Source organism: Capricornis sumatraensis, chromosome 1, assembly GCF_032405125.1.
Source record: "Capricornis sumatraensis isolate serow.1 chromosome 1, serow.2, whole genome shotgun sequence".
NCBI lineage: Eukaryota > Metazoa > Chordata > Mammalia > Artiodactyla > Bovidae > Capricornis > Capricornis sumatraensis.
In genome coordinates, this window is record NC_091069.1 from 91905413 (window position 1) to 91977501 (window position 72089).

A 72089-nucleotide genomic window follows, 5' to 3' on the forward strand; every position below is an offset into this window, starting at 1 on the left:
AAAGTAATACAACTCAATATTACAGTAGGGGAAAGAACTCATGTTTAGTTGCAAGTCTATTATCTTAACAGTTATGCTGTACTGCTTTTAAGGAGCTCACATTATAACAGAAGAAATGGCCATGTGAACAGAACTTGTGAGAACTGTGGCAAGTGATTTAGTACAGATGCAGAAAGTACCATGAACACATGGAAGAGAGAGTAATTAATTCTTTCTGGAAAAGATAGGAAAGGTCAGTGTGAGCTAGGTTTGGAAGGATGCTTAGGAATTTCCCAAGCAGATAAGATGAATTTTGGTGTTACATAAATAAGAATTCCTGAATCTAAAAATTTAGATACTTCTGAGGCAGTTCCGTCTGTTTGTTTTAGCTCTTCTGTTACAACCCAGCAATCCCACTGCTTGGCATACACACTGAGGAAACCAGAATTGAAAGAGACACGTGTACCCCAATGTTCCTTGCAGCACTGTTTATGATAGCCAGGACATGGAAGCAACCTAGATGTCCATCAGCAGACAAATGGATAAGAAAGCTGTGGTACATACACACAATGGAGTATTACTCAGCCATTAAAAAGAATACATTTGAATCAATTCTAATGGGGTGCATGAAACTGGAGCCTATTATACAGAGTGAAGTAAGCCAGAAAGAAAAACACCAATACAGTATACTAACACATATATATGGAATTTAGAAAGATGGTAACGATAACCCTGTATGTGAGATAGCAAAAGAGACACAGATGTATAGAACAATCTTTTGGACTCTGTGGGAGAGGGAGAGGGTGGGATGATTTGGGAGAATGGCATTGAAACATGTATAATATCATATGTGAAATGAATCGCCAGTCCAGGTTCCATGCATGAGACAGGATGCTCCGGGCTGGTGCACTGGGATGACCCAGAGGGATGGTATGGGGAGGGAGGTGGGAGAGGGGTTCAGGATGGGGAACACGTGTACACCCATGGTGGATTCATGCCAATGTATGGCAAAACCATTACAATATTGTAAAGTAATTAGCCTCCAATTAAAATAAATAAATTTATATAAAAAATAAAAGTTAGTTGCAGGGGAAAAAATTAATAAAACACAACCTCTGAAATAAATAAATAAATAAAAATTTAGATATTTATGCCATTCACTTAATTGTGTAACCTGCCTTTTAAAAATCTATTTCTCATAAAGCTCTATAATAACAACAAAAATAAAAATATTAGTTTCATTGGTAAAGTTTCCTTGGAGAACATAACCTTGACCTGTAACCCTATTAGACTAACTAATACTTTTCTCTTGGATTGAACTGGCTTACCCAGAATGAAGTGGGGGAGCAAAAATACTTCAAGTCTTCCCTCTTTCAGTTACAGTGCCAGAGCTTGTTTCTATAAGCAACACTTAGAAGAGAGAAGATTGCTAGTGTTACAGTGAGGGCTGCTATGAAGACAAGAGGCAGGACCGCAGACTGCATGTGCGTTTACCCTTCCCCAAATCTCACACTCCTCCCTACCAGATACCTAACATTTGTGTGACTTTCTGGCTAGTGTTTTTGAGATTCGCCCACATTATTGTATATATGTTTCCTTTGCACTGATGAATAGTGGTCCAAAGTATAGCTATACCACAATTTTTTTTTTTAAATCATTCACCTGTTGATGAACATTTGAGTTGCTTCCAGTTTTGGACTATAATGAACAATGTTGCTTTAAACACTCAATTACATGTTTTGTGTGGACACGTAAGTTTCCTTTCTTCTTGGGTAAATACTTAAATGAGAGGAATTACTGGATCACATGATAAATGTGTGTTTAACTTTATAAGGTACTATATACTGTTTCCCAAAGTGGTTGTACTATTTTACACCTCAGTGTATGAGATTTCAAGTTGTTGCATATCCTTGTCAACACTTGGAATTTTCACTCTTTTAAATTGTAAATACTCTTGTGGGAATGTAGTAGTATCATGTTGTGTGTTAGCTTACATCTTTCTGATGACTAATAATGTTGAGCATATTTTCATGTGTTTATTGGATATTTGTAGATCTTTGTGAAATGTCTATTAAAATATTTTGCCCATTTTAATTGTGCTTTATATCATCTAATGATTGAATTGTAAAAGTTATTTATGTACTCTGGATACAATTCCTTTGTTAAATATATGTATGGTAAAAATGTTTTCCAAGTGTATGGCTTGCCATTTAATCTTAACTGCATCTTTGGAAAAAGGAAAAAGTTTTTAAACTTGATGAAGTTGATATTTATAATTTTTCTTTTATACTTCACTTTTCAGAGTGTCTCGTTTAAGAAATCTTTATCTAACTCAATATCACAAAGATTTTATGCTGTGTTCTCTTCTAGAATTTTATTAGTTTTAACTCAAACATTTAGATCTATAATCTATTTTAAAAGTTGATTTTCTATATAATATAAGGGAAGAGTTGAGGTTTATTTTTTCCATAGAAAGATCCAACTTTCCAGCACCATTTTCTCTATTGAATAGCTTTGGTAACTTTTGTTGAAAATCAAACTATAATACAAATATACAATATTTGAAACAGTATGTATGGGTATTAAAATAGACAGACCTGTGGAATGCAACAGCAGGCCCAGAAATAATCTTCTGCATATACAATCAACTGATATTTAACAAGGGAGACAGCACTCAATTGGGAAGGGACAGCCTCTTTAATAAGTGGTGCTGGAAAAGCTGGAAATGCAGAAAAATTAAATTGGACACCTTTATTATACTACTTAAAAATCAACTTGCAGTGGGTTAAGGACTATAACATAAGACCTGATGCCATAATTCCTAAAAGAAAACAGGGAAGAAGCTTCTTGACATGAATCTTGTTAATTACTTTTTTTGATATGAGATCCAAAGCACAAGCAACAAAGAAAAAAGTTAACAAATGGGACTATATCAAACAAAAAGTCTTCTGCACAGCAAAAGGACCAATCAACAAAATGAAGGCAACATATGGAATGGAGAAAATATATGCAGCTCATATACTGGACAAGAGGTTAATATCCAAAATATATAAAGAACTCACACATCTGTGAGTTCTTTATATAAATCAGACAACTCAATTAAAGAATGGACAGAGCAACCAAATAGAAATTTTTGCAAAAAGAAATACAAATGGCTAATAGACAAATGAGAATATGCTTAACATCACTAACCATCAAGGAAAAGAAAATCAAAACCATGATGAGATATAACCTCACAGCTGCTAGAATGGTTATCATCAAGAAGAAAAGAGATAATAAGTGTTGGCAAAGATGAGGAGAAAAGGGAACCCTTGTACACTGTTACTGGGAATGTAAATTAGTTTAGCAACTATGGAAAACTGTATGGAGGGTCCTCAAAAATTAAAAATAGAACTGTCATAAGATCTAGCACTCCCACTTTGGGGTATATATACTAAAAGTATGAAAACTGGATATCAAAAAGATATCTGCACTCCTATGATTTTTACAGCATTATTTCTGTTTTATCAAATTTGGAAATATATCAGCCATGATTTCTTTGCCTACTTTTAATGTCTCCATCTGTCTCTCTTGTCCTTGTCTGTTACATTGTAGAGATTATGGGTTCTATTATTTTTCTCTTATGAATATCATTCCCTTTATTTTAGGTGGTAATTTCCTTGGCTGGGCTTGAACTTCAAATTTCGTTTCTCCTGTCTCCATTCAGAACTTTTGTCTTCAGCTGAATTGCTTTGAGTCTGTTCTTCATGTGAGCAGATGCAGTAGACAGAATTTGTGAATTCCCTCTCTGGCTCTTTGCTTCCCAGGAATATGGTAGGTTTTTTCCCCATGTGTCCTTGTTGCTGCTGTGTAGACTAGTCAAATTGCACTTAGTCCAGGCTAAGAGCATCAGAAGAGGCACTTATGCCTATAGCTGTCCACATCCCCCAACCATGTGAACACAAATGCCCCATCAGTATCTGCTGCTCTTTATTCTCCAGTACCTTCAGGTAGTTTTTCCTCTTAGATTTTTACCATTGCTTTCTGCTGTGTGTGTGTGTGCATGTGAATATTAGTCCATCATGATGTCTGGCAGCAAATCGCCCTATCTGCATTTTTGAAGGATATTTTCGTTGGATATGAAATTCTTGATTTAAAAATTTTTCTTTCAGCACTTTAAATATTTCATTGTCTTCTGGCCTGCATATTTTCTGAGAAATCTGTTGTACTTACTGCCTTTGTTCCTATATGTCCTTTCTTCTGGCTACTTTTAAGAGTTTCCCCTATATGACTGGTTCTCAGAAATTTGGTTATAATATACCTTGTGTAATTTGAGTGCATGTGTTCATCTTGGTTGAGGTTTATCAAGGTTCTTGAATCTGTAAGATGGAGTTCTAATCAAATATGGAAAGTCTTCAAATATTGTTTCCTCAATTTATTTTCCATCTCTCTTCTTTTTATGGGATTCTATTACATATATGTTAGACTTTTTGATATTGTCCCACAGGCCACCGAATCTCCATTTATTTCCTCCTCCCCCTACAACCCCAATATAGTTTTCTCTGTGTGCTTTCTTTTAGTTAGTTTTTATTACAAAGTCTTCAAATTCATTAATCTTTTGTTGTGAAATGTCTAACCTATGATTAATCATACCCAGGGAATTTTTCACTTCCAACTTTTTTCATTGTTATTAATATAAATTCCATTCTTATATCTTCCATTTATCTCATTATGCTCATTTAAGAAATCCTTAAATACATATTGAGTATACTTAAAATAGGTATTTTAGAGTATTTGTCTGTTAATCCAATATCTCTCATTAGTAAGTCTGTTTCTATTGATTGGTTTTCTTCTTGGTTATGTGACACACTCTTTTTGCTTCTTGACATATGTGTTCAGTTCAATTCAGTAGCTCAGTTGTGTCCGACTCTTTGCAACCCCATGAATTGCAGCACACCAGGCCACCTGTCCATCACCAACTCCCGGAGTTCACTCAAACTCACGTCCATCGACTTGGTGATGCCATCCAGCCATCTCATCCTCTCTCATCCCCTTTCCCTCCTGCCTCCAATCCCTCCCAGCATCAGAATCTTTTCCAATGAGTCAACTCTTTGCATGAGGTGGCCAAAGTACTGGAGTTTCAGCTTTAGCATCATTCCTTCCAAAGAAATCCCAGGGCTGATCTCCTTCAGAATGGACCTGTTGGACCTCCTTGCAGTCCAAGGGACTCTCAAGAGTCTTCTCCAACACCACAGTTTAAAAGCATCAATTCTTTGGCACTCAGCTTTCTTCATAGTCCAACTCTCACATCCATACATGACCACTGGAAAAACCATAGCCTTGACAAGATGGACCTTTGTTGGCAAAGTAATGTCTCTGCTTTTCAATATGCTCTCTAGGTTGGTTATAACTTTTCTTCCAAGGAGTAAGCATCTTTTAATTTCATGGCTACAGTCACCATCTGCAGTGATTTTGGAGCCCCAAAAGATGAAGTCTGACACTGTTTCCCCATCGATTTGCCATGAAGTGATGGGACCAGATGCCATGATCTTCGTTTTCTGAACGTTGAGGTTTAAGCCAACTTCTTCACTCTCCTCTTTTACTTTCATCAAGAGGCTTTTTAGCTCCTCTTCACTTTCTTCCATAAGGGTGGTGTCATCTACATATCTGAGGTTATTGATATTTCCCCCAGCAATCTTGATTCCAGCTTGTGCTTCCTCCAGCCCAGCATTTCTCATGATGTACTCTGCATATAAGTTAAATAAGCAGGGTGACAATATACAGCCTTGATGTACTCCTTTTCCTATTTGGAACCAGTCTGTTGTTCCATGTCCAGTTCTAACTGTTGCTTCCTGACCTGCATATAGGTTTCTCAAGAGGCAGGTCAGGTGGTCTGGGATTCCCATCTCTTTCAGAATTTTCCACAGTTTATTGTGATCCACACAGTCAAAGGCTTTGGTATAGTCAATAAAGCAGAAGTAGATGTTTTTCTGGAACTCTCTTGCTTTTTCGATGATCCAGCAGATGTTGGCCATTTGATCTCTGGTTCCTCTGCCTTTTCTAAAACCAGCTTGAACATCAGGAAGTTCATGGTTCATGTATTGCTGAAGCCTGGCTTGGAGAATTTTCAGCATTACTTTACTAGTGTGTGAGATGAGTGCAATCGTGCGGTAGTTTGAGCATTCTTTGGCATTGCCTTTGTTTGACATATGTGTGGTGAAGAATTAAATTTATCCAAAGAGTGATCGAGTGTTTATGCTAGCCACTTGTGGATAACCTCTAAACCCTTGGGATGAAGAATTTGGTTGGTCTTTCCCCGTTTTGTAAAGTGGCCTCTAAATCCTCGGAGTTTCCTGAGTAATAGGAGTATTTTGCTATTAATGGAGGCCCTAATAGTTTATACTAAGTAGATGACTCAGAATGAGGGCTGGCCATGCCAGGATGACCAACAGTGTGATTAGAAGGTTAGCATTTTGAGCCACATAATATCAGCCTGACCTCTGAGGAGCCAAGTGGGCTGGAAATTGAGTTCAGTCACCTGGCCAATGATTCAACTGATTGCGAATGAAACCTTACTGAAAAATACGGACACCAAAGCTTGGATAAGCTTTCTTGGTAGGCAAGACACTGCATATTGTTACACATTGATGTACTGAGAAGGCAGTAGATCCTGACTCCATGGGGAGAGGACAAGAAAACTTCATGTTGAGACCCCCTCCCCCTGACATAATCTCTTCTTTTGACTGCTTCTGATTTATGTCTTCTTGCTACAGTAAAGCTGTAATCATCAATATAGTGCTTTCCTGAGTTCTGTGAGTTGCTCTAGTGAATTATTGAACCTGAAGGATTAGTGGGAACCCCCACATTGTGGTGAGTTGTTCAGAAGTATTGTGGTCTGCAGACCCCTGAACTTACTTGTGTCTGAAGTGAGGGCAGTCTTGTGGAGGACTGTGTCCTAAACCTATGAAGTTTGGCTCAACTTGAGTAGCTGGAATTGGAAGTCAACACAACATGTCTAGCAACTTGGGGGATGCTGAATATTGTGAAGTCTACATTGTCACTTGTCTGTTTTAACTATCTTCCTTTAAAGAGGGTTGGACCTTGTTAAATTACTTGTTACTCATCTTGATCTTTTGGGGGAATTGATTTAACATTTTGTTAGGAATGTGGTCTTCACTTTAAAAATAAATTAATTCTATCACTAAAGCATGACCTTCTGGGATCACTGCTGAATTTTCCAGGTGATTTCTCTTTCTTTCTCTGACACACACACCAGCCATACCCCAATTGCCTCTTACATCAAGTTCTCATACTCTGGACCATTATTCCCCTGTCCTAATCACCCCAGTGCCAGGTACCAGACAAATAGAATTATCCACTACAATCAAGAGCACATGGAAAATATTCAAACTAGCCAATCCTAAACCTGCTTCCCTAACCCTGTCCTGTCCTTCCTGAAGAAACCTCAATAAAAGATCTTGTGCACATTTTCCTCTCACTCCCTCTGCCTCCTGACTGATCCTGAGTCTTCCCTGTATGGTGCTGTGTGGCTTGCTGTGTCTCCCGTTTCTAGGGATTGGTGAGTATAAACTTCCTTCATGATGGTCATTTCCGTGTCTGCCAGATTAAAACAAATCTTCAGTACCACTAAAACACACAAAAAGTAAATGCCGTATGATTATATTTATGTAAGTTTCAAAAGCTGGCATAAATAATTATGGTGTTACAAGTCAGGGTGGTAGTTATTCTGAGAGGGGACGTGAGGAGGCCTGGCAGGAGCTTCTGTTATGCTAGTAATCAATTTCCTGATTTAGGTGCTGGTTGTATTCAGGTTGTGCCAATCAACCAAGTTGTCTATTTCGAATTTGGGCACTTTCTTTGTGCATGTAATATGGAGCAGTTACATTATTGGTTCCACTCTGCCTCTCCCCACATCCCTGTCCTTTGCAGTGTAACTGCAATACTCTCCTACTCTGACCTTGGAATCCATCATGTGACTTGATCTGGACAATAGAACAAATAGAAAGTAACAATGTACTAGCTTTTGGCCTGAGCCTCAAGAGGTCTTGTGTGTTTCTTGTCCTTTTTTTTTTTTCCTCTTTATTTATTTATTTATTTATTTATTTATTTTTACTTTACAATACTGTATTGGTTTTGCGATACATTGACGTGAATCCGCCATGGGTGTATAGGAGTTCCCAATCCTGAACCCCCCTCCCACCACCCTCCCCGTATCATCTCTCTGGGTCATCCCAGTGCACCAGCCCCAAGCATCCTGTATCCTGTATCGAACCTAGACTGGAGATTCGTTTCTTACATGATAGTATACATGTTTCAATGCCATTCTCCCAAATCATCCCACCCTCTCCCTCTCCCACAGAGTCCAAAAGTCTGTTCTTTACATCTGTGTCTCTTTTGCTGTCTCACATACAGGGTTATCATTACCATCTTTCTAAATTCCATATATATGTGTTAGTATACTGTATTGGTGTTTTTCTTTCTGGCTTATTTCACTCTGTATAATCGGCTCCAGTTTCATCCACCTCATTAGAACTGATTCAAATGTATTCTTTTTAATGGCTGAGTAATACTCCATTTTGTATATGTACCACAGCTTTCTTATCCATTTGTCTGCTGATGGACATCTAGATTGCTTTCATGTCCTGGCTATTATAAACAGTGCTGCAATGAACACTGGGGTACACGTGTCTCTTTCAATTCTGGTTTCCTTGGTGTGTATGCCCAGCAGTGGGATTGCTGGGCTATTGTCCTTTTATGCTTCTGTTATTGACATTGTATAGATGTGATGGGGCTAGCTCACTTATGCTAGGATGAGAGCCATGTGCAACAGAGCTGTCTCAGCTAAGGTTCTCCATCCAAACCCAGCTTGGAGCAGGCCTCTCTCAGTTGCAACACAGATGAATGAGTGAGCATAGTTAAGATCAGCCTAGCTTAGCCTAGAACTCCTGACCTCTATCTGATTCCCAGATGCGTGATCTGAAGATAACTGACTTTTACAACAGTTTGTTATGCAGCAAAAGCTGACTGACGCAGTAGTGGAAAAAAGATGATGAGAACCAAAATTGGGCAAAGTTGAAAGAAGGGAGAATTGAGACAGGAGAAATTTCATTAAAAAAAAGTATTCCATCAAATTGGGCTTAAAATGTCACATTACCTATTATCGTGATATGGTATGGTACCAAGAAATCTAGTTTCCCAGTCTGCAAGCCAGCCTCCAGGGAGGCTCTGGCTGTACTGAACAGACAAGAGGAAACTGGGAACACACAGGGAGGATCTGGGTATGGATGGAGGAGAGTGGAGGGAAGATAAATGAGTTTATTTTTGGGTAGGGTGGAATTTGAGGTCTCTGAAGGAAATCCAAGTGGAGTTGTCCAGCAAGGAGGAAATGCAAATGAGAAGTTCCAGTCTTTGCTGGAGATCTAGATTTGAGAGTTCTCAACTAGAAGGTAGTAAATGAGGAATCTGGAACTGGATCTGGAAAGCCGGTGCAGACACAACTCTAGGTAGCTGTGAGAGCTGACGTCTGGTCACTCCATGGACAGGTCCTACATGGTGATCAACTGAAACTGCAGCATAATTGCAATTTAATTTTTAACCTAACAGGAAAGTGATAAATACCTCTTCAGCAAGCAGAGGGCTCCTTTTCACATTAAAGCATTACCATACACCAGGAATCAGGAAATGGCCTCAAACTGAACAGTTGAAACACTGTGTGCCTTTCATTGGAATACCTGTTAGGAAATGGCAGGAGTGGATGGAGAAATATGAATGGGGCTCCTGAGAGGCAGTTAGTGGGAGCAAAGGGAGGAGGAGGAGGAGGAAAGCACCCAAGAAAGCAGGTGGAGGGAAAGAGAAAGATTGGGGTGGAGCCTGAAGTAGGGACAAGAGGAGAGAATTAATAGGGATGAAGCAACCAAGGCAGGTGGGACAAGAAGACAAGAAGATAAACAGTAGGTGGGAAGAGCAGGCCACCCTGGGTGGAGGAAACTGGGTTAAAGAAAGAAGAGGAAAAAGGGAGCACAAAGCAGATGAAGAATGCAGTCAAGGAAGCCTGGGTCTGGAATCAGAGATGGGAAAAAGATATATATATATATATATATATATATATATATTGACCATGCCCAGTGGCATGCTGATTTAGTTTCCCGACCAGGGATCAAACCGCTGCCTCCTGCAATGCAAGTGCACAGTCCTAACCACTGGACCACCAGGAAATTCTCAGAGAAGGGAAGAAGAAACAGATAGTGAAGGAAAGGGTGAAGGATGAGAGAAGCGCGGCAGACAGAAGGGAGAGAGAGAAAGAAATGCGTCTTAGGAGTTCAGAGCGCAGTTGCCCTTCGAATGGCAACATTATGTGGAACTCGATTCATCCACATTAGATGAGAGACTAGCCTCTTTAATGCAGAAAGACCGCGGAGGCAGTAGGGATGGGGAGAGGCTGGTAACTATCTGGGGGCAAGGCGGTGCGGAGGGGTCTCTAACCAAGGAACGCGGCTCCGGGACACAGAAAGCCTGGGGGCTGCAGGAAGTGCCCGGATGCTGGGCCCAGGGTCGAAGGAAGGATGCAGGGCTGAGTGGAAGCAGGAGAACGAAGGAGCACACAGAACCGGAGGAGTTGGGGAGACCCTGGTGCTGATGGTCAGTGGGTGGGGGTTGCGTGGCGCCCACACAGTGTGTGTTACGGCCGCAGAATCACCCTGGCTAACTCGTACCTGTGCTTTTCTCTTATTTCCTAGTCTCAGAAGTTGCAGCTTCAGAGGTTGATGGGTGAAGAACAAATCTTCAAAGGGCACTTAGAAGCTGAGAAGGGTGGCAGACGATGAGAGGGCGCTCTAGAGGGCGAAGGCGCTAAAATGGGCTAACAGAAGGGCCCCAGGACACGACGTTGGCTCCACGAAAGCCTTCGTCCATTCTCCGCCTGGCTGCTTCCCAAAGTGCCAGCCTTGCGAAAGGGGCATCGCTGCGAGCCTAGCCAGGGCTGACCGCACCGGGATGGGAGGTAGGATGCAGGGGCGTGAGCCAAGGCCGAAGGGGCGGACGCGGGGTGGCGTCTAGCTCTCCATAAAGGGACCGTGGGGGCCTCACTCTCTTCTGCGCTGCTAGCGGCCACCGGCAGGGAACACGGAGCAATGTCTGTTCGCTGCCAGCAGAATCCGGTGCTGGCAGGGAGTGCCACTTTGGCCGCCCTGGGGGCACTGGTCCTGTACCTCGCGGAGCCCTCCGGCTACGGGAAGTACTCGGAGAATCTGATGCCGGTGGCTATCCGTCTGCCCGCCCGCGCCGCCTGGTTCCTGCAGGAGCTGCCCTCCTTCGCGGTGCCCGCGGGGATACTCGCAGGGCAGCCCAGCTCTCTTTTGGGTCCGCCTGCGACTGTGCTTCTGGGCCTCTTCTGCGCACATTACTTCCACAGGTAGCGTTTTCCTTTGAGAGCGCGGAGTGCAGCGCTCCGCCAGGCTCCCGGCGTCCAGGAGCACAGCGCGCGGGGCGCCTGGAGGCTCGCAGAGGGGAGGTGCGGGCGGCTGTAAGGAGTGCGGGGCCGGGGGAGCGTCTGACAGAGCAGGGGCTGCGGGCCGGACGCGGGCTGGGGGAGAAGCGATCGCGGGCAGACGCCGCCTCCGCTCTCCACCGCTCCGAGCGCTTCTCAGGTCTGCTTCGTATCCTTCGACTGCGCTGGGGGAAGAGCGGGGCGGGAGGCGACCTGGAAAGCTCAAGCTGGGCAGAGCTGTTGGCCCAGCGGTAACCGCTCCGATTCCGCGCGATCCCGTGTTACCTGTGGCGTCTTGCCCATCTCCCCTTCTCATTCCTTCTTCACCTTTCCTTTACAGGGTGCGGGCGGGCTGGTTTTGAGGTCTTGAGGGAGCCCAAATATTGGCATTTCCTGAAGGAAATGTAGCTCAGAGGCTCTGGATCAACTTATCTCGGCAGGGAGATGGGCAGAGCCAGACTTAAATGGTGGGAAAGAGAATGCAATGGGAACCCCCGGGCCTGAGGAGTCCCACTTCTCCGGGCCCACGGAAAAGGGAGCGCGCTCACCACCAACTCGCTTCATGTTCCCCTGGTACATAAGTGTTAATGAGTTGAAGTTAACTTAATGTTCTTCTGAATGAAAAAAAATCCCAAGTTCAGGAGAAATTTACCTTCTGGTCTGAGACGGAAAGAAGGAAAGAAACCAAGGGATTTCCGGATTTGGCGAATGACTGCTCAAAAGAGACTCATAGGGAAAGGAACAAGCGCTTGATTCAGCTGCCCACCATGCCTAGTCATTTGCCACCTGCAGTCCCATTTAGCCCCGTTGTAACCTTGTGAGATATGCATTTACTGTGCCCGTTTTACAGACAAAGAAACTGAGGCTGTTTAAGGTTAAGTGGCTGAATGAACATGATACAGCTAGTGCCCAGCCAATTTAAAATAGCCTGCGAAACTCCGTGGCTCAAGACCTTCCAACCATGTTAAACGGGTAGATACTCTGCAAGGAGAAAACAGAATTCATAGACAGAGAAAAGTTGCCAAACCAAACCAAGAACTGGAACAGAAGCACAGCCTTTTTTGAATAGAGAATTTATGGGATCAAAAAATCAAGGAAATCTAGGCTAGGCATTAGGGTAAACAATTTGTCTCAAAGCTGAAAGGCATCGTCCTCTCTCATAATGGATCATAAGGGAAAAGTGATGCCTCATTTTGGGAAAAGGAAGTGTAGAAGAACAAGTTTTAAACTGTCTTTTCTTATAACCTCTTCTTATCCTCTGGATCTTAACCAGATTTAATATTTATGCAATTTTAACTGAATTCTCACTCTTTTAATAATTACTGCCAAGCAACCATTTTATAAATGGTTGTCCTTTTTGGATTTTATTTTACCCAGATTTAAGTGGTTTAATTTGCACAGAAAGACATTAGATGCAGAAGGTTAGAGACCAGTTTTTGATTTTGCTTGTTTTCTGAAAGCATATTTAACAGAAAAAATGTGATTTTTATCAGAAAGTTACTTTTAGCACCATAAACAATATTTTTATGAATTCATTTCATCTTGCAGTAAAGATTAGTGTTTTCGACAATCCTTTTAACAAAGAATTTTAGACTTGTTTTTAAAGCCAAAAGGTACTTTTCCTTAATAAATTATGACAAGTACATTAAAAGAACCAAGGAAGTAATTACTCATAAGATGAATATCGACATACTGTTCATCTTATTCAGGGGAAATTTAAAATGTAAGTAAAGGATCTGGGGACTAAGTCTGCCTGCAAATTCCCACTGAAAACACAACTCTGCGTGAATGAGTTGTCCCTAAGGAATGAAGATGTGATGTTTTGTACTTCATTCCCCTTGTGTGAACTCTTTGTTTGAGTCCACTGGACTATTGAATCTGTTATCATTTTGAGTGCTTACAAGGGGTTTCTCCAAGCACTATTTGAGTTATCTATAGTCCTCATACCAGCCCATTAAGGAAGTTCTATTATCACCTCCATTTTGCAGATGGGAAACTGGGGCCAAAAAATGATTAAATAACTTGCCCAAGGTCACACAGTAACCAGGGAACTAGGATTTAGGTCCATGGAGTCTGAATCCAGAGCTCAGGCTCTTAGCTACCACAATAAACTGTTTTATATTTGTTCTTGCTGTCTTGTTCTTGCCTTTTAAAAAACTATATTTAGGTTTAAAGTTAGTTTTTAAGTTATAAAAGTAATGAATAGAAATTATGAAAAGTACAAAAGTAGAAAAATTTCAATAATTTCAGCACCTGAGTACATTAATTGTTAATGTTTTGGGACATTTCCATCAAGGCTTTACTTTTTCTTGGTAGATTTTTATGCATGCTTGCTATATTGAATATATATAGATTTTAGTTCTACCTGAGTACTGTCCATAATAAAAATTTCCCACATTATCACAGAATCTTTATAAATATCATCTTAGTGGTTGCTTGTTACTTCACTTATCCTAAAAACAATCATTTATCTATCCATTAATTTATAGTTTTTGAAATAATTTAAATAATTTTTACATAAACATTTTATTAAATGGGACAATTTGTCTTTTTGTTTAGGCTAGGTTAAATAAGGCTATGATGTACATTTTGGCATCTAATATTTTTTCAGAAGTCAGGACCATTCTTTTAGCCAGGATTCCCAGAAGTGGTTCAAAGATATGAGTATTTTGGCTTTAAGTTTTAAAAGTCATTTGGGTTGATAGTGAGGGCACATTAAAAAAAAGCTCCAGACTGTCTTGGTTTTATCCTGTCCTTTGCATAGCTATGATACAGAGAATATGATGGAGGAAAAAGTGTTCACAAGAAGGCTGGATTATCTGTGGCTTAGACTCTTCTGCAAAATGTCCTTTGGGGACTATTCAGAAAGCAATATGTCCCATAGGATAGAAGGTGAAACTCTTTGTACCTTTCTCCATACAAGGATGACATGCTATAATGTGAATTTCACAAGGGCATAGGTGTTTGTCTCATTTGTTCATGGCTGTGTCTTCGTGTAGAAAGTGCTGGTACGTAGCTGGTAGTCACTAAAATTTGTTGAATGCATGAATGAACTCTTCTTCTGACATCAGTAAAGGCAGTCAGAAATGTGGGAGAGCTAGCAATTACTTAGGAATCATTGCTGAGATTGCATGGCCAGGTCAACTCAGATCATTCTCTTCCCTTCAGAATCTATTGTTGTAGATATTTGGATGGTTTAGCTACATGAAAATGACTGCTGTGTAAGCATGTTGCCTAATCCCACGTCTAAAGTTGTTTAAAGTCAGAATTTTCTCACCTCTTGTTGACCTTGATTATAACCTGAAACGATACTTTACCCCTAATCCCTGATTGATCGTTTTCTCAACTTGCCATGGTGTTTCATGCAATAGTCATCATACCACCTGAGCCTGGGGGAAGCTGAAGTTTTTTCAAGACTTGGGTGTGACCTTGGTGCTTAGATGAAAAAGGAAAATCTCTTTTCAAAAAAAGGTGACTATTTTGTAAAAAGTTGATGGCAATTTGACCTTCCATGAGGCATGTCCAGAAGCAGAGGGTAATGCACACATTAGAATCTATTTGAATTTGGAGAGAACTTTCCTGTAGTTTAGATGCTGAAACTAATGATGTTTTCTATTCAGCCAAGTACAATGAGGGCTTCAGTAAAAGGTCTTTTTGCTTGATTGTTCAGTTCATCCTCCAGGGCGTGAATCCTCCATCCTTCAAGACTCAAATCATCACTTCCTCCAAGAAGCCTTCTCTGAGTCCTTTCTCCTTTTGTAAATCAAGATGTGGTACCATTCCTTGGGCTTTCACAGCAGCCAGGGTGGCCTTCCCTGAGGCATTTCACACACTTAATCATAATTCTGTTTTAAAGAAATGTCACATTTGTCCAGGCTCCTCATTTCATAGAAGCAGAGGACCACAGAGTTTAGTCAGTTAGGGGCAAAGAAGGGACTGGGACGTGAGTCTCCTGTGCCCTGTCGATGCTTCTCCAATCTCATGACCTGGACACGTCTCAAATATTCAGAAGTAATCAAACCTTGTGAAGGAAATTAGTTATTGGCTGAAAATCAGAACGATGATTAATGTGGACATTGGAAACCATCTTAACAAATCTCTCCTTTTACACACTGAGAAGAGAGGCCCACATGGAATAAACTGAATTCTTGTGGTCACTTAATCATGTGTTAAGGACATTCATGAGGCATAATTTGGATCAATTAAGATTAACTGAGAGATTCTTTAAAATGGGGGTCAGCAAGCTTTTTCTGTAGAAAAGCTAGATGGTAGCTATTTGAGGCTTTGCAGTCATAAAATCTCTGCTACAGTAGGTACTCAACTCTGCTATTGTAGCATGAAAACACAGACAGTATGTAGAGAAGTGAGTGTGGTAATGTTCCGGTAAAACTTCATGTACAGAAACAGGTAGTGGGCTGTATTTGGCCTGTGGGTCATATTTTGCCAGTCCTTCCTTAAGAAAATCATGAGTAGCATAGCTTTCCATTTAGTTCTCTGTTAAATTATATCATAAAATTGTGTTAAATCCTGTATAAAAGCAGTGGACGTAGTCTAGGAAAATTCTGCTACCTTTTAATCGGAATTTGGTAGTAAATCTCATTTTTTGAGGATTCCTGGGTTCTGAGTCCTTTATTTGAAACTTTGTGGGAAATAGTAGGAGCCTTGGAGTTTACATTCTAAATGGGGTGACATCATAAGCACATCTGAAACATATACAGCCATGTTTGCCAGAGATGTAAACAAGGTTTAGAGATCGTGACCACTTTTACCGCATTGAAGAAGGGACCAACTTCTTACTCGTTTTAAGTCTAATTTAATGTCACTTAAAAGAACAATCATGATAAGGAAACAGCGATCCTTGTTGGTGAAGTGATGTGTATGAAGTTACATGGTGAGGAAGGGGCAGAGTGGGGCTTGAACTTGCATCTCCCAATTCTTTTTCAGAGTTCCACTAGCTCAGAACTGTGCTGGGCTCTAGGGGGAACACACGAAAGAAGTACACTAGCTGGTCCTTGCCCTCCAGTAGGAAGGCAGGAAAATGCATCATGGTGTGTCTGACACTCCATCTGGTGTGAAAGCTTGGTGATGGCCGTGTCAGTGTGAGAGGTCCAGGACGGGTGGGAAAATGCAAATTAAGGGACATGTGGACCGTGGTCATGCTGCTGAACGTGCTGAGGTCTCTGATGCCTGTCTAAGTGTGCAAATAGGTGAGTGGGTTTTGAGGAAGCCCAATAAATAATGACGCCCCTCTTCCCCACCTAGATTCATAGTCAACTAAGAGACCCAGGAATTAGGCAACTAGAGACAAATTACCACCCTTATTAGTGGTAAAGCTGGTTTGGGGCAACATGGTTTCCATTTTGGATCTTTACACTGCCTCTCAGAAATACTCAGCAACAACGATGGCTAACTACCACAGGCCTTACGCAGGAGTGCCTGTTCTGGAAAGACAGCAGAATGAGAGAAGGCCTGAGCTGCAAACATTCCTTGAGAGGTCCTGCTTTCAAATTTATCATTTATTCCTCCTTTCCTGAGAGGAAATTTGTGAGGGGGAGTGGAAAGGCCAGGAGGGATACTCAACTGAAGGGCCCTCAGTAAGCATGAGGGGGAACATGAATGTTTTCTGTTACCAGGTAGACCATGAAAATTGTCTGCCTATTGATTTTTGCCAGAGCCTGGCAAGTTGGTTCTGGAACCTGGGGCCCTTCCCATTTTGCTTTTTGACTCCTTGCCACATATGGCAATGGGGATATCAAAGGCTGGATTCAAGATGTTTAAAAAGTTGCTGTGCTCAACCCAACAGCCTTTGAGGAGACTCAGCTTAGTATAGGAGCTCTAAATTTTAAAACCCTCTGAACTGGGGCCAGCAGTGCAATTTGCCTTCCATTTGGTTATGGAAGGGGGATAAAGGAAGGAGAAACCAACATTTATTGAGCTCCGGGTGTTCCTGGAATTATGTTATGTGTTTTGTATCAGTTATCTCATTTTGTCCTTGAGACAACTGCTGTTATTAATGTGGTCTCACAAATAATTGTGCTCTGCCTGATTGTGGTGATTGGTGGGAGGGAAGGGGAGTGATGAGCAAGCACTTAGCTGGTCCTTAAAGGATGGTCTATTCCCAGGTTTGTGAGTGGGAATGAGACATTCAGTCAGGGAAAGGGGGCTGTTTGGTAACCTAGGATTTAAAATCGCCCTATGCGCCATGTGTGCTCCAGCTTAGAATACGTCTCCTCTTTTTAATATCAAATCTCTCTTTTATCGTGCCATAATATCTGATCCTACTATCCAAGCCTTAAATCAGTTCTGGACTATTTTCAAGATTCTCCCGTTATACTTACTTCATGTTGTCAAGGCTGATCCTAAAAGTTACTGTGAAGAAAGTAAGGCCATTTGCTTTTGACAGTTTTCCTATTTGACAGTGAAAAATCCCAAATCCTTTTCTGTGTGCATTCTTTGTTTCTTGCTCCTGCCTCTATCTGTCCTCTTTCAACAGCACTGCTTGGTCTCACTTCAGTCTCCCAGTGAATGTTCTTTACTTACTAAAAGTTCCCTATCTGATAAACAAATCTAAATCCTAGTGTGTTAGGTCCTTTGTTTTCTTGTTATTGAATTTTGAAAATTCTTATATATTCTAGATACAAGTTCTTTACCAAATATGTGCTTTGAAATTAGTTTCTCCTGGTCTGCATGACTTATCTTTTTTCATTCTGTATCTTTTGAAAAACAGAGGTTTTTAATTTTGATGAAGTCCAGTTTTTCTATTTCTTTTCATGCAATTAGATCTAAGAAACCTTTATCTAGTCTAAGGTCACATAGATTTTCTCTTATTTTCTTATAAAAGATTTATTGCTTCAGGTTCTACATTTTTGTCTATGACCTATTTTGAGTTAATTTTTATATAGGGTTAGAAATATGAATCAAAGTTCTTTCTTTTGCATATGGATAGCCGATTGTTCCAGTACCAATTGTTAAACATACTTTTCTTTCTCTAATGAAATTGCTCCTGTACCTCATGATATGAACAAATACTCTGCTAAAAAAAACATATGAACGGCAAATAAAAACAGGGAAAGATGCTCAACATCATTAGTCATTCAGTTCAGTTCAGTTCAGTCACTCAGTCGTGTCTGATTCTTTGCAACCCCATGGACTGCAGCACACCAGGCCTCCCTGTCCATCGCTAGCTCCCGGAGTTTACTCAAACTCATGTCCTTTGAGTTGGTGATGCCATCCACCCATCTTGTCCTCTGTCGTCCCCTTTTCCTCCTGCCTTCAATCTTTCCCAGCATCAGGGTCTTTTTCAGTGATTCAGTTCTTTGCATCAGGTGGCCAAAATATTGGAGTTTCAGCTTCAGCATCAGTCCTTCCAATGAATATTTAGGACTGATTTCCTTTAGGATGGACTGGTCGGATCTCCTTGCAGTCCAAGGGACTCTCAAGAGTCTTCTCTGACACCACAGTTCAAAAGCATCAATTCTTCAGTGCTCAGCTTTCTTTATAGTCCACCTCTCACATACATACACATACACATACACATACAATCTCACATCTCACATCACATGTGATGTCACATGACATTAGTCATTAGGGAAATGCTAATCAAACTACAATGGGATACCAGTATGTTTCCATTAGAATGGCTACATTAAAAAGACTAAATGTACCAAGTGCTACTGAGGATGTGGAAGACTAGAACACTTATACATTGTTGATAGGAATGTGAAATGGCAATCTCTTTGGAAAACATTTTGAAGTCTCTTAAACAGTTAAATATAAACATACCATGTGACCTGCCCATTCCGTTACTAGCTCTTTTTCCAAGCAACATAGAAGCATATGTTGACACAAAGACTTGTATACAAATGTTTCTAGCAGCTTTATTTGTAGTAGCCAAAAACTGGAAACCACCCAAATGTCCATCAAAAAGTAAATGAGTAAACAAACTGGTATAGCCAAATAATCGAATAGTACTCCATCATAAAAATGAATGAACTATTGATATGAGCTACAAGGATGAAGCTCAGAATAATTATTCTGGGTAAAGAAGCCAAGCAAAAAGAGAGTGCATGCTTTATGACTCCATTTGTATACAACTCTGTGAAATCCAAACCCATCTATGGAACCTGAAGGACATCAGTGATTTCCTGGGGACAAAGGGAGAGACAGAAGGATGAGATTATGAGGAGGATGAACAAAATTTTGGTGGAGATGGATATGTTCATTATTTTGATGTCATGACTGTTTTAAAATTTATCAAACTGCATGCTTTAAATATGTGCAGTTGATTATTAATTATATCTCAATGAAGATTAAAAAAACTATAAGTAGACCTATGAAAAAACTGTGTGTATGTGTGGTTTTGTGTCACTGACAATTGTTTAGACTTTCTGTGAGGTGATGTTTAACAGCTGAATAGCTGTTCACTTTCTTCCCCCAGAAATTTCACTTGAGGAGGATACTCAAGGGAAATAGTCCAAAAGAAAGAAACAATTTACATAAAATTATGGTGTTATGGTTCACAACTGTAGAATACTGGAAGTTACTTAAATGCTGTACTATTAAGGGCTGATTGTAACTAATATGATTGAATATTATGTATACTTCAAATCTGTGTCTTGGATCTGTGTCTGATGAAAATAAGTATAATGTATAAGGTCACTTAGTGAAGAAATAGTGCAAAATGAATATGCTCTGAGAAATCCCTTTCAACACTTATGAATTAATATATTCATTAAAGTGATATGAATAGCTGATAATTTTGGTTTATAGATTTGTATGTAATATTTTCAAAGTGTTTAATTGTATAACTCTCACTATACCTAATATGTAATCAGAGAAGGCAATGGCACCCCACTCCAGTACTCTTGCCTGGAAAATCCCATGGACAGAGGAACCTGGAAGGCTGCAGTCCATGGGGTCACTGAGAGTCAGACACGACTGAGCTACTTCACTTTCACTTTCCACTTTCATGCATTGGAGAAGGCAATGGCAACCCACTCCAGTGTTCTTGCCTGGAGAATCCCAGGGACGGGGGAGCCTGGTGGGCTGCCATCTACAGCATCACACAGAGTCGGACACGACTGAAGCGACTTAGCAGCAGCAGCAGAACTATACCGAATAGAAGGCATAATACTGACATCATGAGATTTTAAGTTACCTTGCTAGCTATATAGTTAAATGCCAATAGAGATCAAGACATTTCTACAAGAATGGATAAACACAAGGTCCTACTGTATAGCACAAGAAACTATTAATATAAGCAATATCTTGTGATAAACCATAATGGAAAAGAATATAAAAAAGAATATATATGTGTATAACTGAGTCATTTTGTGGTACAGCAGAAATTAACACAACACTCTAAGTCAACTATACTTCGATAAAATGACAAATTAAAAGGAAAGATCTTTCTACAAATAAGCATTGCTTTGAGGGGAAAGTCACAACTCCATGATCTCCCCCACTAAGCCACTATGACATCACTAACTTCTAAAATTGTCATCTTTCGTTTTGACCCTTTGAGTTAGGGTATTGAAGATTCCTTAAAATGGAGTTGTGTTTAAAGTTGTTGTTCTATTGCTCAGTCGTTCAGTTGTGTCTGACTCTTTGTGACCCCATGGACTGCAGCACACCAGGCTTCCCTGTCCTTTACCATCTCCAGGAGCTTGCTCAAACTCATATCCAGTGAGCTGGTGATGTCATCCAACCATCTTGTCCTCTGTCATCCCCTTCTCCTCCTGCCTTCAGTCTTTCCCAGCATCAGGAATTTTCTAATGAGTCGGCTCTTCATATCAGTTGGCCAGAGTATTGGAGCTTCAACTTCAGCATCAGTCCTTCCAATTAAAGCAGAGATTTTTGTAGTTTGGTTGAAATCCATCATATTGATATTTGTTTCTATTTGTCTCTCTGTTATTTGTTCATATTTTCCCTCTATCTTCCATCTTTTGAATTGAGTGTTATTTTATTCCATTTTATATCACCATTTACTTTCAAGTGATATTATACCACTTCATGTACAGGAATATGAAATAATATACTTCCATTTCTCCCCTGTTGACCTTTATGCTGTTGTATTTGTTTTACTCCCACACATGCCATAAGAAGCTTCAACATATTGCTCTTATTTTTGTTTAAACAGTCAATTATCTTTTAAAGGGATTTAAATGATAAAATCACGTATTTGCCATTTCTGATGTTCTTTACTTTTGAATGTTGATCTATATTTCTATCTTATTTTTTCTTTTGCCTGAAGAATTTAATTTTTTAGGACAGTTTTTTTTCATATTTTGAATATCTGAAAATGTCTTTATATCTCCTTTATTTCTGAAGGTATATAATTCTAGATATAACATTCTAGATTGCAGCTATTTACTTTCAGTACTGTAAATATGTTGCTCCACTGTTATCTTGCTTACATCATTTCCAAAAAGAAACCTGTCTTTTCCCTGATCTTTTTCCTCTTTTATGAAACTGTCTCACAGATCACTGATGCTTTTATCACTTTTTAAGATTTTTTTTCAGTGTGTTTCTTTTGGATAGTTTCTGTTGCTATGTCTTCAAGTGTACAGTCTTTTATTCTGTGATATCTTATGTATTATTAATCCTGTTTCCAGTCTCAGACATTGCAGTTTCCATGTCTAGAAGTTCGATTTTGGCCTTTTTTGCTATTTTCTATGTCTTTACTTAATTTTACATGCATATGAAATACAATAATAATAGTTTTAATGTCATTGTCTGGTAATTCTAACATCTGTGTTTTCCTGCTTCTTTGCATGTCTGGTAATCTGGACAGAGGAACTTGGTGCATGGAGTCAGAAAGAGTCATGACTGAGCAACTAAATACATTTCGGCACATTGTACCTTGCTGGCTATTGCATATTTTTGTATTCCTATAAATGTTCTTGAGCTTTGTTCTGGGGTGCAGTTAAGTTCCTTGGAAGTAATTTGGCCCTTTCAGATCTTGATATGATTTTCTAGGTACTTCTAGAAGAGCGCTAGTGCAAGAGCTAATTAATTCTCTCCTCTGATCCAAGGCCTTGTTGAGTACTCTACCCAGTGTCCCATGTATTACAAGCTTTTCCTTCTGGCTGGTGGTGATGGGCTCTATTGCTGGACCATTCGGAATGACATCAGAATCCCTATAAAACTGGGCTACAGTGTAAAGTCAAACAGCTAGAATTAGAAAACCACAGTTTTGTTTTTGCAAACAAGGAGAAATATAGGATACAAAGTTGTAGCTTAGAGAAATGATGTATTTGTGTCCAACAGTGAACATGTCTTGTCCTTAGCTTAACTTGGTAAGCTTGCTGAACTTTATACTTCAAGGTGAAAACCACCCAATGTCACAATTTACAATTTGTTATTTTGGTCATGGTCATTTATCATGAGTGGCTGAGCAGGTGTGTTTACACAATGCCAAAACACACACCAAACCTGTCAACTTAAAAAGAAGAGATAAACTAGTTATTCAAATTAATTGATTAGTTACTCAGGTCAAGAGATCCATCTGGGTCTATTAGTACACTAGGATCTTGATCTTAGGAACGAACAAACAAATAAATGAATAGGGTCAGTGGTCTGTAGCCTGTCTCTTGTAGGAGGTTGTACCTCAATGATGATTACTCATTCCATCACTCAGAAGAATCCTCAGTTTCTTAAAATTTTGGTAATTAATTGGCTATTCAGACTGAACTTCTATTTTGATGTAGAGGCAGAAAGAAAGAGGAAAATTGAATGAATGAGCAATTCCAAGTTCTCTCAATACTACCAGGACAAAAATATTAACAGACAATATAAACAGGAAACGTAAAAATGGTATACTCTGTTTTAGGTCTTTATGACTGGTCATCTCAACATTTTTCATAATTTTAATATATCTATTGGATCATGACCACCAGATAATTCACACCAGATGATATTTGCAAGAGGTTGACAATGGAACCTATCTGTTCTGGAATTTTTCCCATGGTACAACCCTTATGAAAAATGATCAACCATTCTACTGCAGGGGGAAAAAAGTAGTTTTATTGAATTGAGGCCCTTAAAAAATACTCTAATTTCTCTATGTGTACATTTGGAGAAACCAAAACATCTGGTCACTGCCAATTTGAAAAGTTTGTTAAATTTGCCATTGGAGGTATGAAGTCAGTGGTTTTTAACCCTGGCTACACGTTGGAGTCATCTGGGGCGATTCTTAAGTGCTGCTGAGGCTCCCAATCCTATGCCCTTGATCCTGAGTTATTTATCTTCAATGTGCCTCTTCACCTTTAACATTGGGTGATTTGAATATGCAACCAAAGGTGAGAGCCTCCAATGTAGACAAATCCCCGTAAAACTGGCATTTTTTTCGTACAGTGAATGCAATAGAGCAAAGTGCTCAAGAACATAAACTGTGAAAATAGTTCCATCTGGACTTGGATCTCAACTGTGATATTTCATAGCTGTACCAATTGGGACTAATTTAATCTCACTGTGCCTTAGTTTCTTCATCTGCACAGAGGATAATTACAATATTACCTATCTCCTAGGGTTGCTGTAAAGATTAAATGAGTTAATATGTGCAAAGTACTTAGAACAGTACCTGGAGCATAGTAAGCACTGTATAAATATTAGTTGTATGTGGTTCTTTGCTGGCAGTTCCCTTACAGGATGTCTGAACTGAAATTAGTCATCTAACAAGGTGACTGGTTCCCTGTAGTTGCTATAATAAATTACCACAAACTGGATGGCTTAAAACAACAGAAATTTTTTCTGTCATCATTCTGGAGGCCAGAAGTCTGAAATTTTTCTCTCTTGTCCTTTTGGAGGCCAGAAGGCGTCAGCTGGGTTCCCTGTGGAATCTCTAAAGGGAGATCCTTCCTTGGCTCATTAAGCTTCAGCAGTTGCCTATATTTCTTGGCTTATCTATGTTCTATCTTCCCATTTCCTTTTTCTCTGTGTATCTTTCCTCTCTTCTGCTCCTTTCTTGTGTAAGGATACGTGTGACAGCATTTAGCGTCTATTCAGGTTATCCAGGATAGCATCATCTTCTCAAGATCCTTAATTTAATTTCATCGTTTGCCATGTAAGAATTTTCACTCTTTTGCTATAATGAAGTAACAGTCACAAATTCTGGGGAGTAAGGCATAAACATATTTTGGGGGCCAGCATTCCAACCACAACACAAGGTCCATAATTAAACATAAGCTTGGATGGCATGCACCACGGACTCATTCTGAATTTAGTCACTTTTGCATTTGACCTGTACTTCCCACTCTCTAAGATGTCCAAAACCATTACTCACATTAATAGGTATCATCTGAGTCTATAGACAAGTGACTGTTCATCATTTCTTGGGAAGCACTTGGGGAAGTAGGCCAAGGGCTCAGAGGACTGGTTGGCCTAATGCTCTTTGGCGTTCAGAAAGGCTCCTGCAAGGAAAGGCCTCTTGGTGAGTTCTGCTCCAAGAAAATAACTTTGGGGAAACTCTATTTTATGATCAAACACAACTCAAAACCTTCACCAATTCTGGCTTTAAATATGGAAAAGTTCGATGCTCATTTTACAAGAGAACAGTGTGGTGTTGTATTAATCAGGACTTTCAGTTTCAAGTGACAGAAAATTCAAGTAGGTTTAAGTAAAATCTGAATTAATTACCTTTCATGACTGGAAAATTCTAACTTCAGGTCCAGATTGATTTAGTGGTTCCAAAGATACCATCCAGATCTGGTTTCTCTCTGCAGCTGTTGGTTCTACTTCTTTTACTGGCTCTGTTTTCAGAAAGGCTGTCATTTGGTGGTAAGAAGACAACTGCAGCATCTAAGAGTGTATATCCTCCATGGGGTCACAAAGAGTTGGACATGACTGAGCGACTAAGCACATCCTCTCAGATCCAGGGCATGTGGAAAAGAAGAGTTTTAGAAAAATCATAAGCCAAACCTTATTGGAGTTTATATGCCCGTCTCTGAAATAGCCAGTGTAGTAGGGTTCTCCTTGTTCTGACTGGCTGAGAATGAACCTTTTCACAGAGTAAGATGGGAAGGAAGTGGGTCCCTGGTGGAGAACCAGGGTAGTTACCTAAGGAGGAAGAATGAATGTTGGGTGACAGACGCCAGCGAATGACTACCAGAGACGCAACAAGATCCTTGGACTAAAATGACTGAAAAACCAAACATGGATTCTTTTGAAGGGCATGTGGAATTTTTTTCCAATTGGATATTTTGATCTTAATTTTCCTTTCCAATTAGAAATGAGTGAGTTGTTTTGAAGCAGAAGACCTTCTTTTAAATCTCATTTCTGCTGTCCCTTTGTAACCATGTGGCCTTAGGAAAGCTACCACACCTCTGTAAGCTTCGTATTCTTCACTGGCCTAACAATAGTAACACACACACACACACACACACACACACACACACACACACACACACTCAGAATAAAAACCTTCTTCTCAGGACATCAGGGTGCATTAACAGAATAAGCCTATGTAAACACAATCTGATTGGTATCAAAAAAACATCTGCCCCAATAATTCTTTCTGTGGCCTTGAAATATGTCTGAAATCCTATCATTCAAGTATTTTCTTTGGTTTAAAGCAGTGTATCTCCAGAGAGCTAGGTAAAGAATTCCAAGCAATTTTCAAAAATTCCAAGGAAAGGTAACAGGAAATCTTGAGTCACTGACTACTCTTTATCTGCCACTGCAGATGGTGACTGCAGCCATGAAATTAAAAGACGCTTACTCCTTGGAAGAAAAGTTATGACCAACCTAGATAACATATTCAAAAGTAGAGACATTGCTTTGCCGACTAAGGTTCAGTAGTCATGTATGGATGTGAGAGTTGGACTGTGAAGGAGGCTGAGCGCTGAAGAATTGATGCTTTTGAACTGTGGTGTTGGAGAAGACTCTTGAGCGTCCCTTGGACTGCAAGGAGATCCAACCAGTCCATTCTGAAGGAGATCAGCCCTGGGATTTCTTTGGAAGGAATGATGCTAAAGCTGAAACTCCAGTACTTTGGCCACCTCATGCGAAGAGTTGACTCATTGGAAAAGACTTTGATGCTGGGAGGGATTGTGGGCAGGAAGAGAAGGGGACAACAGAGGATGAGATGGCTGGATGGCGTCACTGACTTGATGGACGTGAATCTGAGTGAACTCTGGGAGTTTGTGATGGACAGGGAGGCCTGGCGTGCTGCAATTCATGGGGTTGCAAAGAGTTGGATACGACTGAGCGACTGAACTGAACTAAAGAGGGGATGAGCCAGAGAAAGCCACCTGTGAGATGATTTTTGTTACTACTTGCAAGGCAATCATTAAGACCTTGAGAAAAATGCTTTCTCTGTCCTTCCACATCTATTTTAGGATTCTTGCCTCACTATTTCTCCTTTCACTCAGGCAGGGCCTTCATGTTCTCTAGGGATACCCAATGCCATAGGGAACCTCCACAAGGAAAATCTCTATCTAGAATTCTCCTTTCCCCAAGTGTCTCAGGTTGTGAAATGACCTCTCTTCTCCATAACTGCAATTCTCATTTTCACACTGGAGCTGATGTTAGGTAGGGTGAGTGGTATCTGATTACTATTTGTTAAAGTATTTATGCAAAGCATGAATGAGGGACAGGCTCAACTTTCTTTCAGGGATAATACTGATATTTCATCTTCTATTTTGGTATAAGAGTTTTTGCGAAGGATACTTGGGTCTTTTTCCTAGTCACCTAGAATCGGTTGCAAATGTTCTCATAACAGATGCTAACTCCCACTTCTGAGAGATTATTGCCCATAGGTTTTAGGTGTCACTTAGAAGATAGTAGGAAGTAGAGCACCCTGAGAAAGTGGGACAAAAAAATGGGAGGTTTCAATAAAAGAACTGGAAAGAAAAGATTTGAGACTGGGGGATTTGCAGGAAAAATAAATCTTTTGGGATATGGCCATGTATGTCTGTGTCATGCATGTCTGGAATCCTGAGATTGGGGGAGGAGAAAGAGGGAAGCAGCAGGAGAGGGACCCACAGGGGATATATTATGAGCAGACAAAGACTAGGGCTCAAAGATCATTTTCACATTGTCTTAGGCTGGCCCTTGGCTTTATACAGAGACACTCTAATGATATATTTCCTTGGTTTGGAAAGAAACACTTAGCCATTAAATTCTAATAAGTGCCAGTTACATTAATCATACTGTTTAATTCTTTCAACAACTTTCTGAGTTTGGTTGTTATTATCCTTTTATAAATGGGAAACTGAGCTTCAGAGGAGTTAAGTTGCCAAGATCATTGTGGTAGTTGAAAATATATATCTCTAAATTTTTTTGATGTGACTTCCTTTAAAAGTTGGTACCAAAGAGAGAGTTAAGAGAGAGTTCTTTATGTATTCTAAATTCTAGTTCTTTGTAAGATATGTGGTTTGCTGATATTTCCCCCAATTGTGTAATTTATCTTTTCATTCTCTTAACAGGGTCTTATGAAAACCAAAACTTTTTGGTGAAGTCCAGTTTATGAAATTTTACTTTTATGGATAGTTCTTTGAGATGTTCTATAGAGAGAGTCGATGGATGTGAGTCTGAGTGAACTCCGGGAGTTGGTGATGGACAGGGAGGCCTGGCGTGCTGCGGTTCATGGGGTTGCAAAGAGTTGGACACGACTGAGTGACTGAACTGAACCAAACTGATAGAGACAATCATGTCATTTTCAAACAAGAACAATTTTATTTCTTCCCTTCTGATCTGTATGCTTTTAATTTTTTTCTTGCCTTATTGCTCTGATTAGAATTTCCAGCACTTTGTTAAATGGGAGTAGAGAGATAAGACATCTTGTCTTCTTTATGATCTCAGAGGGAAAACATTTAGTCATTGATTATTAAGTATAATGTTAGCTGTAGATGGACTTTATCAAGTTCAGAAAGTTTCTCTTTATTCCTATTTCTCAGTGTTTTTATCATTAGTGAGGGTTGAATTTCATCAACTTTTTTTTACAATGATTGATATGATCATAATATTCCTTTTATTTTTCTGTTAAAAAGTTGAATTGCATAGGTTGATTTTGAATATTGAACCAGTCTTGCATCCCTGGGATAAATCTTACTTGCTTGATCATGTTGTATAATTATTTTTATATATTGAGTTCTATTTCTTAATAGTTTGTTAAAAATTTTCGTGTCTGTAATCATGGGTTTTAGTAGCTCGTAATACTTTTTTCTTTGTACTGTGTTTGTCTGGTTTTTGTGGTAGAGTAACATTAGCCTTATAAAGTGAGAAGATTGAGCAGAATTAGCATTAAATTATTTTTAAATGTTTGGTAGAATTCTCTAGTGAAACTGTCTGGGCCTGGAGGCTTTTTTTTGAGGAGTTTTAAAGTTATGAATTAAATTTCCTTAATAGCTATAGGGCTAGTCAAATGGTCTATTTCATTAGGGCAAGTTTAGGTAGCTTGTATCTTTCAGGGATTTAATCCATTTCATCTAAACTGTCAAATTTATGCATGTATCATGGCTTCCCTGATAGCTCAGTTGGTAAAGAATCTGCCTGCAATGCAGGAGACCCTGGTTTGATTCCTGGGTCAGGAAGATCCGTTGGAGAAGGAATAGGCTACCCACTCCAGTATTCTTGGGCTTCCCCTGTGCTCAGCTGGTGAAGAATCAGCCTGCAATGTGGAAGACCTGGGTTCAGTCCTTGGGTTGGGAAGATCCCCTGGAGAAGGGAAAGGCTGCCCGCTCCAGTATTCTGGCCTGGAGAATTCCATGGACTGTATAGTCCATGGGGTTGTAAAGAGTCAGACAAGACTGAGGAACTTTCACTTTCACATAATTATTCATAGTATTTCATTAATATCCTTTTGAAGTTTGCAGGTTCTGTTTCTTTCCTGATTATGTTTTCTCTTTTTCCTTTATTAGTCTCTTTAAAGGTAAATTTTATTCATATTTTCAAAGAATTCATTCTATTGCTGTTTTAATATTTTGAACTTTATTGATTTTTTGCTCTTATCTTTTTTATTACTTTCCTTTGGATTTATCATGCTCTTTTCTTCTAGGATTTTAAAGTAGGGGTTTTGAGACCTTTCCTATTTTCCATTGTATGTATTTAGTACTACACAATTTTCTGTGAGCACTGATGAGACGTGGCCAAATTCTGGAAATAGGTTGGGGAAGAGCTAGTAGAATTTGCTAATAGGTTTTATGTGGATTATGAGAGAGAAAAAGAGAGAGAGAAGGGGAAGAAGTCAATGATGATTCAATGTCTTCAGTCCAAGCAAATGGAAGAATGAACTGAGATGGGGCAGGTTCAGGATTATGCAGGTTTGGGGATGAGTGGGGAATCAGGGGTTTGGGTGTATTAAATTTGTGAAATCTTTTCAACTAAATGTCTAGTAGGGAGTTGGCTATATGAATCTGAGTTCAAGGACTGCAGACATCCTGCCTGGAGGCATGTATTTGGGAATTGTCATATTATAGATGATAATATTAATAACTGGTATGAGTCTAGATATGATCATATCTACAGGGCTATAAATAAAGACAGAAAGAGTCCTTAGCCCTGGGGCACTCCACGAATTAAAAGTCAAGGGAATGAAGAGAAACCAGCAAAAGAAAATGAAGAGAAGTCAGTGAGGCAGGAGAAGAATCAAGAGAAAGTGGTGTGCTGGAGGCTGAACGAAGACAGTGTTTACAGAAGGATGGAGTGATCAACTTGTCAAATAAGAGAGCTGAAAATTGGCTCTTGGAGTTGAAAATATGGAGGTCTCACCAAGATCAGTTTCTGTTGGGGAGAGGAAAGACAAAAGGAGGAACAGACATAGGCATGGCAAGTATAGACAACTCATTTGAGGAGTTTTCCTGTAAAAGGAAGCAGGAAAATGGGGCAGTGGATAAAGGGGGAGATGGAGTTGAGGACGGAGTTATTACTATACATAACAAGTAAATATATACATGGAAGCCTTGTAATTTATATATAGAATTTGAATTCATTTTGATTGACAATGAAATCTAAAATTTCATAAGTGAAAAGTCTTCAATAGGCTTGATAATCTCAGCAATAGCATTTATGTTTGAAGAAGACTTAGTCAAATATGAGATGGTCTATGCAAGATGTATAATTTTAAAGTTTTTTTCTTTAGTTTAATTTGGATGTGGAATTTCAGTTAACCCTTTCCAATAAGCATCCCCCCAAATGAATATTTACTTAGCAGTGATAGAAAACTTTATATTTACATAGTGCTTATCAGACTTTGATTCAGAACAAACACAGAGGAATGAAAATTTACAATAAAAAGTGTAGGAGGGAATTAAAGTGAAAAGGTTCCAAACCCCAGGGAAACTGAGTCTCAGGTCATGCTGGGATCTGAAGGTATAACTCCCCTGCAAACCTCCACAGCACTAATGCTCAGCCTCCTGGGTGTTCTCTCCTCCCCTCTTCGTTGTGCTTACCACTTTCTGCACTGAAACTCTCATTTTAGACTGTTCCCAGCTTTCCAAGAGCAAAGTTTTTCCAATCAGAATGATTTGATTTGTTCTCCAGGACTCCCAGCTTTCCAGAGCTTTTTGCCCGTGCAGCTAGGTTGCATTTACCAGTCACTGTTGCAGTTGGGTGGCGCCAAAGGAATGAAAGTGGGAGTAATATATGCTACTTCTAGTCTGCAGCCTGGCCCTTAAGAAAACCTTTACACAATCCTCCATGCTGTTTTTGTCTGCTGCTGAAAGAGCCTGGATCTTCAGTGATTATGGAGCAAAGCATTGTGAACAGCACTGTGCTATGACACAAGCAAGGAATGAGCTTTTAATATGTGGAACCTCTTGGGAGTTGTTTATTATAGTAGTGAGCCTGTCCTGAGTAATATATACTCCTTTGGATGAAATGTGATTGAGTATTGACTTTCCGTTCAGATTCTTAGAAAGTTCAGAAGGGGGCATACATGGTTTAAAGAGTGGATACATGGTTTAACTTGGAAAATGGCTGTATGCACTATGTCCTGGGTTTTCAAAAGGCAAGGACTTTGCCTTTGGGCCTGTTTTGGGAGTACTGATGGCACTTACAGTGCCACACTGGGAGGCCAACACTTTTTTTTTTCAATAGCCTTTCTTTAGCCTTTAGAACCACTTTACATACACATGTATCATTATGGTTTTGATGAAGTCCAATACATATATTTTTTCCCTTCTTGGCTTTTGAACGATCATTTCCCCTGGTAAAAAATTGACAGTTTTTTTTTTTTTTTTTTGTCAGACTACTGAATATGTCTTTCCATTGCCTGCTTTGCCTTCATGATTATTCTATTGAATGTGATGAGTTTCTTCTCTATTGCTGTTTTCAAGATTCTCTCTTTATCTTTGGCTTTCATCAGTTTAACCGTGATACACATAAATTTTGATACCTGTTCACTGGCATTCACTGACCTTCTTGGATGTGTTGATTAGTGTTAGTCATCAAATTCAAAAGTTTTTGGACATTACTTCTTCAAATATTCTTTCTGCCCCTTTGTCATTATTCTCTCTGTGTCCTACAGATTTCTGAACCTCTGTTTATTTTTCTCTATTCCTCAAACTGGAATAATTCAATTAAACTGTCTTCAACTTCATTGATTCTTTATTCTGCCTGCTCAAGTCTACTGCTAAGTCCCTCTAGTGAATTTTTCATTTCAGTTGTTATACTTTTCAAGTTCAGATTTTTATTTGGTTCCATTTTATAATTTCTATCTCTATTGATATTCTCTATTTGATAGTCTCCCATTCTTATAAATTCATTTAAGTCTTTAGACATGGTTTCTTTTAGCTCCTTGAACATTTTTAAAACAATTAATTTAAAAATTTTGCCTAGTAAATCCAGTGTCTGGTCTTCTCAGAGACAATGTTAGTTGGTTGCATTTTCCCCTATGAATGGCTCATAGTCTCTTGTTTCTTTGAATGTTCCATCGTTTATTGTTGAAAACTATAATACTGTGTAACTACTCTGGAAATCAGATTCTCTCTGCCTCCTAAGGTTTTTTGTTGTTACTGTTTGCCTAGTAGCTTTTCTGAACTTATTCTTTGACGCCTTTGTCTTCGTTGATGTGGCTGAAGTCACTACTTGATTTTCTTAGTGACTAGTTAATGATCAGAGATTTCCTAAAACACCTGAAACCAAAGTCTCCCAGTCTTTGCCAAGGTCCTCTGTGTGCATCTTAGAGAAGTCCTCTAACAACCACCCATGTAGTTTACAATTCTGCTTTGGCTTCACTTAGCACTTGTTCAGACCTCAAAGTCAATCAGAAGTGAGAGCTTAGGAAATTTTCAGGTCTTTTAAAAGATATTTATTTATTTATCTGTGGCTGTGCTGGGTCTTCACTGCTGCACGTGGGCCCTCTCGAGTTGCAGTGAGCAAGGGTTGCTTGCAGTGGCTTCTCTTGTTGCAGAGCATGGGCTCAGCAGTTGTGGGCTTCATTGCCACGTGGCATGTAGAATCTTCCCTAATCAGGGATCGAACCAGTTTCCTCTGCATTGGCAGTTGGATTCTCAACCACTGAACCATCAAGGAAACCCCAAGTCTTCTTTTAAGCATATGCATGATAATGTATGATATTATCAAAGCTCCTATGGGCGTCTCACTTCTCAGTCTTTCCTTTTAAGCTTTTTGATTAGTCTAATATTGTCCCACCTGTTATCCACTGCCTCAGGCCACTGTGGTGCTAAAATATTTTAAACAACACTCCCCAAATCCAGAAACTTTTAGCACTGGGTAAGTCTGAGGGAGGGGGACTAAAGATAAGTCTTTTAAGTGGATTCTTCACCAGGGACCCACCAAACAAGTAAGATAATGACTTCTCTTTGGAAATGAGGCTTTGAAAGACCTCAAGCCCTGTTTTGCTGTCTCCAAACCCAGGGATGGATGCTGTTACTTTTCAAGGCTGTGCAGAGCTGGAAAGGGGAAGATGGGATTAAGGTCAGTTAAAAATACCACAAAGCTCGTTATCCTTCCTGAGATTCAATCTTTTTCTTACTTAAATGCCCCCTGTGTTGCTGCAAGCCTTGGTTGGTACCCAGAGCTCTTGAACAGTGTGGCTGTTAGGGGCACTGATCCTCCAAGCAATTGAAAATCCATGCATAACTCATAGGCAGTCCTCCATGTCCACGGTTCCCCAGTATATGCCATTCCTCCTTATCTGAGGTACTGCATCCATGAATTCAACCAACCTTACATAGTGTAGTACTGTAGGATTTACTAGTGAAAAAAATTTGAGTTGACCCAGGCAGTTCCCACCCTCATTGTTCAAAGGTCAACGGTATTTCTAACATTTGGGAGTGTGCGTTTAACAAGTTGGTTTTAAAGTTCACATGGAGAATAAACAATGAAGGGCATCTTGAAAATCCTTAGGAAGAGTAATGGTATAAGCATAGCCCCAGCCAGGATTAAAATATATTTTCTTTAAAAAAATATTTATTTATTTATTTGTGGCTGCACTGGGTCTTTGCTGCTGCAGATAGGCTTTCTCTAGTTGCTGCCAGCAAGGGCTACTCTTCATTATGGTGTGTGGCCTTCTCATTGTGGTGGCTTCTCTTGTCATGGAGCATGGGCCCTAGGAGTGTGGGCTTCAGTAACTGTGGCACACAGGCTTAGTTGCTCTTTGGCACGTGTGGGATCTTCTCAGACCGAGGATTGAACATGGGTCCCCTGCATTGGTGGGTTTTCCTGGTGCCTCAGATGGTAAAGAACCTGCCTGCAATGCAGAAGACCCAGGTTCCATCCTTGGGTTGGGAAGATCTGCTGGAGAAGGGAATGGCTACCCACTCCAGTATTCTTGCCTGGAGAATTCCAAGGACAGAGGAGCCTGGTGGGCTACTGTCCATACTGTCCATGGGATCACAAAGAGTTGGACTTGACTGAGGAACTAACACTTTGACTTTCACTTTCCCCTGCATTGGCAGGTGGATTCTTAACCACAAAACCACCAGGGAAGTCCAAGACAAATTTTAAAAGTACAATTATTAAAAGTGTAGTACTGACTATAGATAAATCAATAGAACAGAAACATGAGTCTAGAAGAGGGACCAATGTGTATGATAAATTCGTGTATAGTACCAATGACAGTGTGTGTCTGTGAGAAAGAGATATTTAGTATATTTCCTAGCATTAGGAAAAAAATTAACATTGTACAGGAGGTGGTGACCAAAATCATCTCAAAGAAAAAGAAATGCAAGAAGGCAAAATTGTAGTCTGACGAAAGCTTACAAATACCTGAGAAAAGAAGAGAAGTGAAAGGCAAAGGAGAAAGGGAAAGATATACCCAACTTGATGCAGTGTTCCAGAAAACAGCAAGGAGAGATAAGAAAGCCTTCTTAAGTGAACAAAGCAAATAAACAGAGCAAAACAATAGAATGGGAAAGACTAAAGATCCCTTCAAGAAAATTAGAGACAAAGGGAATATTTCATGCAAAGATGGGCTCAATACAGGGAAGAAATGGTATGGACCTGAAGATGCAGAAGATATTAAGAAAAAGTGGTAAGAATACACAGAAGAATAGTACAAAAAAGGTCTTAATGACCCAAATAACCATGACATTGTGGTCACCCACTTAGAGCCAGACATCCTGGAATGTGAAGTCAAGTGGGCCTTAGGAAGCATCACTACAAACAAAGCTACTGGAGGTGATGAAATTCCAGCTGAGCTATTTCAAAGCGTAAAGGATGATTCTCCTTAAGTGATGCACTCAATATGCCAACAAATTTGGAAAACTCAGCAGTGGCCACAGGACTGGAAGAGGTTGGTTTTCATTCCAATCTCAAAGAAAGGCAATGCCAAAGAATGTTCAAACTACCACACAATTGCACTCATTTCACATGCTAGCAAAATAATGCTCAAAATTCTTCAAGCCAGGCTTCAACAGTATGTGAATTGAGAACTTCTAGATGTTTAAGCTGGATTTAGAAAAGGCAGAGGAACCAGAGATCAAATTGCCAACATCTGTGGGGTCATAGAAAAATCAAGAGAATTACAGAAAACATCTATTTCTGCTTTATTGACTACACTAAAGCCTTTGACTATGTGGATCACAACAAACTATGGAAAATTCTTCAAGAGATGGGGACACCAGACCACCTGACTGCCTCCTGAGAAACCTGTATGCAGGTCAAGAAGCAACAGTTAGAACCAGACATGGAACAATGGACTGGTTCCGAATTGGGAAAGGAGTATGTCAAGTCTGTATACTGTCACCCTGTTTATTAAACTTCTATGTAGAGTACATCATGTGAAATGCCAGACTAGATGAATCACAAGTTGGAATCAAGATTACCAGGAGAAATATCAGTAACTTCAGACATGCAGATGATATTACCCTAATGGCAGAAAGTGAAGAGGAACTAAAGAGCCGGTTGATGAAGGTAGAAGAGGAGAGTGAAAAAGCTGACTTAAAACTCAGCATTCAGAAAACGAAGATCATGGCATCCAGTCCCATCAGTTCAGTTCAATTCAGTTCAGTCGCTCAGTAGTGTCTGACTCTTTGTGACCCCATGGACTGCAGCACGCCAGGCCACCCTGTCCATCACCAACTCCCAGAGTTTACTCAAACTCATGTCCATTGAGTTGGTGATGCCATCCAACCATCTCATCCTCTGTCGTCCCCTTCTCCTCCTGCCCTCAATCTTTCCCAGCATCAGGGTCTTTTCCAGTGAGTCAGCTCTTCGCATCAGGTGGCCAAAGTGTTGGAGTTTCAGGTTCAGCATCAGTCCTTCCAATGAATATTCAGGACTGATTTCCTTTAGGATGGACTGGTTGGATCTCCTTGCAGTCCAAAGGACTCTCAAGAGTCTTCTCCAACACCACAGTTCAAAAGCATCAGTTCTTTGGTGCTCAGCTTTCTTTATAATCCAACTCTCACATTCATACATGACTACTGGAAAAACCATAGCTTTGACTAGATGGACCTTTGTTGGCAAAGTAATGTCTCTGCTTTTTAATATGCTGTCTAGGCTGGTCATAACTTTCCTTCCAAGGAGTAAGCATCTTTTAATTTCATGGCTGCAATCACCATCTGCAGTGATGTTGGAGCCCAAAAAAATAAAGTCAGCCACTATTTCCCCAGTGATGGGACATCACTTCATAGCAGATAGATGGGGAAAAATGGGAACAGTGGCAGAATATATTTTCTTAGGCTCCAAAATCACAGCAAACAGTGACTGCAGCCATGAAATTAAAAGATGCTTGTTCCTTGGAAGAAAAGCTATGACAAACCTTGACAGCATAATAAAAAGAAGAGATATCACCTTGCTGATAAAAGTCCATAATAGTCAAAGCTATGGTTTTTCCAGTAGTCATGTTCAGATGTGCGTATTGGATCATAAAGAAAGCTGAGCACTAAAAAATTGATGCTTTTGAACTGTTGTGCTGGAGAAGAGTTCCTGAAAGTCTCTTGGACAAGAAGGAGATCAAACCAGTCAATCCTAAAGGAAATCAACCCTAAATATTCATTGGAAGGACTAGTGCTGAAGCTGAAGCTCCAGTACTTTGGCCACTTGATGCGAAGAATTGACTCACTGGAAAAGACCTTGATGCTAGGAAAGATGGAGGGCGTGAGGAGATGGGGGTGACAGAGGATGAGATGGTTGGATGGTATCATCAGACAGAATGGACATGAGTTTTGCAAACTCTGGGAGATAGTGAAGGACAGGTGAGCCTGGTGTGCTGCAGTCTATAGGGTCACAAAGAGTCAGACACAATTTAGCGACTGAACAACAATGGCAATGTGTGACACAACCAATGGCAACGTGTGTCAGTGGGAAAGAGATATTTAGTATATTTACTAGCATTAGAGGAAAAAATTGCATTTGATTTTTATCTAACTTCTTGCAACAAAATAAATTCCAAAGGTTTAAACATAAAGTGAAAAATCATTAAAATAATGGGAAAATAATCTTTGAATACATAAAACACTATGCAAGCAACCCACATATGCATCAAAGTAAAATAGATAAATACATGTGATATATTCTCACACATGACAATAATATACAACAATGAAAATTAATTAACTATAGCTACACACAATGACATGCTTCAGTCTTAGAAACGTAATGATGTGTTTCCTTTCATATGGAATTAAATGTGAGCAAAGTATATTTTTAGGGGTGCATGCAAATGAGGCAAAATTGTAAAGAAGCGAAAGACATGATTATTACAGGAATCAGGGTGGTGGTTACCTCTTGTGTGATGGTGGTACTGTTAACAGGAAGAACCTATAGGAGGCTTCTGGGTGATGGCCATGTTCCATTTCTTGATTTGGTTAATGACTTTATGGGTGTATATTTGATAGTAATTTATAAATCTATTAATATAGGTTTATAAACTGTATGATGGTTATATTGCACCATCAAGGGAGAAAAATAAAAAGCATGATGTAGTTTGATGTTTGGTATTTAGCATTATATCTTGGGCAAATTTTTATTTTGAACTTATTTTTATTTTTTAATGTCCTCCTGGATTCCCCTATATTCACAGTTCCTAGCATTTAGAGGAATCTCTTATTTATTTTTCTTTACGGGATCTGCAGCCCACTTTCTGGGGAATGCTATAATACCAGGAGTTAAATAATACTAGAGAGACATATGGAAAGCCGTATGATTGTATGGCTGCTATAAAAATTCCATCGCACTGCTGCATGGGCTAAGCCTGGCTGTATCCCTCCAATACAATCTGGATTTCACTTCTAGATCTATACAAAGATGATTTCCAGTTCTGGGTTTACAGGATTGAATTTATTAATTTATAAAGGTGAAATTTGCCTTTCAAAGCTGTTGTAATGATGGCTACTATGAATTTTAATGAAACAAGACAAATCATAGCATAGATGATTGCTCTAGAACCAGCTATTACAAGTCCTGGTGGCTTACATGGTAAAGAATCTGCCTGCAATGTGGAAGACCTGGGTTTCATCCATGGTTGGGAAAATCACTTGGAGAAGGGAATGACAACCACTCCAGTATTCTTGCCTGGAGAAATCCATGGACTAAGGAGCCTCGTGGGCTACAGTCTATGGGATCACAAAAAGTTGGACACATCTGAGCTACTAACACACACAGAACTAGATATTAATAGTAATGTCTCTCATTGCATCCATTTAAGGGAAATGGTTTTTAAAAATGGGTTTAATGAGATTGCCTGTTGTTTCATCTCATTGCTTGATATCTTTTTAACAATGGATCCTGACCTTTCTCCCCCGTATACCCCAGGACATTTGTTTATTCACTGCTCACTAGAGGGAGGCCGTTTCCAGTTGTATTCCTTTTCAGAGGCTTTGTCTTCTGCATGGGAAATGGACTCCTCCAAGGCTACTATCTGGTTTACTGTGCTGAATACCCTGCTGAGTGGTACACAGACATACGGTTTAGCCTGGGTAAGTAAACCTGACTGCTTCTAACCCACACCCTAGTTAACACCCTAGTTAATGCCTCTTTCTACAGGCTATATCACCATCACTTCTCCCCATCCTATTATAATAAACACTCAAGGATTCTATTCCCCTTCCCCTACCATGACCATCTCCACACTGGTCTTTTCCCTGTACAGCAGCCAGAGAGATCTTTTAAAAACACTATGGCATTCCCCATCTCAAAATCTTCCAATGCATTTCTGTTACTCTCAAGATAAAATACAAATTCCTTACCACTGCCTGTGAAACCCAAATGTTCTTGATCCTGGCCTGACTTCGCTTCCTATCTCCATCCATCTTGTTCACTGTCCTGTAGCCTCAGTGGCCTTCCTGCTGGACCTGAAATGGTCAGGTTTGTCCTGGCCCAGAGCTGCTCTATAGACTATACCCTCTGTCTGGAATGCTCAACCCTACTGGTCCCTCCTTTTATTTAGGTCTCTGTCAGTTTACATCTCTTCATTGAGACTTTCTTGACCACCTATCTAAAATAGTAGAAAACAATGATCCTTGAATATTTTTCATTATCTGCAAGAGGAACTAAAGTTTTTTTTTTTTAATAAAGTAAAGGTTCAACTGTTTGTGCATTATTCTTGCTCAAAGGAAAAAAGGCAGAGATTATCCTTAGTCCTTCTCTTTACATCACGCATCTTCTCTCCATCAGCTTAGAACAGCTCCCTCTAGTTCTAAAACATGTGTCAACTGAGCTCAGTTCTCCATGACCACACTAACTTCATCCTGGTCTGAACAAGGATGACCTCTTGCCTGGACTGCCACAGTGACCTTTAAGTTAAGCTTCCTACTTCAAGTCCTGGCCTTCAGTAGGCCCTCCTCCACACAGCAGTCAGAGCGAATATTTGAACACACGGATAGCCAGAGCATTGGTTGTATGAATACTGGTATTGCACATAATAGAATATTCTGAAGCCTCAGAAAAATAACCAAAGCAAAACGAAAGCAAAGAATGTCTCTTTCACGTGGAGACATCTCTAGAACACATGGTTAAGTAAAAATAAAGTGTGCATAGTGTATACACCATGCTGCTTTTTGTGTAGAAATAGGACACTGTTTGTGTGTATTTAAAAGTGGAAGAGGAAATACTGGATTGATAAAAAAAGAAACTATTTTTTAAAAAGAGTATCTCTAGGGTTTAAAGAGAATGGGATGGTGGGCAGAAATCTTCTTTTAAGATAGCTTTGTCCTTTAAATCATGAAACTTCATAACTTAATTAAAAATCCACATGAAGTTCCTCAACATTGAGAACAAATAAATAAATAAATGTACCTAATTGTATGGTTATTAAACTGGTACCATAACCACAAGGAAAGTGATTTATGCCAATTTATAGGAAATATAGAGAATAAAGAAATAAGTTAAATGCCACCATGAGGAAATAAGCCAGTCTTATCTAGAAAGGAGGACATTTGAGGGACCACTGTCCAGTCTTTGAGGAATTTATCCAAGATGGTGGAGTAGAAAGACATGCACTCATCTTCTCCTGCGAGAACTCCAAAATTAAAACTTGTGGCTGAACAACCATGGACAGGAGAATGTTGGATCCCACCAAAAAAAGATACCCCACGTCCAAGGGCAAAGGAGAAGCCCCAGAAAGATGGTAGGAAGGGTGAAATCGCATTTAGAATCAAACCCCATATCCACCAGAGGCACTTGGAGGGCTCAGACAAAACCTTGTGTGCACCAGGACCCAGAAGAAAGGAGCAGTGACCCCACAAGAGACTGACCCAGACTTGCCCGTGAGTGTCCAGCAATCTCCAGCAGAGGTGTGGGTCAGGGGTGGCCTGTAGCAGTGTCAGGGGCACTGAATGTGGCAGTGCTTGCACGGGACCTTTTGAAGGAGGTCACCATTATCTTCATTACCTCCACCATAGTTTGGTCTCAGGTCAAACAACAGGAAGGGAACAGAGCTCCACCTATCAATAGAAAATTGGATTAAAGATTTACTGAGCATGGCCCTGCCCATCAGAATGAGACCCAGTTTCCCCCACAGTCAGTCTCTCCCATCAGGAAGCTTCCATAAGTCTCTTATCCTTATCGATTAGAGGGCAGTCAGAATGAAGACCAATATCACAGAAAACTAATCAAACTGATCACATGGACAACAACCCTGTCTAACTCAATGAGACTATGATCCATGCCCTACAAGGTCATTCAAGACGGACGGGTCATGGTGGAGAGTTCTGACAAAACGTGGCCCACTGGAGAAGAGAATGGGAAACCACTTCAGTATTCTTGCCTTGAGAACCCCATGAACAGTATGAAAAGGTAAAAAGATAGGACACTGAAAGATGAACTCCCCACATTGGTATGTGCCCAATATGCTACTGGGGAAGAGTGGAGAAGTAACTCCAGAAAGAATTAAGATATGGAGCCAAAATGAAAAAAAAAAAAGCCCAGTTGTGGATGTGACTGGTGATGGGAAACAAAGTCCGATGCTGTAAAGAACAATATTGCATAGGAACCTGGAATGTTACATCTGTGAATCAAGGTATATTGGAAGTGGTCAAACAGGAGATGGCAAGAGTGAGCATCGACATTTTAGGAATCAGTGAACTAAAATGGACTGGAATGGGTGAATTTAATTCAGATGACCATTATATCTACTATTGTGAAGAATCCCTTAGAAGAAAAGGACTAGCCATCATAGTCAACAAAAGAGCCCGAAATGCAGTTCTTGGATACAATCTTAAAATGACAGAATGTCTCTGTTCGTTTCCAAGGCAAACCATTCAATATCAAAGTAATCCAAGTCTATGCCCCAACAAGCAATGGTGAAGAAGTTGAAGTTGAACAGTTCTATGAAGACCTACAAGACCTTCTAGAACTAACACCTAAAAAGTGTCCTTTTCATCATAGGGGACTAGAATGCAAAAGTAGGAAGTCAAGAAATACCTGGAGTAACAGGCAACTTTGGCCTTGGACTACAAAATGAAGCAGGGCAAAGGCTAACAGAGTTTTGCCAAGTGAACGCACTGGTCATAGCAAACACCCTCTTCCAATAGCACAAGAGAAAACTCTACATGTGAACATCACCAGATGGTCAATACCAAAATCAGATTGATTATATTCTTTGCAGCCAAAGATGGAGACATTCTATACAGTCAGCAAAACAAGACCTGGAGCTGACTGTGGCTCAGATCATGAACTCCTTACTGAAAAATTCAGACTTAAATTGAAGAAAGCAGGGAAAACCACTAGACCATTCAGGCATAACCTTATTATACAGTGGACATGACAAATAGATTAAAGGGATTAGATCTGATAGAGTGCCTGAAGAACTATGGATGGAGGTTTGTGACATTGTACAAGAGGCAGAGATCAAGACCATCCTGAAGGAAAAGAAATGCAAGAAGGCAAAATGATTGTCTGAGGAGGCCTTACAAATAGCTGAGAAAAGAAGAGAAGCGAAAGGCAAAGGAGAAAAAGAAAGATATACCCATCTGAATGTAGAGTTCCAAAGAATAGCAAGGAGAGATAAGAAAGCCTTCCTCAGTGATGAGTGCAAAGAAATAGAGGAAAACAGTAGAATGGGAATGACCAGAGATCTCTTCAAGAAAATTAGTGAGACCAAGGGGACATTTCATGCAAACATGGGCACAATAAAGGACAGAAATGGTCTGGACCTAACAGAAGCAGAAGATATTAAGACGAGGTAGCAAGAATATACAGAAGAACTATACAAAAAAGTTCTTCATGACCCAGATAACCACAATGGTGTGATCACTTACCTAGAGCTAGACATTCTGGAATGCAAAGTCAAATGGGCCTTAGGAAGCATCACTACGAACAAAGCTAGTGGAGGTGATGGAATTCCAGTTGACCTCTTTCAAAGCCTAGAAGGTGATGCTGTGAAAGTGCTTGACTCAGTATGCCAGCATATTTGGGAAACAGCAGAGGCCACAGGACTGGAAAAGGTGTTTTCATTCCAATCCCAAAGAAAGGCGATGCCAAAGAATGCTCAGACTACCACACAATTGCACTCATGTCACACAATAGCAAACTAATGCTCAAAATTCTCCAAGCCAGGCTTCAACAGTATGTGAACTGTGAACTTCCAGATGTTCAAGTTGGATTTAGAAATGGCAGAGGAACCAGAGATCAAATGGCCAACATCTGCTGGATCATCAAAAAAGCAAGAGAGTTCCAGAAAAACATCTACTTCTGCTTTCTTGACTATGCCAAAGTCTTTGACTGTGTGGATCACAACAAACTGGAAAATTCTTCAAGAGATGGAAACACCAGACCACCTTTCCTGCCTCCTGAGAAATCTGTATGCAGGTCAAGAAGCAACAGTTAGAACTGAACGTGGAATAGCAGACTGGTTCCAAATCGACAAAGAAGTATGTATATTGTCACCCTGCTTATTTAACTTATGCAGAGTACACCATGTGAAATGTCAGGCTGGACAAGGCACAAGCTGGAATCAAGATTGCTGGGAGAAATATCAATAACCTCAATACACAGATGACACCACCCTTATGTCAGAAAGAGAAGAAGAACTAAAGACCCTCTTGATGAAAGTGAAAGAGAAGAGTGAAAAAGTTGGCTTAAAACTCAGCATTCAGAAAACTAAGATCATGGCATATGGTCCCATCACTTCATGGCATAGATGGGGAAACAATGGAAAAGAGTGAGAAACTTTATTTTCTTGGGCTCCAAAATCACTGCAGATGGTGACTGCAGCCATAAAATTAAAAGATGCTTCCTCCTTGGAAGAAAAGCTATGACCAACCTAGACAGCATATTAAAAAGCAGAGACATTACTTTGCCAACAAATGTTCATCTAGTCAAAGCTATGGTTTTTCCAATAGTCATGTATGGATGTGAGAGTTGGATTATAAAGTTCAGTTTAGTTCAGTTCAGTCACTCAGTCGTGTCCGACTCTTTGCGACCCCATGAATCGCAGCACACCAGGCCTTCCTGTCCATCACCATTTCCTGGAGTTCACTCAGACTCATGTCCATCGAGTCAGGGATGCCATCCAGCCTTCTCATCCTCGGTCGTCCCCTTCTCCTCCTGCCCCCAATCCCTCCCAGCATCAGAGTCTTTCCCAATGAGTCAACTCTTCGCATGAGGTGGCCAAAGTACTGGAGCTTCAGCTTTAGCGTCATTCCTTCCAAAGAAATCCCAGGGCTGATCTCCTTCAGAAAGGACTGGTTGGATCTCCCTGCAGTCCAAGGGACTCTCAAGAGTCTTCTCCAACACCACAGTTCAAAAGCATCAATTCTTTGGCGCTCAGCCTTCTTCACAGTCCAACTCTCACATCCATACATGACCACAGGAAAAACCATAGCCTTGACTAGACGGACCTTAGTCAGCAAAGTAATGTCTCTGCTTTTGAATATGCTATCTAGGATGCTCATAACTTTTCTTCCAAGGAGTAAGCGTCTTTTAATTTCATGGCTGCAGTCACCATCTGCAGTGATTTTGGAGCCCCAAAAAATAAAGTCTGACACTGTTTCCACTGTTTCCCCATCTATTTCCCATGAAGTGATGGGACTGGATGCCATGATCTTCGTTTTCTGAATGTTGAGCTTTAAGCCAACTTTTTCACTCTCCTCTTTCACTTTCATCAAGAGGCTTTTTAGCTCCTCTTCACTTTCTGGCATAAGGGTGATATCATCTGCATATCTGAGGTTATTGATATTTCTCCCAGCAATCTTGATTCCAGCTTGTGTTTCTTCCAGTCCAGGATTTCTCATGATGTACTCTGCATAGAAGTTAAATAAGCAGGGTGAGAATATACAGCCTTGACAGACTCCTTTTCCTGTTTGGAACCAGTCTGTTGTTCCATGTCCAGTTCTAACTGTTGCTTCCTGACCTGCATACAGATTTCTCAAGAGGCAGGTTAGGTGGTCTGGTATTCCCATCTCTTTCAGAATTTTCCACAGTTAAGCACTGAAAAATTGATGCTTTTGTACTGCGGTGTTGGAGAAGACTCTTGAGAGTCCCTTGGACTACAAGGAGATCCAACCAGTCCATCCTAAAGGAATCAGTCCTGAATATTCATTGGAAGGGCTGATGCTGAAGCTGAAACGCCAGTACTTTGGCCACCTGATGGGAAGAGCTGACTCCTTGGAGAAGACCCTGATGCTGGGAAAGACTGAAGGCAGGAGGAGAAGGGGACGACAGAGGATGAGATGGTTGGATGGCATCACCAGCTCGATGGACCTGAGTTTGAGCATGCTCTGGGACCTTGTGATGGACAGGGGAGCCTGGCGTGCTGCAGTCTATGGGGTCGCAAAGTATCGGCAGGACTAAGCAACTGATCTGAACTGAACTGTTCAGTCTTTTTAAGAAGTCAGTGTCCTGAAAAAAAATAAAAGGTAGGGATCTGGGCTAAATATAAATGTCCTTAAAGGATGTAATGACCAGATGTTAGATGTGTGCCTATTTTGAACTTTGGTTTACACGAACTAGCTAGAAGCAGAGTTTTGGGAATATCATGGAAACTGAAATATGCCGAGGTATTACATAAGATGAAGATCTCAAGGATATGCACCAAGGTGTTTATTGGTGGTAGGAACAAAGTGTCTTGTTTTTCTTATCTTTGCTAATAAGCATTTCATCTTCCAAAAGACATATGTACTTCTTTTGTAATAAACTGAGATCAGATCCTATTCTCCCCTGCTTAAAACCTGCCAGTGGCTTCCTGTTGCTCTTAAAAATCTGAGCTTCTCACTGTGGCCCATAGAGCCCAATGAAATTTTGAAATTATCACCCTATTCTCATCTCCTCATCACCCACCTCCCACCATCTAACTTAAAGCATTAACTTCAGCACCTTCCTTCTGTTTCCTAGACATACTAAACCCATACTATCCTTAGGACCTTTGCATCTGTTAGTTCCTCCACCAGAAAGCTCTCCCCGCAAATACTGATCTTTGTATTCTCATTATTCAAACCATAGGGCAGATGCCAAATCTTCAGAAAAGCTTTCCATATTGACCTCATCTAAAGTAGGGACACCTCCTCTCCACCCCAATTCACTCTCTGTTTCATCATCCTACTTTGATTTTCTGCTTTGTAGTGATATGTGATTTAAATTTTTTCATTATTTTAATTCATTTCTGTGTTTCTCCACTGAAATGTAATCTCTGTGAGAACAGACACCTTGACTGCTTTTCTCACTACTACATCCCTGGTGTTTAAGACAGTGCTTGGTACCTAGTAAGAACTCAGCAACTGTTATTTGAATAAATGAATGAAAGAGTAAACATGTGAATGAATCTCATATTATCCTTGTAAGATAGGTGCTATTAGAATCTACATTTTACAGATAAGAAAGCTGAGGCTCAGAGAAGTTAAGTGACTTGTCCAGGGACACACAGACATCAGATCGAAGGTGCCTGCTTTTTCATTGCTGTGTGTGCTATTCCGCCCCTATCCCATCCTCTGCGCTCCCTCCACTGGTGTCCCTTCCCTCCAGGATAATAATCTTTGGACTAGACAAGATTGAAAATGTTTCATATCATAGCAAGTGAGGTGAGAGTAGATATGACTGCTTTTAATTCAAATGTTCTTGCTTTTTGCCTGTTGTAATTTGATCAGCACACATACACTTGGCTGAGAGCTGGGCTTGGGGATCTATGGCATAAGACCTAACGTACACAGTCCTGGCTCTCCTCATCTCAGACTTTTCTGTGCCTGTGAATGGGGAAGAGGAGTGTGCAGTGTGAAAATCAGTTTGCTAGGTGCCAAGCTCTCTAACTACTTCCACAAGAGTAGATATATCAGTCAGTAGTACTCTGAGCAATAAGTCACAGAAAATCAACTCTTCAGTTCAGTTCAGTCGCTCAGTTGTGTCCGACTCTTTCCAACCCCATGAATTGCAGCACGCCAGGCCTCCCTGTCCATCACCAACTCTTGGAGTTCACCCAAACTCATGTTCATTGAGTCGGTGAGCCCATCCAAACATCTCATCCTCTATTGTCCCCTTCTCCTCCTGTCCTTGATCTTTCTCAGCATCAAGGTCTTTTCAAATGAGTCAACTCTTCACATCAGGTGGCCAAAGTATTAGAGTTTCAACTTCAACATCAGTGCCTCCAATGAACACCCAGGACTGATCTCCTTTAGGATGGACTGGTTGGATCTCCTTGCAGTCCAAGGGACTCTCAAGAGTCTTCTCCAACACCACAGTTCGAAAGCATCAATTCTTTGGCGCTCAGCTTTCTCTCACATCCATACATGACCACTGAGAAAACCATAGCCTTGGTTTTCTATATGGACCTTTGTCAGCAAAGTAATGTCTCTGCTTTTTAATATGCTGTCTAGGTTGGTCATAACTTTCCTTCCAAGGAGTAAGTGTCTTTTAATTTCATGGCTGCAATCACCATCTGCAGTGATTCTGGAGCCCCCCAAAATAAAGTCAGCCATTGTTTCCTCTGTTTTCCCATCTATTTGCCATGATGGGACTGGATGCCATGATCTTAGTTTTCTGAATGTTGAGCTTTAAACCAACTCTTAGTAACTTAAATAATCAAGAATTTATATTTCTCACATAACAAGATTGTCCAAAGGTAGGTGGTTTCTGCATTCCTTCAGCTGCTTCCTGGTGTCACTAAGATCCCAGGCACTTTCTGCTCCACTGTTCTGAACATATTTATCTCATGTCCTCGTGACAGTCACCACATGGTTGCAAGACATTTCCTGTAGCTCCAGGCATCACACCTAGCAATGAAGAAAGAGGGAGGCGGTAGAGGCACTGGTCCCACCTGCTCCCTTTATCAGAAAAGCAAAAGAGTTCCAAGGAAACCGCCAGAAATCTTTCCTTTATACCGTCTCAGCAGAACTAGGTCACAAGACCTCTTCTCAGCCTTCCAGCCTATAGAGTGGGGGTGGCCAAGGAGGAGGGATTCGAATTGGTGGTTAAGTTTGCTGACCATGGTTTGATTGTTTTTGAATGAGCTGAAGGCTTGCTGTTTATTCATTCATTTATTTGCTTATGTACTTATTTGTTTAAATGTTGGATGATGGTGGGGGCTCCCTCTCCTCTCTCACTCATCTCTATCACCTGACACTGTGCATTTTCAGTCTTTTGGCTTAGAAACAGCATAGCTCTTTCATTCAAATTTGGGACCAGGGTACGTTGCTCCCTCCCTCCTTTCTCGCTTTAGTAGCATTCTTAGAATATGAGGTCAAATGCCCTTCCCTTCACTTTTTAGAAAACAACCAAACCAAACAAACGAAAAAAACCAAACCACAAAACACTTTGATTGTGAGAAAACACCAAAAACAGCACACATGGTTAACTTCTCCCTCTCTTCTTTGCCAAGGTATCTTCTTATTCATTTTGGGAATGGGAATCAACATTCACAGTGACTATATATTGCGCCAGCTCAGGAAGCCTGGAGAAATCACCTATAGGATTCCACAAGGTAATGTCTCCCCTGCCCTCCAGATTCTCACTCTTCCTTGAGAGCCTGTCCCAGGAATTTCACTATGAGTAACAAAAGAGAGGGCACAGATGATGCAATCTATCCCAGCAGTTCCCTGACTTCTCCCCCATGTCCCCTCCTGCCCCACAATACATTTGTGTTCCTGGTCTGAACCTGAAAGAGCAAGAGAAGAGCCCCCAGGAAGGTTCATGATCATGATACCCTCAGTGTGGGGAGTGTGGGGTTTGGGGTCGGGGGAAGTAGGCAGTCTCTTAGTTGCTGTTTATCATGTGCTGTATTAGGGTTCTCCAGAGAAGTAGAACCAACTGAATATAGGCTTCCCAGGTGGCTCAGTGGTAAAGAATCCACCTGCCAATGCAGGAGTCACAGGAGGACAGGGGTTTAATTCCTAGGCCTGGAAGGAGGAAATGGCAACCTCCTTGATGAGGCAATGGCAACCTACTCCAGTATTCTTGCCTGGAAAAATCTCACAGACAGAGGACCCTGGTAGGCTATAGTCATGGGGTTGCAAAAGAGTCGGACATGACTAAACACACACACACACACACACACACACACACACACACACACACACAACGGATAAAAAAAGAAATTTTTTATGAGGAATTGGCTCACATGGCTGTGGAGGTTGAGAAATCCCAGAATCTGCCATCTCCAACGTGGAGTCCCCAGAGAATAGGTAGTGTAATTTCTAATTCTCAAGGCCTGAGAACTAGGAGAGCTTCCGTGTAAGTTCCAGTCTGAGTGCAGGAAACCAATGTTCAGCTCAAAACTGGAGATCAAATTCTCCCTCAGCCGATTTTTGTTTCGTTCAAGACTCCAGAGGATTGATGCCTCTCAATCTGGGGTCTGGGCGTGGGGTGGGGAGACAATCTGCTTTACTCAGTCTGTTGACTCAACTGTTAATTTGATCCAGACACTGTCACAGACATACCCGGAAATAATGATCAATCAAGTATCTGGGCACCACAAGGCCCAGTCAAGATGACACAAGAAATTAACAATCATTTGTATGTAGAGTGCAGATCTTTCCTAGGTTAGCAAATAAAGCCATATCGTGCACAACCAACACATTTGTCCTCTTCAAGAAGTCTCACTAGACTTAACTAGTGAGTAGTCAGGGGGTAGCATTTGTTTATTTCCTGCCACTTGTGTGTTCTTAAAGATGTAGAGAACCATATTTACTTCATCAAAACTTAGGATGGGAAGCCTTACAAGTGCATTTTCAGAGATAAAAGTGCAGAATATTTGAAGGTCTAACTGTTCCCAAGTAACCAGGGTGTGAGGTTGACATATAAGCAGGTGGGAGTGAATTCACCCAAGTGATTCTCCAACTTTTTTAGGTGAATATTTGTGTAGGTCAGTGGCTCCTACCCTTTTTGATGTAAACACAACCCTTTGCTACTAAGCTGCTTCGGTCATGTCCGACTCTGTGTAACCCCATAGATGGGCGCCCACCAGGCTCCCCTGTCCCTGGGATTCTCCAGGCAAGAACACTGGAGTGGGCTGCCATTTCCTTCTCCAATGCATGAAAGTGAAAAGTGAAAGTGAAGTTGTTCACTTTCGACCCCATGGACTGCAGCCTATCAGGCTCCTCCATGGGATTTTCCAGGCAAAAGTACTGGAATGGGGTGCCATTGCCTTCTCTGAAACACAACCCTTTATTTACATTGAAAAATTACTGAATTATAACATAATGTTAGCACATACTAATATCCACTGATTAATCTATGATTAAAAAATAATGACAAAGCTAACTTTGAATTCAGCAACTTAAATGAATTTGACTGTGGCTAATGCTTTTGAACTGTGGTGTTGGAGAAGACTCTTGAGAGTCCCTTGGACTGCAAGGAGATCCAACCAGTCCATTCTGAAAGAGATCAACCCTGGGATTTCTTTGGAAGGAATGATGCTAAAGCTGGAACTCCAGTACTTTGGCCACCTCATGCAAAGAGTTGATTCATTGGAAAAGACTTTGATGCTGGGAGGGATTGGGGGCAGGAGGAGAAGGGGACGACAGAGGATGAAATGGCTGGATGGCATCACTGACTCGAGGGACGCGAGTCTGAGTGAACTCCGGGAGTTGGTGATGGACAGAGAGGCCTGGCGTGCTGCGATTCATGGGGTCGCAAAGAGTTGGACACGACTGAGCAACTGAACTGAACTGAACATCCTTTCCAGAGAAGACAATGGCACCCCACTGTAGTACTCTTGCCTGGAAAATCCCATGACGGAGGAGCCTGGTAGGCTGCAGTCCATGGGGTCGCTACGAGTCAGACACGACTGAGCGACTTCACTTTAACTTTTCAGTTTCATGCATTGGAGAAGGAAATGGTAACCCACTCCAGTGTTCTTGCCTGGAGAATCTCAGGGACGGGGGAGCCTGGTGGGCTGCCATCTATGGGGTTACACAGAGTCGGACACGACTGAAGCGACTTAGCAGCAGCAACATCCTTTCAGTATCTACATCCAACAAAAACAATACTGTAGGCTGAAGTATACTATTTGCTATATTCACAGACTATTCATAGACCCTTTGCAATCAGCCAGTAGTTCTTCCTGGGGCCTGGGGAGTTATAGGCCAGGAACTGCTGATGCAGTATCATCCTTAAGGAAGATAACTTTAAGGGTCTTTTATTTTTTAAGTCTTCACTCAGTAACTAGACAAATAGAGAAGAGCAGAGAAAATTCTTGAAAGCTAGATTGTCAAGATTAGTTTCCAACAATTGGGTTGGCCAAAAAGTTCATTTGAATTTTTCTGTAGCACCTTACAAAAAACCTGAGTGAACTTTTGGCCAACCCAATATTAAGTTATATTAGATAATGGTTGAAAAACAAAATATTCTTTGTATAAGTATGGGGAAAAAAATCGTTTTGGGTGAAGCTTTCCCAGGTTAGTGTGGGGCAGAAATATTGAATGCAAATGTATTTCCTATCATTAGAAATGTGTTGATTTATAGATACAGTTTAGAGATCAGAAATAGTGGTTGGATAGAAAAGGAAACCTTTAAAATCAATAGAAACGGACTTCACCAGTCTCCAGGAGGGAAAAACCCTGCAGCTCCCACTCTGAACTTAAACTTGAACAGAGTGTACTGCTTTGCAGAAGTGGGAGGGCAAACACCAAAGGAGAATCAGACTGCCGCTCACTTCAATCCAGGCTTTTATTGTTTTCACATAGTGTGCTGTTTCACTTTGTGTGATGGTGGACCTGCTGTGGGCTGAGGCAGTGTGGGTGCCCCGGGAAGGTCTGAGGTCAGAGGTGGCTGGAAATGTTACTTAACAGAATGAAACAAGCCCCGACCTCCTGCACCTCATCCCTCCTCCTTTCTCATCCTTCCCCGAGCCAGTGGTCCAGCAGTTGCCAGAGGTCCGGATGGAGCCCGTCCAGTGATTCGGGTCACTCCTCATCCTTCCAGGATGTTCTGAGGACTACAGGATGCCGACACTGTCTTCCCTTCTCCCCAAGAGGATTCCACCAAACTCCCCCGACTCTGAAGGCAGTCTCCAGTCCCGCCTTTGACCTAGGTGCCCTTATGTGTTTTAGAACAAAGCAGATGGGTTCTAACATGGCAATAATGGAGCGCAGGTGACTGACTTGATTCTTCCGCACGCAGGTGGCTTGTTCACGTACGTTTCTGGAGCCAATTTCCTCGGTGAGATCATTGAATGGATCGGCTATGCCCTGGCCTCTTGGTCCCTCCCAGCGCTTGCATTTGCATTTTTCTCACTTTGTTTCCTTGGGCTGCGAGCTTTTCATCATCATAGGTAAAATTTTCAATTAAGGCGGCAGCATCCACATAGCTTTCTTCTCCAAACAGGCTTTTCTTAAAACACGGAGTCAGATGTAGAAACCGAAAAGATTTATTTTTTAACAAGGTAAGGTTGACACGATAACCCAGATGGGTCAATTCTGACGTCTCAGGTTTTCACTGACGTTGGAATTTAGCTGGGTGGCAGCAGCAGTGACACTTTTTACCTTCCTGTGAACAAACACAATTCCACAAGGACAAGGCACAGAGGCGACTTGCGAAGCCACGTACCTGTTGAAGAAGGCTTCCCAGACAGAAGCACTTGGTTTTCCCGGGAGGTAGTTGACCGGGCTCTGTGGCCGCCTATCAGGCTTATCTGGTGATGGCTGCTGTTTGGCTGTGGGCTACAGGTAAGAGTCAGGAGGTACAAGGGGTGCTTCAGTTCACCGGAGCCACACTCTCCAAGTGTGTTCCATGGCTGGGACACCAGGTCACACTTTCCAGAGCTTCCCAGGCAGTTCTGAGGCACAGTTTGGATGGAGAGTCAATGGGGAAAAGCACTAGCTCTGAGCCTAGTGTGGCTGCTATTTTTAATTCTAGGTTTGGTGCTAACAGTTCAGGTAACCGCAGAGCCCTGGAAACTTGAGAATTCTTTTCTTGGAGTCTGCGAATACACCAGGGTTTATTCTGGTACTCTCCTCCTTCCCCTGCCCCCACCTTCTATAGATCAAAACCCAGGTCATTGCTGGCTTCCTGAGAAGATCAGTTCAGTTCAGTTCAGTTGCTCAGTCATGTCTGATTCTTTGCGATCCAATGAACTGCCACACGCCAGGCCTCCCTGTCTATCACCAGCTCCTGGAGCTTGCTCAAACTCATGTCCATTGAGTCAGTGATGCCATCCAACCATCTCATCCTCTGTCGTCCCCTTCTCCTCCTGCCTTCAATCTTTCCCAACATGAAGGTCTTTTCCAATGAGTCAGTTCTTCCCATCAGGCCAAAGTATTGGAGTTCATCTTCAGCATCAGTCCTTCCAATGAATATTCAGAATTTTAGGAATGACTGGTTGGATCCCCTTGCAGTCCAAGGGACTCTCAAGTGTCTTCTCCAATACCACAGTTCAAAAGCATCAATTCTTTGGTGCTCAGTTTTCTTTATAGTCCAACTCTCACATCCATACATGACTATTGGAAAAACCATAGCTTTGACTATAAGAACCTTTGTTGGCAAAGTAATGTCTATGCCTTTTAATATGCTGCCTAGGTTGGTCATACCTTTTCTTCTAAGGAGCAAGCGTCTTTTAATTTTATGGCTACAGTCACCATCTGCAGTGATTTTGGAGCCCAAGAAAATAAAATCTCTCACTGTTTTCCATTATTTCCCCATGTAGTTGCCATGAAGCGGTGGGACCATATGCCATGATCTTAGTTTTCTGAATGCTGAGTTTTAAGCCAACTTTTTTACTTTGATCAAGAGCCTCTTTAGTTCTCTTTCTATCAAAAGGATGCTGTCATCTGCATATCTGAGGTTATTGATATTTCTCCCAGCAGTCTTGGTTCCAGCTTGTGCCTTGTCCAGCCTGACATTTCACATGGTGTACTCTGCATATAAGTTAAATAAGCACAGTGACAATATATGTACTTCTTTCCTGATTTGGAACCAGTCTGTTGTTCCATGTCCAATTCTAACTGTTGCCTCTTGACCTGCATACAGATTTCTCAGGAGGCAGATAAGGTGGTCTGGTGTTCCCATCTCTTTCAGAATTTTCCACAGTTTGTTGTGATCCATACAGTCAAAGGCTTTGGCATAGTCAATAAAGCAGAAGTAGATGTTTTTCTGGAACTCTCTTGCTTTTTCCATGATCCAACGGATGTTGGCAATTTGATCTCCGGTTCCTCTGACATTTCTAAATCCAGCTTGAACATCTGGAAGTTCACGGTTCACATACTGTTGAAGCCTGGCTTGGAGAATTTGGGGCATTAGTTTGCTAGTGAGTGAGATGAGTGCAATTGTGTGGTAGTTTGAACATTCTTTGGCATTGCCTTTCTTTGGGATTGAAATGAAAACTGACCTTTTCCAGTCCTGTGTCCACTGCTGAGTTTCCCGAATTTGCTGGCATATTGAGTGAAGCACTTTCAAAGCATCATCTTTTAGGCTTTGAAAGAGGTCAACTGGAATTCCATCACCTCCACTAGCTTTGTTCATAGTGATGGTTCCTAAGGCCCACTTGACTTCGCATTCCAGAATGTCTGGCTCTAGGTGAGTGATCACACCATCCGTGATTATCTGGGTCGTGAAGATCTTTTTTGTGCAGTTCTTCTGTATATTCTTACCACCTCTTCTGAATATCTTCTGCTTCTGTTAGGTCCATACCATTTCTGTCCTTTATCGAGCCCATCTTTGCATGAAATGTCCCCTTGGTCTCTCTAATTTTCTTGAAGAGATCTCTGGTCATTCCCATTCTGTTGTTTTCCTCTATTTCTTTGCATTGATCTCTGAGGAAGACTTTCTTATCTCTCCTTGCATTTCTTTGGGACTCTGCATTCAAATGGGTATATCTTTCCTTTTCTCCTTTGCCTTTAGCTTCTCTTTTTTTCTCAGCTATTTGTAAGGCCTCCTCAGACAACCATTTTGGCTTCATACATTTCTTTTTCTTGGGGATGGTCTTGATTCTTGCCTCTTGTACAATGTCACAAACCTCCATCCATAGTTCTTCAGGCACTCTGTCTATCAGATCTAATCCCTTTAATCTATTTGTCACGTCCACTGTATAATCATAATGAATTTGACTGAGGTCATACCTGAATGGTCTAGTGGTTTTCCCTACTTTCTTCAATTTAAGTCTGAATTTTTCAGTAAAGAGTTCATGATCTGAGTCACAGTCAGCTCCGGGTCTTGTTTTGCTGACTGTATAGAGCTTCTCCATCTTTGGCTGCAAAGAATATAATCAATCTGATTTTGGTATTGACCATCTGGTGATGTCCATGTGTAGAGTCTTCTCTTGTGCTGTTGGAAGAGGGTGTTTGCTATGACCAGTGCGTTCACTTGCAAAACTCTATTAGTCTTGGCCCTGCTTCATTCTGTATTCCAAGGCCAAATTTGCCTGTTACTCCAGGTATTTTTTTACTTCCCACTTTTGCATTCCAGTCCCCTATAATAAAAAGGACATCTTTTTTTGGGTGTTAGTTCTAGAAGGTCTTGTAGGTCTTCATAGAACTGTTCAACTTCAACTTCTTCACCATTGCTTGTTGGGGCATAAACTTGGATTGCTGTGATATTGAATGGTTTGCCTTGGAAATTAACAGAGACATTCTGTGATTTTTGAGATTGTACCCAAGAACTGCATTTCAGGCTCTTTCGTTGTCTATGAGGGCTACTCCGTTTCTTCTAAGGGATACTTGCTCACAGTAATAGATATAATGGTCATCTGAGTTAAATTCACCCATTTCAGTCCATTTTAGTTCACTGATTCCTAAACTGTCAATGTTCACTCTTGCCATCTCCCGTTTGACCACTTCCAATTTACCTTGATTCATGGACCTAACATTCCAGGTTCCTATGCAATGTTGTTCTTTATAGCATCAGACTTTACTTCCATCACCGGCCACATGCACAACTGGGTGATGTTTTTGCTTTGGCTCTGTCTCTTCATTCTTTCTGTGTTTATTTCTCCTGGGAAGATAGGGTCAACCATTTGGTGTGATACCTGTGTGGGACACTTTCAGGACTGTGTCATCTGCTGGGGAATTCCGGGAACTGCAGGAGCTAGACCCTTCTGTGGACAGAGGAGCCTGGCAGGCTATAGTTCATAGGGTCACAAAGAACTGGACATGACTGAAGAGACTTAGCATTCACCTACCGGTCTAGCCTAAAGCTTTACCAGCTTCCACCTCCCTCCGAATCCTTGCACCTGCAATAGGGTGGGGACAAACAGTTAAGCATCACTGAAAGAGAAAGGAATACACACTAAATTGCTATCAGGCTTTAAAGACAAGTTTCAGGTCCCTTTTCTGGAATGGGGCCAGAGAAAAGAGAAAGCCTGTTGTTCCTGGACACATAGTGGGGCGGGGAGTGGGGAGGATGCCCAGAGGGAGAACGGGCTTGGAATCAGGGCCCTGAAGGAGACCTTTAGGCTCCTGCATAGGCATTTTAGTCCAGCTAATGATCAATTTCATAGTCTTGAAGGCTTGACTAGGAATGGGTTCTTTTCCTTGGAATGGGATTTATGCAGAAACCTTCTAGAAATGAATGAAACAGCAACTCTCCTCATGACTTATTTCTACCCCCTCCTGGGCTTGGTAGAGAAGGGCACCGGTGGGGTCCTCAGCCTGGAAGGGGGTCAGTGAAATAATTCTGCCCTATTCAGGTAGGCCTGTTGCCCACCCTGGAAGGACAGGGCAGCAGTCAGTAGAAGACTGATAAGTATGGACTGTGCTGGGCCTGGTCAGGGGAGGTGGCAGTTCTACCAGAGGGTTCTAGCTAGTGCAGCAACAAAATCCAAACTGAAGCCCTGTCCTGCTGTGTTGACTGCTTCAGAGGGAAGGCTGGAGGGCGTCATTTTTATAAGGCTAACTGGGGTTTGTGAAAGGCAGCTCAGCAGACCCCACATTACTGCATGGAAAACCAGCCACCTCCTGTGACATATTAACACTGTTTGTCCGCCATTTCAAACTATGATATTTGAACAGAGTGTATTAGTTTAATTATAGCTTATGAGCTACTAGCTTCAACTAGTTAAGAAAACAGCCTGGTCACTTAAAGAGAAAGCCATTTTTACAAGATGTATTAGTCTCCCTTGACTGCCCAAAGAGGAACTAACTGAGCGGCTTAAAGAACAGAAATGTATTCTCTCGCAGTTCTGGAGGCAGAAGTCTGAAATCAAGGTGTGGGAGGACTGCACTCTCTCTGAAGGCTCGAGGGCAGAGTCCTTCCTTGTCTCTTCCCAGCTTCTGGCAGGGACAGGCATTCCTTGGTGTTCGTGGCTTGTCGCTGCATCCCTGTCATCCCTGCCTCTGTCTTCACAAGGCCTTCCCCCACTGTGTGTCTGTCTCTGTGTGTCTTCTTCCCCTTCTCATGAGAACACCAGTCATATTGGATTAAGGGCCCCCCTTGCTCCAGTAGGACCTTATCTTAATAAATTATATCTGCAAGGACCCTATTTTCAAAATAAGGTCACCTTCTCAGGTAGTGGAAGTTAGAACTTCAGCCTATGTTTTAGGGGACACACAATTCAATAGACAATACAAGGTAACTTTTTTTTTTTTCTTTTGGCATTCCCCCAGGCCTTGTGAAGGGATAGTTCACCTGGGAACCTGACCAGTTCTCTAGAGTTAACCTTGACCATGCTCTTTGGGATCTCTTGCTCCTGTATGCCTCAGTTGAATCCACTGAGTACTTCTTTCTGGCTATTATATATTCTTTACTGGGTAAAATATACATAACAAAATTTCCCACTTTAACCATATGAAATCTATAACTCAGTGGCATCAGGTATGCTCACCATGTGGTACAGCCACTACTGCTGATCTCTGGCTCCTGTTTTTTATTTCCCAACATGAGAAGCTTCAACACTTGCAAGAGATAGGATGCTGGAGGGAGGAAGAAAATAGACAGATGGAAAAGTTAGGCTCCGAATAACTGCAGGCTGACTTGTAACAGGGACTTCAAACAGATCAAACCTCAACCAGTGACCACTGCTTGATTGTATTTATAATTATTCCTCTTTTGTCTTTTAGATTCTACCTCAAGATGTTTGATGACTACCCCAAGTCTCGAAGAGCCCTCATTCCATTCATCTTTTAAAGAAACCAAAGAACAAGGGAACAAAGCTCCCACGATCCTGTTGAAAAGCATCAAGCTGCTGAACCTGTAACTCTTAAAGTCGCACCATGTATGTGTAATAGTAGTGTGGTGTCCTGGCAGCTGGCCTGAGGAGTCTGCATGGGCCCCCCTGGTGTGTCCTCCCAACCCCTTGGGGGTCTCTGTGCTGCTCTCCTGTTGAAGAATGAGGCCCCACGTTTTAATGCAGAGATATCTGCTTCTTAGCTATCCCTCCTAGAAAGTGCAAACTTTCCAATGGTTTTTTTTTTTTGAATGACGCAAGTACATGTGGCTTTATACCTACTCTATATCAGTGTTAAGACTTTCTGCAGTCGAGAAAGCTTTGAATTGAGGGCATTGCTAATAGAATTTATTAAAGGTGCACATTTGACTCAGAGAAGGCAATGGCACCCCACTCCAGTACTCTTGCCTGGCAAATCCCATGGATGGAGGAGCCTGGTAGGCTGCAGTCCATGGGGTCGCTAAGAGTGGGACACGACTGAGCGACTTCACTTCCACTTTTCACTTTCATGCATTGGAGGAGGATGGCAACCCACTCCAGTGTTCTTGCCTGGAGAATCCCAGGGACGGGGGAGCCTGGTGGGCTGCCCTCTATGGGGTCTCACAGAGTTGGACATGACTGAAGCGACTTAGTGGCGGCAGCAGCAGCACACATTTAACTCCTGTACAAATTAACAGCAATTTAAATTCTGAAAATGCACAGACCCAGAGCAATTCTCCTCCCAAATGAAAACCTACTCACCTCTCCCTTTTCCTTAGTTAATTATGAAATATGTGAAATGATTAAGTAGACTTTGAGCAGAGGAACCCTCTCTTCATTCTTCTGCTGAAAATGCAACAATACATTAACCTCATTTCAAATTTGTATGTTGTCTTAGTGCCTCTGTCTTCCTGAAGATTTCACAGTCCCCATTAGAGATATCATGCATAGGCTAACACAGATAACTGATGTGGATTTTATCAAAGGTCAGGTTTTAATGACCACAAAGAAGAAGAGATGGCTCTGGTTGACCACAGAGGGAGAAAGTATTTTGCATATAGACTACAAACTCTCATGTGTTTGGAAACTGATGTGTGTATGTGCTTAGCTGCTCAGTCGTGTCTGTCTCTTTGTGACCCCATGGACTATAGCCCGCCAGAGTCCTCTGTCCATGGGGATTCTTCAGGCAAGAATACTGGAGTGGGTTGCCATACCCTTCTCCGGGGGATCTTCCCAACCCAGGAACTGAACCCAGGTCTCCTGCATTGCAGGCGGATTCTTTACCATCTGAGCCACCAGAGAAGCCCTGGAAACTGGTGGAAATAGCCAAATAATGAGTGTCAAACAATGGAAAGTACCGAATTAGAATGTACGCTGTTTCCACTGACCAGACGTGTACAGTGATGGTGAAGCATCTCAGAAGCACCCAGCATCTCTTCCCTTCTGGAGTTTCTGCACCACAGTCCCCAGGATCTGTTCAAGAAGGAATCCCCAAGAGGCGCCTTGAACCTCAGTCTTTAGAAGTCCTGGGAGACGAGGCTGGAATTCGCAACCAGAGGGACACCTCTAGGCAGACAACCTGCTTTGTTTGGCCCCAACAATGTTTTAACATAGTTTGGTTTTCTTTTTCTTTTTACATTAAAAGTTTCAAAAATTTAAAAATTAGGAGTTTTTTCATTTTCCAGTTTCTTTTAGAACATTGGAGAATCTGGGCCTGTGGAGCCTGCCAAGAACTGGGACTGGTCAGCTGGTAGACATCAGAATTTGCAACCTCAGTGGAGGGGGGTCACCCTCAAGTGGATGCCGAAACTTTGGGCTCTCTAAGGAAGGGACTGAACCCTCCTAATCAGAATGCATGATGATATCTGTCTCTGTAGGTCTAGGTTTGTGTCCAGCATTGGTAATCTTTAGCAAATCTCTTTGAGAAGTGAGCACCAGTTTCATCAGATGTAGTGCTCAGTGCAGAAATTCACTAGATAAAATACATAGGACACTCAAAAGATCTGAAAATGTATATGACTGGAAAATATAAAATGTAATCATTTACATACATCTTTTGCTGTTTAAATGACTCTTGAATTATGGATAAGTAATTTTTTAAAATTAAAAGACCCCCAAACTTATAAATATTTAAGGCGTTGAGCTGTGTTTGTTCCCTTTTATTCTGTGTTTTTTTTTCTCCCCCCCTGAGTGTTGCTTTCTTTCTTTCCTTCTCTATTTTGCCAAATTGAAATTCAGGGCCCTGAGCTGAAAATAAAAGAGAAATATGACTTATAGAGCTTGTCAACTACAGCTGAGAACTCCAAGCTGGTACAATAAAGGTGCAGGAGAATGTACTAAGGCTGGATGGCCCTCCAGGTGTTCAGGAATACACAGGGGAGTGGCGAAAACACACTCAGTGAAGTCAGTCTTAAGGTGTAGCTTGGCCTCTGTGAAATGACTTCTGGTTCTCTCTGTGACACTTAAAACTGCCTTTATGAGATCCTTTATCTTATCACTATATATAATACCCAGACCAGTCCTTGATTTGTAATAAATGCTCAATGCTGCTGCTGCTAAGTCGCTTCAGTCGTGTCCGACTCTGTGTGACACCATAGACGGCAGCCCACCAGGTTCCGCCATCCCTGGGATTCTCCAGGCAAGAACACTGGAGTGGGTTGCCATTTCCTTCTCTGGTGCATTAAAGTGAAGAGTGAAAGTGAAGTCGCTCAGTTGTGTCTGACCTTTCGCGACCCCATGGACTACAGCCTACCAAGCTCTTCCATCCATGGGATTTTCCAGGCAAGGGTACTGGAGTGGGGTGCCATCGCCTTCTCCTAAATGCTCAATAAATGGTAGCTATTATTTGCTCAGTGTGTGCAATCTCAGGACGAAACTGCTGTTCAGCAGTTTCATATTCTTGCCACTAGAGGGTGTTCTTTAGAATTTTATTTAGGACAACTCTGATTTATTATACCTAGGTCTAATACACATGTTTGAAATTTAAGAAACTCTTATAATTACAGTTTACAATGATTTCTTAATTTAAATATAGGGTAGAATTAACTTCATATAATTTTATTTGTTTTTAGATTTTTTTTGATGTGGACCATTTTCAGCGTCTTTATTGAATTTATTACAATATTGCTTCCAGTGTATGCTTTGGTTTTGTTGTTGCTGTTGTCACTGTTTCTCATGCTTTGGTGTTTTTGGCTTCAAGGCATGTTGGCTCTTAGCTTCCTGACCAGGAATGGAACTAGCACCCCCGGCACTGGGAGGGGAAGTCTTAACCCCTGGGCCACCAGGGAAGTCCCAGCTTCATGTAATTTTAAATATTCTCTTGATAGCCGAGGTATTCTCAGTGCTCTAGGGCTATTGCTTTCAACTCGCTTTCTCTGTTTAGGTCTAGAATATGCATGCAGAAGGAATACAATAAAAGTCTCATCCCTAAACATATTTCCCTTCTCTCCTAACACTGAAGTGCAACAAAAATATGGTTATTTTAGGTGGAGTGTTTTTTCTTTTCAAATCAGGGCTAAAATAGTACTGGCTTAGTTAACCAGCTACTCTGTCTTGCTCTTCCTGAAACGTTCATGGAAGCAATGTTTTCCTACTGACCTGTAGGAGGTGTTGTAATGTTTTGTTTGCTTTCTGAGTTAAAGAGATAAAGCATATTTAGGACATCAGCTAGTCCCACCCCTTCGTGTTACAGATGGAGACACTAAAACTCAGTATTAAATGCCTTCCAAGGTGGTTTTATCTTGTCCGTTTAAGGGTCAGAAGTCTTTTTTTTTTCGTTAAGCACAGCAGGCTTTTATAAGAGAGACCCAGCAGAGCCTTCCTAGATAGGTGTGGATTTAAGGCCTGAACATACTCGGCGATCGCTTATCGATGCTTATGATGTGAAAATGGTGAGAAGTGGGGACATGGTGTTGAATTAGACATTATTCTTGCCCTTTACGGGCTGATTTCTGAAGAGCTACTGCAGGAGAAAAATAGCCAGAGCTTAATTGCAGTGCCACAGTTCAGATGCACAGATTGTTATGGGCTTTGGGGGAAACTGTTCCCCTCACTCTGTGGGGAGGATCCAGCTGCTGCCCTTATCTTGAACCTATTTGATAAAATGAAGGTGCAGGAGAGAAGACACGTGTGTTCAGTAAATGTCACAACTTTCTCCGCTCCCTACACTTACCTTCACATGGAGCAACATCGGCTCTGCCTTGTTCAGAAGGAGAAAAGACTGCTAATGAGAAGTTTGCGATTAAATAGTGATTTAGGTGGTTTAAACTCTTTCAAAAACCAATTAATAAACCTATGATTTTACTGTCCCACAGTTTTGCAATCACTGTCTTGACTTCTCGTGGTAACCTCACGACAACTCGCCAAGAAGCAAGGGAGAAAACTCTCGGCTTGTGAAGGGATGGATTTGTGAGGAGTCATTTCCTTTCTTGCCCAGCTTTTTGATTATCTCCTAAGCTGTGGGCTGAGGTCCAGGCATGGCAAATACACAGGGTAACAATACATGTAAAGCAAAACCTTCTAGAGAAGGTTGCTGATTGTTTTATAGCATCTATACTCTCCCTTGATAAAGGAGGCATGGTGCCAGACAGTCATGTAGGTGCTTGGGTGATTTAATAGCCACTGAGTAGATTTAATTTCTAAACAAGAGATTCACTCTTTTTCTCTATAAGTCCACTGAGCTGTATCGTGTCCTCTTTCTCCCCATTAACCACAGCTTAGGGTCTGGATGAGTGAAATATTCTTTGGGAAAAGGCCAGAGTATGTATTATACCATATTAATGCCTTCGTGGGTACAGGGCTCGGCTTTGCTCAGTGTAGTTGGAGTCCAGGTGAAGGATTTCCATCATCCTCTCCACCTGGCAGGCTGGCTGGGAGGAGAGGAGAACAGAGAGAGAAAGCGAAGGGGGGGCGAAGAAGGTAGGGTTTCCTGGGATGAGTGGGGTGGAAGTGGGGCATGGTTGACAGGGAAGTGAGGCAAATGGTCCTGGGAGTGGGGCCTTCTGACAGAATGGTTTCCTCCTTTCCCTGGTGTCCAGGTCTGTATAATCCAGATTCTTGCCTTACCCTCCCAGGGGAAAAAAAAATTCCCTCCGAGAGAGAAAGTAAGCCCTTCTCAGAGCTCCTTTTTTATAGGGGAAGAAGCTGAGTTTCTTAAAACATAAGCCATATGGCTGTGCCTCGAGATAAATAGTTTACTTGTATTTCTGTCCGCTCACCTCATAAAGATGGTTTTAAGTCTGTGGAGCAGTGTCACTTGTCAGAAAGAGGTGAAGGAACTGTTCCGAGAAGCGCGTGGCAGCATCCAAGTTCTGGGAGGCCAGTGTGGGGAGAGGACAGCAGCCAGAGGAACGAGAGTGGGCAGGTTTTCCTTCGGCACTGTCTTTGTTTCCTTTACTCCAGAGGCCCCGAAGAAGACGATCCTTTTGTGGTGCATTTTTCAGCACTGACTAGAAAGCAAGTCGGAGAAGGCAATGGCACCGCACTCCAGTATTCTTGCCTGGAAAATCCCATGGACGGAGGAGCCTGGAAGGCTGCAGTCCATGGGGTCGCTGAGGGTCGGACACGACTGAGCGACTTCACTTTCACTTTTCAGTTTCAGGCATTGGAGAAGGAAATGGCAACCCACTCCAGTGTTCTTGCCTGGAGAATCCCAGGGACGGGGGAGTCTGGTGGGCTGCCGTCTCTGGGGTTGCACAGAGTCGGACACGACTGAAGTGACTTAGCAGCAGAAAGCAAGTACCATAAAAATCAATTAAATTTTATTAATTCATTAATCCATTAATTCATTTTGTTAATTAATTCTTTAATGTAAGATTCTTACACTATAAAGGTATAGACATAAACTGTGTTAAGTTAAAGATACATGTTGTACAAGCTCTAGGGCAACAATTTAACAAAGAGATATAAATAATAAACTAATAGAAAAAATGAAAAGCAATCACAAAAAACAGTTAATCCTTAATCCCCAAATAACACAGGAAAAGTAGAAGAAATGAAAACAAAGGAAAAAAAACAGAAGGGAAAAATAGCAGATAGTGAGATGGTATTTGTGGGGAGCCTGAGAAGGGTTTGGAGGGGCTGTCACATCAACTGAGCCCTCACTATGTCACATTATGAAACTAGAGATGAACTTTAAATATGGGCAAAACCCTCAGCATACTTTATTGAAAATTTGAGATAGAAAAATGTAAAAGAAGAAAACAAGTCCTGTAGCCTTCTGTATAGTAGTCATTTGGACTCTCGGGGCTCTACCTAATCCTTATCTGGTCTTCTTAAATGCAACTGAAGTCTACTCTTCACTGACATATGATGCATTCCTATTCTGAAATTTGTAGGTGCTAGGAATGCTCTAACTCTCCACCCCCCAACTTGGCAACTAGCAGGATTACCAGCAGAGCCTAATGTAGCTGAAACACCACCACATTTTGTCAACTGTTCTAATACACTCTCCTCCATCCTAAAAGCCATAGAAATACGTTAGGTAAAAGATTTGTTCTGTCCTGTGACAAATCTGCCTTGATAGATTCATTATCTTGCTTTAGCCTGTAAGCACTGTAAGGAAAACCCAAATGCCTGGTGATTGCTGAAGACACATCATAGCAAATTTTTCATTCATTAAGCCAATTTATACTGAGAAAACTGGATATCTACATGCAGGAGAAGGGATTTGAATCCTTACCTTGTACAACAAACAAAAATTAACTCAAAGTGAATCATAAAGCTAAATGTAAGAGATTAAATTATAAAACCCCATAGAAGCAAACACAGGAATAAATCTTTATGATGTTGGATTAGGCAGTGATTTCTTAGATATGATGCCAAAAGCACAAGGAATATTAGAGAAGATTGGCACCTGAACTTCATCACAATCAAAATCTTTTGTACCTCAAAGTTCAATTCAGTCACTCAGTTGTGTCTGACTCTTTGGGACCCCACAAATTGCAGCACACCAGGCCTCCCTGTCCATTACCAATTTCCGGAGCTTACTCAAGCTCATGTCCATTGAGTCGGTGATGCCATCCAACCATCTCATCCTCTGTCTTCCCCTTCTCCTCCTGCCTTCAATCATTCCCAGCATGAGGGTCTTTTCCAATGAGTCAGTTATTCGCATCAGGTGGCCAAAGTATTGGAGTTTCAGCTTCAGCATCAGTCCTTCCAATGAATATTCAGGACTGATCTCCTTTAGGATGGACTGGTTGGATCTCCTTGCAGTCCCAGGGACTCTTAAGAGTCTTCTCCAACACCATAGTTCAAAAGCATCAGTTCTTCAGCTCAGTTTTTCTTTCAAAGAACACCACCAAAAAGTAAAAAGGCAACCCACAGACTGGGTTGTCAGTCATGTATCTGATAAGGGGCTTATATCCAGAATATAAAAACCTCTTGCAGTTCAATAATAAAAGAACAGATAACCCAATTAAAAATGGACAAAGGATTTGAAAAGACATTTCTTTAGAAAAGATATACAAATGCCCAAAAAGGACATAAAGAGAAGCTCAACATTATTAGTCATTAGAGAAATGCAATCACAATCACAATTAGATGCTTTTCACACCCACTAGAATGATGATAATAAAAAAGGTAATAACGGGGGTTGATGAGGATGTGAAGAAATCAGAGCCCTTAAACATTTGCTGGTGGAAAGATAAAATGGTGCAGCGTCTTTGGAACACAGTTTGGTGGTTCCTGAAATGTTCCTGAAAATGTTAAAGATAGGTTACCTAATAATTCAGAAATTCTATTGTTAGGTATTTACCTTCTTTCAGTTGGGTTAAAGCAGCAAGTAACCCGAAAAGACAACTGATTAAATACCTTTTGGCAGGAATTAGTTTGAGTGAACCCTTTCCACAGGGTTGTAGAGGAGGAACCCAAAGCGAGGAAAGACTGAGCAGTGCTTGGAGTGCCCTCTGGTGGGGACTGCTTAGAAGTGCAATAGGTGCTGCGGGCACCTGGGGACTGGGAACAGAATTAGGGCACCCCGTGGACTGGGAAGAGAGGCCAGAAAAGGAGCAAGGGGTAAATCTTAAGGGAGAGAGATTTGACTAGCTATAGGGAGACAAAGAACCTGGCTGTGAGTTCCCCATCGCTGGAGTGTTTAGGAAGAGAATGGAAGATAATTTGGGGAAGGTCAGGTTGAACAGAAGCTAGGGTTTCAACTAATGTTCTCTAAGCCCTCTTCAGAGTCTACGACTCTAAGTGCTAGGCTGCTCCTGCTGCTAAGTCGCTTCAGTCGTGTCGACTCTGTGCGACCCCATAGACGGCAGCCCACCAGGCTCCCCCGTCCCTGGGATTCTCCAGGCAAGAACACTGGAGTGAGTTACCATTTCCTTCTCCAGGGCATGAAAGTGAAAAGTGAAAGTGAAGTCGCTCAGTCGTGTCCGACTCTTAGCGACCCATGGACTGCAGCCCACCAGGCTCCTCCATCCATGGGATTTTCCAGTATTGGAGTCGGGTGCCGTTGCCTTCTCCGAAGTGCTAGGCATTGGAGACAAAATTCCTGGTTGACAAATTTTGCTGGGCTAACCTGGCCTACGGTTCCAACTGGTACCTTAGGAAATCAATCTAGCTCCACCTAGTAGCTCTCAAGGCATCAATAATTCAGTTGCATTGGGCTTTGAGTCTAATACCTGGATGTGAGTGGATGGAAAAACGCAGGGCTCAAGGAGTTTACCCCAGTTCCAGGGAGAGCCTTATCTTCCGGAGCACCAAATTCTGGGCAACAGCTACAGACGTTCTGCCTACAGAAGTCGGGTTAGTGCTCCCAAACACTTGCACTACTTGCATTTAAAGGAACCAGTGGAGAAACGAATGGAGAAACTGTGATAGAGGAGAAGCAACTAAGAAAAATATGGGTGACTTGATTATGTTAATCACTTTATTAGACAAATTTTTCTTTTTCATACATTTTTAGGAGAAAGAAGAACGTAAGAAAGCAAAATGGTATTAGAGATGTTTTTTCCTTATCAACTTGATAAGGAATCATTTATTTACAAAAACTGCCTCTGTTCTGAGTGTAGGTATGATGAGTTTGCTATACATCAATGAAACTGCAACTCCAATCAAGGTACGGAATCTTTCCTCATCCTAAAGATTCCTTATGCCGCTTTGTAGTCCACTCTCCCCTCCAACCCTAGTCACAGACAACCACTGAAGTGATTTTCTTCACCATAGTTTTGTTCTTTAGTCTCTAAGTCGTGTCCAACTCTGTGTAGCCCCACAGACTGTAGCTCCGCAGGCTCCCCATGGGATTATTCAGGCAAGAATACTGGAGGGGGTTGCCAATTCCTCCTCCTGGGTATCTTTCTGATCTAGGGATCAAACCCGGGTCTCCTGCATTGCAGGCAGATCGATTCTTTACTGTCAGAGTCACCAGACTGGTTGGATGACAGCAAGTAAGCCCATCCTTCTGAGACTGTCTGCCTGTGTGCTGAGTTGTGTCCACCTCTTTGTCATTTGCATTTTATCTAAATGGAATCCTACAGGATGCACTCTACTATGTGTTGATTTCTTCACTGGGCATCACAAGGCAGTCATGAGCCTCATCCATGTGCTTGTGTGGATCAGCAGAGATGAGGACCATTCCACTGTTTGGAAGCATCTTTATTTCATCTTCATTCTTGAAAAGCATTTTTGTGATATATAGAATTCTTAGTAAACAGTTTTTGTTTTTTAACTGTCAGTGCTATAAAGATGTTTTTCACTGTATATTGACCTTTTCTGATGAGAAGTTGTGATCATTCAAATTATTGTTGAATGCTATGTTTATGTGTCATTTTTTTTTCAGAGATCATACTTCCTGATTTTCTCTTTATCTTTGGTTTTCAACTGTTTGAGAAATGATCTATCTAGGTGTGGTTCTCTTCAACTTTATCCTGTTTGAGGTTCGTGAAACTACAGAATTTTTAAATTTAAATTATTAACTAAACTTTGGAAGTTTGGGCTGTTATTTCTTCAAATACTTTTTTCTGCTCCCTTTTCTCTCCCTTCTTTAACAATTACACATATATCAACCTTTTGAAATTGTTCCATATATCCAAGAGGCTGTGTTGATTTTTTTCCTGTTGTTTAGATTGTATACTTTCTATTGATCCATCTTTAAATTACAGCCTTCAGAAGAAAGTCACAAAAAAGGGGATGTTATTGTTTTCCATTGCGTTCCTTGCAACAGATTTCAACTCTCCTCCAAAACTTGCCTGCTTTTGTTACATCTCTAGAGTCTCAGGTAGTTGTTTTTATATTTTGTCCAGACTTTACAACTCTTATTTCAGCAAGTTCAGGTTTTCAGGTCATTTTGCAATACAGTAAGCAGAAACTAAAGGTAGTATTTTACCTTGAAGTTAGCATGGGTTTAACCCAACCACTCACAATTTATACAATCATTTCACAGATGGCTCTCAATGAACTAATAATAAAAATAATGACCTAAGGTCTGTAAAAACAGTTAAAGATTTAAAACTATTCCTTATATCACACTTGTTAATGAAGAAAAGATCTCATACATTTTCAAGAACTCAAATTTCAAAGAACTCAAATCATTTTCACTGATCTTACTCCTACTTAACTAGACTCTCGATGCCTTGGCTTCATTATCAGTTTTTTTTTTTAAAGTTAGACTATCCTGGTCTGCCCTGAAAAGTATCCTACAGAGAAAAGAAATGTTCCTTGCAAAAAGGTTGTGTGGTTAAATATATGTAGAATCTGTAGGATTAAACAAAGTTGAATAGGGTTCTTTCCTGCAGTATTTTTCAAAGCCTTTAATATGTTAATACATATTCTGTGTTTTCAAAAAGAGGACAAGATATTACTTATTTTTGCTTTTGTCTCAAGCTTTAATATGGCTTAGTGGGCCACTATCACTGATTCTGCCTTTGTTTAAAACCTCGATATTTTGTTCACAATAAATTTTTGTACATTGCTTTGCTCTTTAAATGCCCTTTAAATGTTCTTAGTTGCCCAGAATATTATTTATATTGATTACTGAGTTTTTTCGTGCCCTCTTAAATTTTGCAATAGAAAAGCAAATGCCTGTTTCACCTCATTTGCTTCACTCTAGTCCTGGGGCCAATAGCAGCTGAATTGATAGATTTCTATTTACCATTTACTAACAAGGCTTTGTATTTCCCCAAATGTGGAATCAAACGGACTTCTCAGTTTACAAGATTTTCTAACAGCTTCTCTTATGAACCCCTTATCCTCTTTTTCTGTACTTTACCTCCTCTTGTCACATGGACATTCAGCACTCAATTACCTCTTGGAGTTTTTGTTCCTTTTTGTTTCTTTCCCGTCCAAACTGAGAATACCTCCCCCACGGCATTTATACCCCTCAGCTAACCCAACTCTTCTTCCAAATCCTGCTCCAGTCTCACTCCCTTCTTTCAAGTTCCCCAGACTCCCTCCCTTTGCTGTTTTTTGTTCATGCATTCCCCAGTGGTCCCACACAGCTTGGTCATGATTTATGTCCTGTCTAGGATGGTTTCTTGACCATTTTACGGATGCAAGTCTTGTCCCCTCTGAGGTCCAGAGCCTGTGTCTCACACTTCAGGATCCTTTTAGCACAAAGCACTATGTGAAGCTGAACAGGTCTCAGTAACTGATATGGTGATAGACTGCTTCAGAATTCCCTCAATGCACTCTTCTTCTCTTAACTCTCTGATCTTTTTCTTTATCTGAGTTTCAGGTATAGAGGATTATAGTTTGATATCTGGGTACACGACAGAGTGGTCACCACCACAAATCCAGTTACCATCTGTCACCGTACAGTTGACCCCCTTCACTCATTTTGCCCACCCTCTAACCTCCCTTGTCTTCCAGTAACCACGAATCTGTTCGCTTTATCTACCTTAGTTTTTATTTCTTTTGTTTATTCATTTGTTTGTTTTAAATTCCATATATGGGTGGAGTCATAAAGTACGTGTCTTTCTCTGTTTGACTTATTTCTCTTAACGTTTTATCTCCAAGGGTCCATTCATGTTGTTGCAAATGGTAGAACTTCATTCTTTTATGGCTGAGTCCACTGTCTATGCATTCCACATTTTCTTTATCCGTTCACCTGTTGATGGACACCTATGTTGTATCTGTATTGTGGCTATTGTAAATAACGTGGCAGCGGACATAAGGGTGCATGCGTTTCTTTGAATTGCTGCTTTCATGTTCTTCAGATAAATACATACCTATTTCTGTTCTTCAGAAGTGGAATCGCTGGTAGCTCTCTTCTTGATTTTTTGAGGAACCTCCACACTGTTTTCCATAGTGGCTACAACAATTTACAGTACAAACAGCAGTTGATGAGGGTTCTCTTTTCTCCATATCCTATCCAACATTTGTTATTGCTTGTTTTTTCAATAATACTAATAGCTACTCTGACAGGTGGGAGGCCACATATCACTGTGGTTTTGATTTGTATTTTTCTAATAATTAGTGATGTTGAACATCTTTTCATATACCTGTTGGCCATATGTATGTCTTCTTTGGAGAAGTGTCTATTTAGATTCTCTACTCATTTTTAAATCTGGTTGTTTGTGTTGAGTTATATGAGTGAGTTCTTTATATGTTTTGATATGAACTCGTTATTGGATATATGATTTGCAAATATCTTCTCCCATTCAGTAAGTTAACTTTTCTTTTTTTGACAATGGTTTCCTCCTCTGTGCAGAAATTTCTAGTTTTATATAGTTCCATTTGTTTATTAGTGCTTTTGTCTTCCTTGCCTTTGGAGTCAAAAATATCAGAGAGATGGATGTCTATGCTTATGTTTTCTTTTGAAAACATAGTTTTCAAACATCTGTAGTTTCAGATCTTAGCTTAATTATTCATTTTGAATTAACTTTTGTGTACAGTGTAATATAGTTGCCTTCTTTCATTTTTTTTGCATGTGGCTGTCCATTTTTCTCAACACCATTTATTGAAGAGACTATCCTTTCCTTATTAAATGTTCTTTGATCTTTGTCATATATTAATTTTATATATGTATGGGTCTATTTAGGGCTCTCAATTCTGTCCTCTTATCTGTGTGTCTGTTTTTGTACCAGTGCCATCAGTTCAGTTCAGTCACTTAGTTGTGTGCGACTCTTTGACACCCCGTGGATGGTAGCACGCCAGCCCTCCTTGTCCATCACCAACTCCCGGAGCTTGCTTAAACTCATATTCATTGAGTCGGTGATACCATCCAACCATCTCATCCTCTGTTGTCCCCTTCTCCTCCTGCCTTCAATCTTTCCCAGCATCAGGATCTTTTCAAATGAGTCAGTTCTTCACATCAGGTGGCCAAAGTATTGGAGTTTTAGCTTCAGCATCAGTCTTCCAATGAATATTCAGGACTGATTTCCTTTGGGATTGACAGGTTTGATCTCCTTGCAGTCCAAGGGACTCTCAAGAGTCTTCTCCAACACCACAGTTCAAAAGCATCCGTTCTTCAGTGCTCAGATTTCTTTATGGTCCGACTCTCACATCTATACATGACTACTGGAAAACCCATAGCCTTGACTAGATGGACCTTTGTTGGCAAAATAATGTCTCTGCTTTTTAATATGCTGTCTAGGTTGGTCATAACTTTCCTTCCAAGGAGCAAGTGTCTTTTAATTTCATGGCTGCAGTCACCATCCACAGTGATTTTGGAGCCCAGAAAAATAAAGTCAGCCACTGTTTCCACTGTTTCCCCATCTATTTCCCATGAACTGATGAGACTGGATGCCATGATCTTAGTTTTCTGAATGTTGAGCTTTAAGCCAACTTTTCATGGCTGTGATGGTGCACAAGCAAGGCCAAGAGGAGCTACTCCAGATCCAAGGTCAGGGGCAGCGGCTAGAGGAGTTACCCCACATCCAAGGTAAGGAGCGGTGGCTGCGCTTTGCTGGAGTGGCCGTGAAGAGGTACCCCACGTCCAAGGTAAGAGAAACCCAAGTAAGATGGTAGGTGCTGAGAGAGGGCATCAGAGGGCAGACACTGAAATCACAGTCACAGACAACTAACCAATCTGATCTCACGGACCATGTTGAACATTGCCATACTCAAAATGTACCCAGAGAGATTAACAATCAGGTTTTTGAACTTTGAAGGGACAGGTGAATTCTTTTTTTCTCTTTCTTTTAAAAAAATTGCAGATTATTTCTATCTCATAAAATTGTATCAAATGGAAAGCTATACATCTCATTTTATGAGGCTAGAGTAACCTTGCTATCAAAATTATAAATTGTATCTTTAAGTATAGATACAAAAATCTCAAAGAAAATGTTTGCATATCATATATTTATTTATATCATACATCACAAGAAGAGGGATTATTCCACA

At 41.0% G+C, this 72089-nt stretch overlaps 1 protein-coding gene across 1 annotated transcript; it reads left to right on the forward strand.

Annotated features, from left to right (window-relative positions):
- The first annotated feature begins 11108 nt into the window (after positions 1–11108).
- On the forward strand, positions 11109–57787 carry SRD5A2 (steroid 5 alpha-reductase 2). The gene is made up of 5 exons (XM_068988814.1): positions 11109–11389; positions 38624–38787; positions 48114–48215; positions 51854–52004; positions 57721–57787. Exons 1-5 carry the CDS (start codon positions 11109–11111, stop codon positions 57785–57787), a joined length of 765 nt encoding a protein of 254 aa, XP_068844915.1.
- Positions 57788–72089: the final 14302 nt, after the last annotated feature.

Bases quoted from the DNA above. Each gene is read 5' to 3' on its own strand.
- SRD5A2 (XM_068988814.1), top strand. From the start codon at position 11,109: ATGTCTGTTCGCTGCCAGCAGAATCCGGTGCTGGCAGGGAGTGCCACT. The intron at 38,788-48,113 runs GTAAGTAAACCT...TTCTTTGCCAAG, and splicing joins AGACATACGGTTTAGCCTGG to GTATCTTCTTATTCATTTTG. The intron at 48,216-51,853 runs GTAATGTCTCCC...TTCCGCACGCAG, and splicing joins CACCTATAGGATTCCACAAG to GTGGCTTGTTCACGTACGTT.